At 35.2% G+C, this 60,948-nt stretch overlaps 2 protein-coding genes, 1 long non-coding RNA gene and 1 pseudogene across 3 annotated transcripts in view; 1 reads left to right on the forward strand and 3 right to left on the reverse strand.

The window, feature by feature from the left end:
• LOC120073795 (Homeodomain-like superfamily protein) overlaps positions 1 to 2,077 on the reverse strand; it is a 3,776-nt gene extending 1,699 nt beyond the window's left edge. Inside the window, exon 1 of the mRNA XM_039026640.2 lies at positions 9 to 2,077. Within this exon, the coding sequence (XP_038882568.1) occupies positions 9 to 944 (936 nt within the window). The 5' untranslated portion in view covers positions 945 to 2,077. The remainder of the gene's footprint in view (positions 1 to 8) is intronic.
• Positions 2,078 to 13,750: 11,673 nt separating this feature from the next.
• Positions 13,751 to 15,132, reverse strand: LOC120072822 (uncharacterized protein At5g65660-like). Its single transcript, XM_039025334.2, has 2 exons — positions 14,243 to 15,132; positions 13,751 to 14,153 (listed from the first exon to the last, which is right to left on the reverse strand). The coding sequence occupies exons 1-2, from the start codon at positions 14,471 to 14,473 to the stop codon at positions 13,986 to 13,988; spliced, it is 399 nt and encodes a 132-aa protein (XP_038881262.1). The 5' UTR covers positions 14,474 to 15,132; the 3' UTR covers positions 13,751 to 13,985.
• A 2,555-nt stretch (positions 15,133 to 17,687) lies between these two features.
• LOC150037258 (uncharacterized) lies at positions 17,688 to 22,060 on the forward strand. The gene is made up of 2 exons (XR_016528340.1): positions 17,688 to 21,452; positions 21,531 to 22,060. It is a non-coding gene; the product is annotated as an uncharacterized LOC150037258 (long non-coding RNA).
• Positions 22,061 to 29,641: 7,581 nt separating this feature from the next.
• On the reverse strand, positions 29,642 to 60,080 carry LOC150037259 (UDP-glycosyltransferase 91A1-like; annotated as a pseudogene).
• Between the last annotated feature and the right edge of the window lie 868 nt (positions 60,081 to 60,948).

The raw sequence follows: 60,948 nt of genomic DNA on the forward strand, positions 1-60,948 counted from the left end.
GGAAATACCAATTTGGAGACCTTCTTCCAAAATTGTGGAGTGGGCTTTGCAGCATAATAAGCTCTCTGCAATGCGACTTCCTGTTCCTTAGTCCACCCTTGTCTAATCCTAACCACGCCATCCTCTCGCTTTCTTTTCCTTCTAGCCACTGACTTCTTTTCCATTTCTCCATCAACTACACGTGTTCCCTCAGCTTTTGTTGCGATACCCTCATGATCATTAGAATTTCCCTTCCTCTTCTCCTCTTCTGCCACTTTTTCCCCATGGGAGTTCAAACTTGCATCAACATTCAGATCATGTAATGACTCAATTTTTCTACCCGGACCACTAGACTTGTCCCGTTTCCGGCTACTCTTCTCGATACCATCTTGCTGACCCGAAAAACTTTGGGACTTGCCGATATTTTGATTCCCCCCAACTCCATTACTGAATCTTGGAGATCTTCTCACCTTAGGGCTTGGATTTTTCAAATCACTAGATGGCACTCCGGAAGAAATTGAACTCTTTGAAACTACCTCAAGCGCATCGTCAATCTTCGGCGCATAGGATAACCTAGGAGATCGTCTTGGAACACGTTTTCCCTCAAACCCATTTTCAAATGTCGAAGACTTTTTCGACCCTGTATTCGAAACCTCGTTTTTACTCGAAACAACACCAGGTTTACTCGTTCTTTTCGGGGTATTTACAAGAATAGATTTAGGGGTTTTAAGAGAAACACTCTTAGAAGGTCCGAGAGAAGCGTGGGAGGAGTGTACCTGGCGAATTGGGGACTGAGCGCCGCGGAACGTCGGGGGTGTGGGAGATGAAATTTCATTCTTTTGCAGAAACCTCAGAGATCTTCGCGTGGTGGGAAAGTTCTGTTGTGGAGTAGAAATGAGAAATCTTGGCGATCTTCGAAGAGTTTTGATGTCGACGGAGCTGGCGGTGGAACTTGTGCTGGGCATTCTCACGAACACTGTGCAGACATTTTTGGTTTGAAAGTTGGGGAAAACCCGCTATCATAGGAAAAAATAAAAATAAAAATGATAAATGATAAATAAAAAGGCTAAAGGCTAAAGGCTGAAGGCCCAAGAGTGAGCTTCGGGCCTTGTTTATTAGGCCCAATACAATCGTTCATTTTGTTGGGCTCTATACAATGAGTTCAAGTGGACCAAGCCCAATTCATAATTAGCTCCTACGGATACTCTGACCTCTTGAAGGGACTGCAGCCACAGGCGGACTCCACGATAAAGTATAACTTCTAATCCTGAGAGTATCATAATTTCTTTATTAACATTAAACATTTATATTCATAAATATTAATGAATATCGTATTAATGATAATAGACCTCATACTATTTTTAAACCAATATTTGACGAGGTAAACAATAAAAGAAGGTTAGAAAATTTGTTAAACTTTCAAAATACTATAAGTTTATCCTGTAATGGACAATTAGATGTTATTTGTGACCAAACATAAACTTTTTAGTTCGTGATTATAGACTGATGATAAAGTCAATAGTGATACTAGTTTCATAGCTAGAGACCTACACAAATATAGTAAAGAATGTAAAAGACATATGTTACATGTGGTCATGGCTTAAAGGTCAAGCCAAATATACTCTCCTCTCAATCGATTTAAAATCAAAGTTTGACTGATCTAATTTTATCCAACTTAATTATATATCAAAAATTGTACGGGTGGACTAACTTAATTTTATCGACAAAATATTTAATTTGATAACATAAAAAATTGATTTATTCGCTCAAGTGAAAAGTGTGTTTGTATATGTACCAAATTGGGTTCAAGTACAAGAGATTAAATGGAAGAAAATATTTAAAGGATATATTTGAAATTCCATGCACCAAAGGGGGTCAAAAGTGGCATTTCGTGCCAAAAGAACACATTTTGTTCTCCTCTTTTTTTCTTTTTTCTTTTTTTTTTCCCTTTGGAATATATAAATATAATAAACTAAACTAACCAACTGCACTTTGATTTTGTCATTGCAGACAGCATCTGATATTACACAAAAAGAAAAGAAAAAGAAATTGCAGCATATAATAAACTAAAGGAATTAGATTCCTGCATAATCGCATCGATCCAATCCTAAGAACAATCCATTTTTATAATCGAGAGTAAAATTGTTTACTTTAAAAAAAAAACATTTTAATTTATAAAGAAAGAAAGAAAGAAAAAGAAAAAAAAAAAAAGTAGGTTATTTGAATAATAATTGTACCTAACTTTGTCACTAGGAGTTGCAATAGTAGAAGTGGTGATATTTGTACACAAGTGGTTGTTTGAATTTGGTGTGTTCTGTAGTATCCCACTCTTCCCTCCACGTCCCTTTCAATCTTCCCTGTTACCTAATTTCCCTATTTTCCACTCTCTTTCCCTTTCTTTTAATAATATTATCTCCATCTTTTTTTCCTTTTTTGTTTTTTTGATACAACTTAAGAGTGTTTAACTCATCAACATGAGTTGAGTTGGTATAATATATCAACTCATTGTTTGGTCTACCAATTTTAAGTATTGGTGGAGTTGAGTTGATATATTTTACCAACTCACTCCAACTCACCCTTCCTATATTTTTAATGAATCTATCCATCGGCCATTGTTACACTCTGAGAACTAACTCCAGGCTCTGACAACCACCTCTAATGACACATCCGACGACCAACTCTAGGCTTCGACAACCATCTCCGATGAAAATTCCGACGACGACATCCGAACTCCGACAACCACCTCCGATGACAGCTCCGACGACCAACTCCGAGCTTCGATAACCTTCATGTGACCAACTCGGACAACCACCTTCAGTAACCCAACTCCGACGACCACCTTCGTGCTACCAACTTCGATGACCAATTGGCTCCGACAACAAACTCCGATGACCAACTTCAACTATAAACTCCGATAAAAATCGCCTTTGATGATCACCTTTGAGCGAGCAACTCCGATCACTAACTCGGGGCTTTGACAACCACCTTCGACGACAAACTCTGACAACCAACTCTAATACCACCTTCATGCGACTCACTTCAGGCTCTGACAGTCACCTCTGACTATAATCTCCAGTGAAAATCATCTTTGATGATCAACTTTGACGACCACTTTCGTCCAACCAACTTCTGGATACAAAAACCACCTCCGATGACAAATTTCGACAACCAACTCCAATACATCTTCATGCAATCAATTTCATGCTTCAACAACCACCTCAGACTACAAACTCTAGCAAAAATCATCTTCAATAATCAACTTCAACAACCACTTTCGACTATTATAAGACTGATAACTGTTAAAGTATGTTGTAGAGTTGTTGATTATATAAAAAAATATTGTTTTGTCTACATTAAGTGCAGTATTTATACGTAAAAATTTGTAAAAAAAATATTTTTATTTAATTGAATTCACATACCAAATGAATGTTAAGAATATTTAGACAAAAGTATGTATGTAGTTGAAAAGTATGTAACATATAACAAAACAAATCATAAAATGAAAAAAAAAATAATCTTGGAACATTTTCCAGCGGAATTTAGTGAAAAATAGAGATTTTTTTATTTGATGATCTCCAAATTTAGAGAAAATGAAAGTGAAATTATTGAAAAATGTGGTGACATTTCATTGTTTGTTAGGATAATGGGGAGATTTAATTAAAAATTTCATGACATGATAAAAATATAGAGAATAATTGGAAGAAGATGTAAAAGAAAAAGATGATAATGAAATTCATGGAGAAAAATTAACTAGAATCAAAAGTTTTGATTTTGTTTTAATTTTTCATTTTATTTAAACATATTTATATAAGAAATGCAATGAGTTAATTGTTGTTCATTGCCCAAAAAAGAAAAAGAAAAAAAGAAAAAAAAATAAAAATTAAAAGAAAAAATTACAATCCATATTTTATTTAAACAAAGATCGATAGAATTATTGAATAAAAAAGTTTTAAAACAAAAATATTAATGAGATATTTTTAAATATAAAAAAATATTTAAAAATATTTAGCAAAAAGTTCTAAAAGTATTAATACTTTTAGAACTTTTTGTGTAAATATTTTTGAGATTTTTCTATTTATAAGAATTTTTCCACAGTAATCATAAAAGTATATTATTAAATAAAAAATATTTTAAAAAACTGCATTAGATATTCTGATATATGAACCATGTATCTCAAACACAGACATATGAACTCCACCATATATGAACTTCAGACATTTATCTCAACTTTACATCCCAAACAATTCCTTAAAGTTAAGTTGCCCCATCTGATATTGGTCGTTTTCCTATTTTATTTTATTTTTTAAAATGAAAATAATTGAAAGGACATTAATATTAATAATAACTTTAAACAAAATTTATAAAAATGAAAAATTAGTATATGATTTTTTAAGTGAAAGTAAAGGTTTGTTACGTGGGGTGGAGCTGGAGCGGCCGGCTTCAATAATTAAGTTATAAAAGTACTTGCACAATTTTTTTCTTTATTATTTTTCACGAATTTGAAATTCTCTCTATCTTTTATATATATATATATATGGTTTAATTAAGAGTATGAGAATTATTATTTAGACGAAGAACGGAGGAAGGAGAGAAACCAAACTAAGACGGGATAAGACTGCCTTCCTTGCCCCTATCCTGTTTTGCGTCTCCATCCCATTTGCCTTTTTTTTTTTTTTTTTTTTTTTTTATTGCTATGAATTTTTTTTATAAAAAAACAAATATTTATCAAGTGATTTAAATTTATTTATCAACTAAGTCAAACCAAACTTTAAACTAACAATTATCCTAAACTTTCATAAATGTATAAAAAAAATATAATAACATGTTTAATTTGATACGATTATGAAAGTTTAGAGTTTAAATTGATACACATATAACATTTTAAGATTTAAATTGATATAATTATTAATTTGAGATTTAAATTGATACAATTCTCAAAATCATGATTTAAATAGAAAAAAAAATAAAATGATTATGGTTTGAATATTTCATCCTAAGGTATATTATCAATATTATCTTATTTCTATTGGGAAGTTTAAGAAATTTCTAGGATTTTCTATGAACAATCTACCGTTTAAATCAAGAACAATTTAATATAAAATTTACTATATAATTAAAAGTTTTTTTTCCCAAACGAATTCATGTAATTTAATTGATTTTTTATTTTAGAAAAATAAACCAAACCCAATTCACCACCATGGTATTCCGACCTTCATGTTGCAAAGTTTAATGGAGATTTTGGAAGATCTTTATCTGTGTGCTGCCTTGTGAACACTCTTAGGTATAATGTATAATGTTTTGAAATTGTATTATATATTCATAATAGTCATATATAATATACATTACATTACTCCAAAAGTGTTTTGCGTCATTCAAGAATAGCTTAATAAATAAGCACATGTTAGAATCATTAAAGTTGTGATAATTTTGATCTCTCATCCTACCATTATTGAACATGGAGGATAATAATAAATAAATAAATATTTTAAAAAAAAGAAAAATGGATTTTATTCAGGCCTTCTCAACCAACATAAAATGAATTGATATACTTAATAATGTCATTTGGAATTTGAGTAACCCCCAGATAATGAAAAAGAGAAAAATGCCAAAACCAGGTTCCAGAAGTGGGTTCAAATTAAAACCACCCTAAAATTAAGCCCCCAATTTCTCAATTTGCTTTATCATCATTATTTTGACTTACTAAACGTTAAACAACCCAACAATCCAATAAACAAAAATACATAAATGCAACTATATCTATTCCACCAATTTTTTTACAAATGGTAAAAATGTCAAATTGTTTATAGAAATAGCCAAAAATATATATATATATATATCGATAGATATTGTTAAATTTTTATCAACTAGATTTTTATCATTGATAACCTTCTATCTGTTCGATCAAAGAAGATTAAATTTTATTATTTTTGTTATTTTTCTATTATAATTTGTCGGTAAATTTACGTTAAATTAATTTTTTTTTAAAAAAAAAGAAGAAGAAAAACATGCAGGTTACGTCGTGTCTCCACTCCAATGTGATGATAAGAGCACTGAAGAAAGAAAAAGAAGGAAAAAAGAAAAGGCAATGCATTGGGCACTACCAATTGTCCCACACCAACGAAGGCTCTAACCTCTTTTCATCCGTACGTTTGTAGCCCTTGTTTTTGGTTTGAATTGTGGGGGAAGAACTCCCTTTCCCTTTTCTGCAATATGCCCTACCTTGTTTTTGGATGATTTAGGTAAATGTTTGTTCCTTCTAACTATTTGGTGCATCTCGGTCTAAGTTGTACCCATTTTTATACGTTTTGTTATAATTTATCGTGAATAAATTTTTCTTACAACTAGAAGATAACAAACGATATTTTCTTTCTTCATCTTTCGAAATTAGGGATACCATCATCATCACTTAAGAACTAGGATTGAGATTTCATGACGATATACTAAACATTCTCTTAAGTTCCAGAAGATGAGTGAATCATCGAATCCCACTGATTCTCCAAATTGGAATGTGTCTAAATTCTAAAGTACTAAAAAGAAGTACTATTTTTTTTTTAACGTTATCATTTATATAAATATATATATTCACTTTAATAATGCATAGTTCCACTAATTATATTTTCGGAGTTTTTTTTTTTTTTTTTCTATGAACTTATATTCTTAAGTAATAATAATAATAATAAGAGACAAAGTCTTATGATGTAAGACCTTTGTTCTCTTGTGCAACTAAAACGTGGTTGGGAAGAGATTTTAGAAAGGGGAAAAATAAATAAAACAAAAGAGTAGACACATGATCACTATAAAAAACTTCAATAATATTTTATTAGGTAATATTTCTTTAGACCATATAAATTAACTATCAAATTTTGATGTCATTGTTCTTATTCATATTATCTGTTAAAAAATAATGAATAAGAATGTAATTCTCTAATTTGTATTTAGCCTCTGTGAGAATCTCTAATATATTTAATAGTCATTTTTATTTCACATGAATTTATTTCGTTAACCACTCAAACAAAAGTATAATTATATTAAGTCCATGAATAGTAATGTTGCCATAAGATAATATAGAATACTTAGGTGGTGGATTTTTTTTCGTCCTTCTAATTTTTTTAAAACTAGAGAAAATTTGAAGTTTTTTCATCTCAACATCAAAATCCTCACATAATAGAATAATTAAATAAATTTTAGAAAGAAGAGTCCTATGGATAATTTTGAAGAAGGAAAAAGGAAATAACACTAAGGTAAAATCAAGACCAAGATAGTCTAACTCTATGTAAACTCAAAACAAACAAGAGACGGTCTCTTGAAAGGCCTAAATATGGGCCCAAACAAACAAGTGGAGGAGGCAATTAAACCATTATTTAACCCAATTGCGTACCTCAGCCACGAGCTCTGAGGTGAGGTCGACTTATGACTCAAAGGATGAGACCATCCTATGCCTTCACAAGTTTAGCTTGATTACGTCTTTTTTGGTCCAATTTGAAAGGGGATTGAGGAAAACATAGATTAATCTCTTATAAATCCTATTAAATCATTCAAAAGCTTAAGATAATCAGTGAAAGTAAATTTAATATTATATCATTTAACACTTCATTCACTTGTGTGTTTGATATATGTAGAAGACCCAACAAGTAGAATTCAATGTTAATTGGAGAAGAAATAACATTATAAAAATTTGAATACGTGACCTTCTAGACTACTATTCTAATACTACATTAAATCATAGATTGATTAAAAAAAAAAAAAGAGAGAATTTAAATTAATAGATAAAAGATAAATATAATATCATGTAATATAACAAATTATATTTTTACACAAATTAAAGTTCATCTTATTCCTCGAAAAGTTTGTAAGGGATGGTTTAATCATGTGGTTCGTACGAGTTTGAAATAATGGTTTGATTGGGTGGTACATGCCCAATACGTACTTGGGAAAATGCTCTCAATCATGTGCTTGAAGAAAATGGCGGATTTAATATAATAATAATAATAATAATTTATTATTAAAAAAAAAAAGAAAAAGAAAAAGAAAGAGGCAGATTTCTTTTCCTAATTTCCACCTTTGATAAAATGGTCAATGGTTTCTGCTACATGGGGCTGGAAGATCAACCAAAGTGCTCGACAATGGAATCATCTCGTGATCAAAATTTATCATTAAATTAAATTATGACAAAAAGAAAATGTAAATTAAATTAAATTCTCTGTTTCAAGTCAAATTTACCAAACCATTTCATGAGGGGATTTGATTTGGACATTATTTCATCATCATCTTTATTTAGGGAGAGAATGAGAAGAAAAAAATATATTGAATCATCTTTGACATTTTAAGGAAAAAAAGCATGTTTTTTCTTTCTATAAATTCAGTCATGTCATGAAAAATACTCTTGTAAATAGTAAATGAGTGAACAATTTAAAACCAATTTTGAATTGTTGAGACTAAAATTTTATTTGGTATCTATTTTTATTTTTTTTTAAAATTAAGTTTATAAAACACTTTTTCCACCTCTAAATTTGTTGCTTTGTTATATACTCTCTGTTTATTTTAAAAAAACCAAATCAAGTTTTGAAAACTAAATAAGATAGTATAAACATGTTTTTTTTGTTTTTAAAATTTATATAGAAATCAAGTATTTTACTTGAGACAATGAAAACAGTTGAAAATGAACGAGTTTAATTTTGAAAACCAAAAAATAAGGCACTGTTTGGTAATAATTTTGTTTTTAGTTTTTGGTTTTTGAAAATTAAGCATACTTTCTTCTTATTTCTTACAATGATTTGTATATTTTCAAGTACAATTGTATTAAAAAAACAACAAGAAGTTTTTATGAGCTACATTTTTTAGTTTTCAAATTTTAGCTTGGTTTTAAGCTATTGGCAAAAGGTAGATAACTTATAAAAAAAATTTGGAGGTGGAAGTAGTGTTTATAAACTTAACTTTAAAAAACAAAAATAATAAAAGACCAAATATTTATCAAACGGGACCTAAATAGTTACCGAACAAGACATATGATTACTTTTGAAATCTCAGGCCAAATAGACAACAAACTCAAATTTCAAGACCAAAGTGTATTTTAACTAAGAAAAAGAGAGAATTTTTGAAACAATGATTTTCCAACGCCAAGCTCGCAAAAATAAACCGATCATACAATTCCAAAGTTTTGAAATTCATCAATATCATTAAAACTTCAAACAATCATACTCTTGTACCTTAAACACACCTCTTCAATTATGGAAACTTAAATTTAAACCCTCAATCAAAATGTCAAAATCTCAATATTACATAAATATCTACGAAAATATTGATGTGATGAATACTTCTAGAATAAAAAATAAAAAGGATAAAAAAAATAAAAGGATATTGAAATTATTAAATAAATATTTTACTAAGATACTTAATATTTATATTAAATTCATGTGAGTAGCATTTTTTTATGTTTCAATTTAATCTTATGATAATATTAAACTCATGAAACATGTGAAAATATCTATTTAAATATTTAAACATGTTGATGAAATTTTAATTAAAAAACGTAAACAAACCGAAAAAAAAAATCGGTGGAGAAGAGGTACAAAACAAAAATCGAAGGTACAAAACAAAAATCAAAGTACAAAGGTGGAGTGAAAAAGAAAGAAAAAAGTGAAGCATAGTGCAAGAAACAGGGGAATTTAAGTGATGATGAGCTGAATGGGAATGAAAAATTGAGTTGAAATAGAAGTGGGTCAGTGTTTGTCATCATTTTGCACTCTCTCTTCTTCTTTTTCTCATCTATAATCATAATCTCATCTCTTCATCTTTTCTTTTTAACTTAATCTACGACATTTAAAATATTCATGTTCATTCAAATATCCATATCCTAAATTTATGAAAATATCGATATTAATAAATTTATGAAAATGTAAAAATATCAACATATCAGTCGAAAATTAATGCCATAATTATATATACTTCAATTGTATTATTTTTTTAAATCGTTCATGATTGTTATCTATCCCTTCTTTACATTGAATGTAATTAATTTTACAACGTAGAAGTATATACATATATTAATAATTTTGTTTGCTCTTAATAATTATTAAATTTATGATTTCTTTCATGTCCACCATATATCTTTTATTTTAAAATTTTCAGACAAGATTGGGAGAGAGAAGTAGAAACTAAGCAATAATTAAGGTTAAGGATGATTAATTTCCAAAGGCCAATGATTTGAAGGAATAATGTAATACTTTTATATATATATATATATATAAAATAATAATATGTATATGGTATATTTGTCGAGATTTTGAATTTCATTTTAGTTGTTATACAACTCATTAACTCCATGCTTACACACTTGTAGTTAATTTACAATTTTCAATCAAATCATTATTCAAAAGATGTGGGTGAAATTACTAAAACCACCAACTTTCTTTCAATCGTTGAGCTTCCGATATTGCATCAAATTTAATTCATTCAAATTTTAAATTGAGCAGAGGTAAAATATAGAATTTGAATTCAAAAACTTGTTTATAAACCAAATGTTTTGTTTTTAAATCAATTAATTCCGGCCATGTTCTCTTTTCTGTTTTGGGGTTTTTTCAGGTTACTTGTACCTGAGGTCGAAGTATGCTAATATAATTGGTTGTAAACTTGTATCAGAATTATTAAGAATGATCTGTCCTCAAAGCTCCAGTGATTTTTCTTTTTTTTTTATATATATATAATAAATTTTAATATATGTTTTTTTGTTTTTAATGTATTTGTCAGCAATGTTTTATGGCTAAAATTATCGGGACAACGTGGACATATTGTATTGCTTTTCTTTTAGAAAAATTGATAATATTCTGAACTATATATAGTTTTCTGGGGACTAAAAGTAAACGAGATTCAAAAGTAAACATCTTTTAAAGATAATTTTAAATTTTATTCTAAAAGAAAAAAGATAATTTAAAAATTAAACCCTCCGTTTGGAACTGAAAAACAAAAGTTTAAGAAATTATTCTAAATTAGTGATTTGAAGATTCTAATTAGAAAAATAAGTAAGACTATTTACATAAAATAAGAAAATTAATTTTTTTTAATATAAAAACTGATAGAAGTCTTACTTATTGACAAAATAGGAAACTTAAATTCACTAATAGACATTTTTTTTAAAGATATTATAATTAAAGTATGGAGTGGGGGAATCGAATTTCAAACCTTGAGGTAGATAGTACGAACCCATGCTAGTTAAACTACCTTTTGTTGGCAAAATTGTGTAAATATAACTAATAGACGTTGATAGAAGTCTATTAGTGTCTATCAATGTTTTCTTTTGTTATTTCTATAAATAGCTTGACATATTTTCTATTTATGAAAATTTTTCTTCTAATGATGATTTTTTAATTGAAAGCTTAATATGACAAGATTAAATAAATAATTTATATCATAATCCTATAAAATCCAATCAAATCTAACCATTTTAATTTGGGAAAATGTTACCATATTTGAAAATATTTTATATTTCAAATTATTGTCTTTCTTATATATAATAAAGACGAATTTCATTTTAACTACGTTATAATTTGAAATTCTTCAAAGTCATTATGTCTATTTGAAAATTCATTATGATTTGATTCAAAATTATAATTAAAATTAATCAATTAAAATATTTAATGCATATCATATTAATTATAATTTAATATTTATTTTTTAAAAAACAATTAAGTACAATGTTGGTAATTTTAGATTCTATAGCATTTTACTGACATAACAAGTTATTTGATTCCCATACCATAATTTGTTATCAGACCTCTATAAAATCTTAAATCAAACCGTCTATATGAGAATATATTTTAATAAAAAATATATTGAATAAATAGCCAAAAAAAGTGAGAAAATATTATATATTAATAAATAATACTAAAAAAAGATTTTATAACTATGATATATTAATAATGAATGAAGTTATTTATAATAAATAATGAACTGATCATAAATTATTAATAAGTAATTAATTATGCTGTTAAAAAATGAATTTTTGTACGACCTTAATTAACTTAGGTTTAAATACTACTTTAGTCATTATAATAGTTTTGGTTCATTTTGATCTTTATACTTTCAAAATGTTCACTTTGATCCCTATATTTTAAAAATGTTCATTTTAGTCATTATACTTTTAAAGAGTTATTATTTGGTCTATTTATTTTCACTTTTAAATGACGAGAATGGTCATTTTTTTGAAAGTTCTAAGAACCAAAATGAACAAAAATTGAAACTATAAAGATAAAATGAACAAAAATTGAAAGTATAGGAACCAAAATGAACAATTTGAAAGTAGAGAGACCAAAATGAACAAAAACAAAAAATATAAAGACCAAAGTAGTATTTAGACCATTACGTTATTAAATGTATTTAAGATGTTGTTTCATTAAAATAAATAATTGTAGTCCTTTAATAAGTTTTGATTTATAAAAAAGAATTAAGTATATTTAATGAAATATTGAAGAGTTATTCTATTCAAAAAATTAAAAGAATTTATCTCGATAAATTAATATGAATTAGTTTTAATTAATTAACCATATTCGAAGTAAAAAAGTAAATGGGCGAGGAGAAAAGAGAAAATACACCCATTTGCAAAGAAATGAAATACCCTAAACCGTGGAAAAAGAGAGTGTCTGCTAAAAAAGTGAACAGTTTTAAAATTTGGGTGTTGAAAACGAGCAGTAGGTACGCGTCTTTTTTCCTCCAAAACTGGCTAGAAAAGAAAATAACGATGGTATTTTCCATAAATACGCTTTTACGTTTTCTGTAAGCAAGTTTTGAAAACTAAAAAAAATTAGTTTTCGAGAAGTTGGTTTTATTTTTTAGAATTTGTTTAAAGATTTAACTATTGTACTTTAATTGTAAGAAGTGAAGATGAAATAGACTTAACTTTAAAAAAACAAAACAAAAACCAAAGGGTTATCAAATAGGAATTTAGTTTTTTTTTTTTAAAAAAATTAAGTTTACTTTGTTTCAATTTTTTACCATGGTTTCGTATTTTATTAAGTAAAAAAGTGAAAAAGATGATTTTTTTCTAGATGAAATGAAAATTGGATTCATGTAACAAGAGAAAGGTTTCCCATTCATGAAAGATTTTAGCTTTCGTGCTTTGGTGCGTCTCCAAGATTCTCTTGATTTTGAATTGTTAGCCAAATTCCAAATTTCAAAAACAATTTTTTAAAAATGACTTCCTTTTTGTTTTTAGTTTTCGAAATTTGACTTAATTTTTGAAAATAGATAACAAATTACGTATTTAGAGGTGAATGAAGTATTTGTAGACTTAATCTTTAAAAATAAAAAATTAACTAAATGGTAACCATTCGAATTCGAATCCTAAACAGAAAGGACAAAATGTTCAAATCAACTACTTTTATTGATTTTTCTAGATAAAAATTGATTTTTCTAGATAAAACAAAACCTTATGTCTTATAACCATTTTTTAAAATCTAGTTTATTACTTTTTCTTAGTGTAGTTCAAGAGAAATGATTAGTTGTCCTGAATAAACCACCATACTCCCCTCCTCTTTATCACAAAAATTAAAAAAAAAATAAAAAGAAATCAAATTGTCACCTGAATTTGGGATACACAAAAGATGGTGCATATGAGCTGCTGCATCGAAGTTAATTTCCTGATGAAACTTCAATGAAGTAATAAATGGCATATTAATTACCAAATGTTTTCTAAACTGGGTTGGTTAGTACTCTGTTTCGAATTGATTTCACAATTCATTTCGTTAAACATTAAAAGATGATTAAAATGCTCAAAACGTTAATAAAAAATTAAATTGCTTCTAATTCATATTTATGCTCTGTTTTTCCGCCGTAAGTTTGTAACTGCCCAGAGGCAGAGACGAAACTTGGTGAGGAACGCTTTGTGAAATATACACAATGAAATTCGAAGCCCTTGAAATTCCCCTTCTCAAGGAAACATAACAGATGAAACTGAAAAGAATTCATTTGCTTCTACTATGTACACAGATCAATCAATGGTGAATCTGAATCTGCTAATAGAAAGGAACCGCAATCCTCAGCGGCTTCGGCGGCTTCTCCACTTTCACCTCAATCATCTCCGCCCGCGGCGGCTCCCTGGGGCACGGCATCGCAATAAACTTCGGAATAGAATCCCCAGGCATCAACACCGACAAGCTCTCTCTCTGATTCTTCTCCAAATCCTGATCCAGAAAAATCAATTAATCGTTTCAGGCTTTCAGAAATCAAAAGTAGAAAATAAAAGTAACCGATCAAGGATCGGTGAAATTACCTGGGAAGTAGGGTTAGATTTGGAGGGAGATGATCGGAGGTGAAGATCGTCATCATGTAGGGGTTGGGAAGCGGAACGGCGGAGGGATCTGAGTTTATCCCAGTGATAGCAGCAAGAGAAGATTCCGCTCAAGGTGAAGATAACGAGAAGGAGAAGAGCAGTGCCGAGGGGAAACCCTAAGGAGGGTCTGGATGCGTCGGCGTGAGGCGGGGAGAAATCGGGACTCTCCATGTGGAATCTGTCATGTGTTGGGAGAAAGAATTAAGGAATGGAAAGGTGAAAACGCCAATGGAAATGGGTATATCTAAATCAGGAAGGACAAGAAGAAAGGAATGAGAAAATGGGAGGAGCATTTGGGGAATATATAATGGAAAACAGAGGAAAGTGGAGGAAGGAAGAAGAAGAAGAAAAGTATCGTGTACAATGTAAAGGTACAGCTAAGTACGGAAAAAGCTATGGAGCCCACCTGCCTGTTGTGGTGCTACTCAATAGTCTGCATTCACTAAGAAAAAAGGTATGTGGGTTTGTTTTAACTTTCAATCTCTGTAGAAAATGCTTATATGATATGATTCGGTTCTTTGTTTATTTCTTTTTGGCGTTGTTGAGATTCAATCTAATAAAGTGTAGTTCATATTGAAATGAGGGTGGTGTGGTGGTCATATACCGTGTGGGATTAGGATTGTTAACAAAGTGGGGTGAGTGGCGTCCATTGGGCTTCACTCTTTTGTTGACTTTAGAAGAAAACCCAGATTGGGTTGTAGTTGTATTGTAGTGAAGTTAATAACAAAATTAACTGATTGGGAGTCTGCTAAATTCTGGCATATCTATTTAGGAAGTGTCGAGTTGTGGAGAAACGAGTATGAAGGATGAGATGGGGAAAGTGGGTGGAAGAAAGTGAAAGGCAAAGGGGGAAGATGAGGCCAGACAGTGGTACCCAGTTGGGAAATGGGCCAGAGCCAGGGCCACGGGGGAACAACGGATGCCAATCTGGGTTGGCTGGCTCCCAATAACTGACCCTTCACTGCCACCAACCCTCACCCACTCCCTTTCCCTTTCCATATACTCCTTTTTTTTCATTCCCATTCTACATTTTCCGCATACTACAACTGTAAATCCAACCACACTTCTCATACCAATATTTTCCATGGCAATTGTTGTGCTGGATCTCAGTTCGTACTCCTTGTGGGCCTTCTTTTGTGGATTTACTTGAATCTCAATGAAATTTTGAATTAAATTTGGATATATTCCAAATTTTATCTCCAAGTATTTAAAAAATGTAATATTCAAAGTTTCTAGAGTTGACCTCAAGTCCTCAAGTTAAAAAAATTTCAAAACTTGCAAAAATATGGATTGTGTGGGGGTTCTTAATTCCGGTACATGGCTGTGTCAGAAGTAACTTAGAGAGAATAAAAGAAGTTGTAGTTTGGAGTATGAAAGTTTGAAAAATGAGGTTGGGCGAGGCCCATATGGTGTGCCCTTGTCTATAGGACCACAAATACAATCTTTGATCTTCTTAGGGGCCACTACAAATATCTACACAAAATCTCTCGTTTCAACTATAACAAATCCAAGTCAGACTTCAATTTTAACATTTTTCTTTTCATCCTTTTCCAAGAAACAACCTGTCCAATCAATTCCTCGGCCGCCCCCATTCTTCGAATTTTCCTTCTCCAAATATTTATTTCATTTATTGAATACCATTTTTAATCATTTCGGTCTTTTCTCAAAAAAAAAAAAAAAAAAAATCGATCTTTTATTATATAAAATGGATCTTTTATTCTAATATGGTAGATTTAAAAGGTTATTAGAAAAATATGGTGGTTTTAAAACTAATTAGAGAAATATACTTGTTTTGTCTATTCGAGACTAGAAGTCGAGGTTGAGAATTCGACGAAGATGGATGTGAGGGTTGAGAACTCGATGAACTTAGTGAAAGAATTTGCATGGAGATTTGTCGAACGTCGATACATAAGTCGAAAGTTCAACCCTCGACAAGTAAGATATGTCGAATGTTGAACATTTGACCTACATAAGTCGAAAGTTCAACCGTCGACAAGCTTCATGTCCCGTCCCATCCTGCCAGCCTTCGTCTGCCGTTGCCGTTGCCATGCCTACTGCTGACCAAGAATCTAGACATCTTTAAACGCATGCCCTGCCTCCCCAACCACCAGCCTTTAATTTGTGGGTCGAGTGTATGTGTTTTTAAACACAAGGATTTTCAGTCATCCATCTCCTCCCATTTTTTTTCCATTTTCATATCTCTTCTTTTATTTCATTTGATACAAATTGTTCTCACACTTTTCCCTTGATCACAAACTATACTGGTTCGTTACTCTACTAAATTTTTATTTTTTAAGAATAATTATAAAATTTATTTTTTGTTATTATATATATTTTTTTTTATAGATTCTAATTTTTTTAATTTTTTGTAGTTGTTGCCAGATAACAAATAACAGGAAAAAAAGGTGAACGCTGTCACTTTAAAGGAAAAAAAAGAACTATCGTCGAATTTGTGAGTTGAACTTTAACTTTTATTTATTATTAGTTTTTTGTTTTTAATATTTGTTTATGCTAAATATATCATTTTTATTCCTTATATTGATGTCTATCATGATAATGTTATTTTTTAATATTATTTTTTTAATTGAAGATCAATAAGTAATTTTATTTATTTGCCTTTTTTTTAATGACATTCTATATTTTAGTATTGTTTCTTAGTTAACAAGTTTAGTATAGTTTAAAAAGTTTAGTTTATTGTTATGTTTAAAAAGTTAATATTTATAGTTTAATACAAAATTATTATGATAGTTAACAAGTTTAGTATAGTTAAAAAGTTTAGTTTATCCGTATGATATTTGATTTTTTTAGTATTAACTTTGATGTTTATAGTGTCTTAGTTTATTGTTATGTTTAAAAAGTTGATGTTTATAGTTTAATACAAAATTATTGTGATAGTTAACCATTTTAGTATAGTTTAAAAAGTTCAGTTTATTCTTATGATATTTGATTTCTTTAGTATTAACTTTGATATTTATAGTGTTAAAATGTTTAGTTTATTGTTATGTTTAAAAAGTTGATGTTTATAGTTTAATACAAAATTATTGTGATAGTTAAAAAGTTTAGTATGGTTTAAAAAGTTTAGTTTATTTTTATGATATTTGATTTCTTTAGTACTAACTTTGATGTTTATAGTGTTAAAATGTTTAGTTTATTATTATGTTTAAAAAGTTGATGTTTATAGTTTCAACGCTTTAATATTTTTAATTTAATATAAAATTATTGTGATTTTTTTAATATATTTCTTATGATATTTAATTTTTCTAGTATTAACTTTGAAAATATAGTTTAAAATAGTTTGAAAAAGTTTAATTTAATTTAATTTTTTATTTTGTATTAAATTTGAAAAAATAGTTTTAAAAAGTTTACTTCATTGTAATTTGAAAAGTTTAATTTGTTGTTATGTTTAAAAATATTTATAAAAAGTTTAATTTATTGTTATGTTTAAAAAGTTGATGTTCATAAAATTTAAAAAGTTTATGTTTATAAATTAAAAAGTTTAATATTTTTAGTTTAATACAAAATTATTGTGATTTTTTTAAAAAGTTTTAATATTTTTTAATATACTTCTTATAAAAAGTATAATACAAAAAGTTAATGTTTGTTTTTTTTTTTTTTTTAATTATTATTATTTAGAAAATGGCAGACAAATGCTTGGGATTTTTGTTGTTTACAAATGGTTATATGATTGATGGTATTGATGGAGTTGATTATGACCAACCACCAAGTGGGAGTTTTAGCATAAATTAGCATAAATGTGAAAAGTGGAATTGTATTTGAACAATTCATTGAAATGGTTGGGATGTCATTTAGTGTAGATATGGGAACAAATCTAGACATCCTAACCTAGAACCATCAGTATCAATAAGGTTTATGTCATTCCCTATTTTGAATGCACAAGCTATGAACTTGATGTTCTCAATTGTAGTGTCACTGCCGAATTTAGTGCATTTGTAGGTAAATGTAAATAGGATAGGGGTAGATATAAACTTGAATAATCATTTAGCCAAAATCCTGATCCAGAGTCAGTTGCATCGCCATGTGATAATGAAGATATGGCGGCTAACAACCTGTATAGAGACTTCAGAGTTGAAACAGATGATAAATTTAAAGAGTTGGATTTCGATGGTCGTGAACTTGAGATGCTTTCAGATACATTCAACGATTTGGATAGAAATGTATTGGCATTCGAGAATATGACCTAATTGTAGTCCTTGTGGACGTTGACAATACTCAATTATATAAAGGGATGATTTGTCAAGACAAGGAAATGCTACAACACGCGGTCAAATGTTTTGCAATAAAATGTCATGCACCATATGAGGTTATTGAATCAATACCGACGATTTGATAATTCAGTGTAAGAAGTGGGGGAAGGTTGCAAGTGGAGACTTAAAGAAAAAATTGCATGGCTTGTTCGAGATCACTAAGTACGATGTATGCTTTTATTCAGAACTAAGTCAAAGTCATCTGCAATTGGATTCATCAATGATTGCACTAGAGTTCTGTGATGCCGCATGAGAAAAATCATCTATGACACAACTGCAGTCCTACATCAAATCAAAGTTTGGATATCACGTTCTTACCATAGGGTATGGAAAGGCAAAAGAAAAGCGTTGGCTAAAGTGTTCGGTGATTGGGATGAGTCTTACAAATTGTTACCCAGGTGGTTGTATATGGTTAAGCAGACCAATCCCGGAACACGTGTAGAGTGGAGAGTGAAAGAAACGCTTACTGAATGTCATGTTATCCTAACTTCTGTATTTTAGGCATTTGGTCCTTGTATAGAAACTTTTAATAAATGTCGGCCGATAATTCAGATAGATGGTACACACTTGTACGAAAAATATAGAGGAAAATTGATGATTGTTACATTAGTTGACTCGAACGACCATTTTCTTCCACTTGCATTTGCCGTTGCTGATGAAGAGTGCGCAGACTCATGGGGATGATTCCTGAAACACCTGAGAGAAGTTGTAACACACGAAGAGGTGTATTTAATTTCAGATCAACATGCTGGTATAATCGCAACAGTGAACAATCCAGCAAATGGTTGGACGAGACCAAAATGTCACTATCGTTTCTGCTTACGACATATCGTCAGCAACTTTAATAAAAAATATAGATTTAATTCATTGGAAAATAATGTTTATCGTGTTGGGTGTCAGTTTCAAATTCGAAAGTTCAATAAAACAATTGAAGATATAAAAGGAATAAATCGGAGTTGTCTGAGTTTTTTTTTGACAACATTAGTTTAGAGCAATAGACTCAAGCACATGATGGAGGATTCAGATATGGGTGGATGATGAAAAATCTATCAGAGTGCATAAATGGAGTCCTCAAAGAAGTTCAAATGTTGTCATAAATGCTCTTGCTCAGATAACATTCTTCAAATGCGTGAATTATTTCAAGAAAAGAAGAGAAGAAATAAGGGATGCATTGGAGCGTCAAGATAAATACACCTGGTAATATTATTTTTTTTTATATATATGTTATTAAAAATTTATTTCAAACATATTTTATAATACTAAGTGGAGTAAAAATCCAGGTACGCACACGAGAAAATAAATAAATGGGATGCAAGATCTATTAAATATGAAGTACAATCATACGATCGGTATGAAGGCGTGTTTCATGTGAAAACCGGACGTCATAGTCTCAATGCCAAAGGAGGAAACGTTCAAATATTGAGGCTAAACAAGTCCGAGCAGTACTGTTCATGTAACAAGTGGCAAGCATTCGACATTCCATGCTCACATTTTATGATTGTTTGCTCACATTTTAACATGAACTAAGAAGACTTTATTGAGGACTACTATAAATTGTCAACGTATGTTGAATATTACTCTCCTCAATTTCAACCTGTACCGCATGAAGATTATTGGATCACGCACCTTAATATGCCCGTTTTACATCTTGATCTATTGTTGTCGAGAAAACCTGGCAGACTGAAAAGTTCACGTTATCACAACGAGATGGATTGGACAGAACTAGCCACTCGACAACGATTTGGATTCTGTAATCAGATAGGCCATAATCGAATGAAGTGTCATTCGTTGAAAAATAAATATCTTGCAGGTGTCGAGAGGCAGTTCTCCAGTGTACTATCTCGCTCCACCCTCGAATACTACTGATACTGTGCACATCTGGATTCTATGGGGTTGCTAGATTGAGATTTATTCAGTTGGACTGACATCTGATCATAGCCTTGGTTGAGAGATGGAGGCCCGAGACGCATACATTTCATATGTCTGTTGAAGAGTGCACTATCACTCTACAAGACATAGAAGTGTTGTTGGGGTTACCTGTTGACGGTGAGTTGGTCACTAGAGTGATATATGATGACTAGTCACATGTTTATCAACTGTACCTCGGTGCGACCCCACCTGCCGACAAGATTAAAAGATCGAGATTAAGTTTGATACGGTTAGGAACACAATTCCGTGAGCTCACTGATGATGCAAACGAGGAAACCGTCATAAGATATGCGTTATATTACAAATGATGGGTGAAAGTCTATTTTCCGATAAAATCAAGTCATTTTGTTCACTTGATGTTTCTGCTACTATTAGCTAACCTCTATGATACGGGGCGGTATTCATGGGGTGGAGCATGTTTGGCTTGGTTGTATAGACAACTATGCAAAGCAACCAGACCTGAGGTTCGAGATATAGCTGGGCCTCTCATACTTTTGTAACTATGGGCTTGGGAGCGATTTCCAACAATGACTCAACAGCTACAACATGTTAATGACGCTCAGTTAGCTGGACGAGCCTATGGTTCTCAGTATGTTATTTTAATTCAATTTAATTTTTATATCACTGATTTAGTTAATTTGGATTCTAAATTATCAACTTAAAAATTTAGATGGAGAGACAAATTTTGTGTGACTAAGACAGCCACACATGTAGTCAGCCAGTATAGATACATGTTTGATCTGCTTCAACTACTGCATGATATTGACTTAAGGACTGGAGATTGGTTCGAAAAAGTTGCATATTTGGTAGTGTGATAGCACTATCGTGCAAGGTTTATTGCAGTGGGGGTTTCTATTGAACAGTTTGACAGGGATGTCACTCAAGAATATATTAATTGGTATAATAATATCACAAGGCGCTACGTCACTTTTCCGGGAGTAGCTATGGGTCATCCGGTAAATGAATGAATATTATTTAATTATTTTTAAATTAAATTTATTTACAATATTATCTAATTGTTTTATAATTCACAGAGATCAAACAATAGTAGACTTCGTGAGGCTGGGAATGATCCGAACTAGGTTCTTGCTATATGTAGTGACAACCAAAGCTAAATGGAGGAGATACATTATATGTACGATATACCTATTGTTCTTCCACCAGCTCCTAAACGTAGAGGATTTGTTTGGGAAGAGGATGAGTTTGATGAGGTTGTCCATAATGTGGAAGAGTTTGCCCCTATGATGCAGACGCAGAGTCAAACTGATTATGTTAGTCTGATGATGATGATGCCAACATTTGGTTCAGGACATTATGACTCAGAGGCTGGTTCTTCGTCAACATACGTGCATGGACATGGTTGGGGTCGTGGAGAGCATAATAAATATTTATATAATGAAGCGTCTGGAAAGGTACAGAACAACATCAAGAAGAACTCGAGCAAAAACCTCAAGTTCAAAGTCGACGACGACAAGCTTGAAATCGACGACGTCCACCTTGTGGGACACATTGATTTTTGTAATTATTTTTATATAAATGAGATATTTTAATTTACACTTTTTTATTTTTATGATATATTATTTTTTAAATTTATTCTTTTTAGAGTTTAAATAAAATAATAAAATATTTTTAGAAATTGTTTTATAAAATGAAAAATTAAAAAAAAAGAAGGTCGAATGTCTAAATAATTAAAAAGAAAAAAATTAATCTAAAGGTCGAGGGTTTAGGTCGAATTTTGAACCCTCGACCTATTAAAAAAAAACAACAATAATATTTTTCTAAATAGTTTAAAAAGTACAATATTTTTCTAAATAATTTTTAAAACTACAATATATTTTTAATTTTTCCATATAAAGTTCTATATTCCATCATATTTAATCACATGTTTTAAGGAAAATAGACCGAGTTTCAAACTCAAGACTTGAAAGTGCCTACCTCATAAGTGATTTAACACCAACAAGCTAATCATCAAGTTTGATTATTATAACGAAGCAAATGAAAACGGATTTGAAAGAAATTAGATTTTAGTCCTCAAGTGTGCACCATTTTTAGAAACATTTATTAAAAGTTCAAAATAAGAAACGATAATAATTATTAAACAAGTTTATTTATTAAAAAATTGAGAAATGAAAACGTTATCAAATAGGCTAATAGTTTTTTTTTTTTTCTTTTTATATGATTTTAAGAATATGAAGTCTATCAGTAGTATCATTGATAACATGTAGCAACTGATAACTCATTTCTTAAATTGAAAGTTATTGCAGCTATCAATGATAACAACTAATAACATACTTCTTAAATTGAAGGTTATCACTGATAGCACACTTCTCAAATTGAAAAGCTATCTATGATAACTACTAATAGCAGCTATTAGTGGTAGTCACTGATAGTACACTTCTCAAATTGAAAGTTATCACTGATAGCAAAATCGGGAAGCAGCGTTCAAAATGGTGACTAGGTGTGCATTTTTTGGACTTTCATAATTTTTGGTTATATATTACTTTATCCTTATATTATATATTTTATTATTTTGGACTTCAATTCCAATTACGCAACTAACCCATATTTCTACATTCACTATATGTTACTTTTACCCTTTTTGTTATTTGTTAATATAACAAATTATGTGACATTTTAAAATATCCTTAAGTACATTTCATTTTGACTAACACAATTGATTTATAAAAAAAAAGCTATTCACAAAATGGAAGCATAAACCAGAATAGCATTTTTTTTTTTGTTTTTTTTCTTACAATACATGAATGAGAGAATCGAACTTACATAGAAATCGATAATACAAATTTCAGGTCAATTGAGTTATATCCGCGTTGGCAAGTAGCTAGCAATTTATTTGATTATTTTGTATGTATGTATGTACACACACTACAAAATTGTTATAGCGCAAAAATAAATGGACAATATAGGCTTTAAAGAACATTTGAGATAAAAAGTAAAGTCGTTTAGGACCTATTTGGTAAAGAATCTAAAAATACAAATTTGAAAACAAGAGATTAAATGAAAACAGTTGTATTTCATATTTTGATATATGTGTTTGGTAAGAGATTCAAAACAAAATTCTAATTTAAATAATTTTTTGAAATGTAATTGACACTATATTTATAAATAATAAAACTTGTTGAAGTTACATACTAAATATTAGATTAACAATAAACTATTATTAATTTATTTATGAACATGTTTTATATTAAATTTTTTATATAATTATTATTTTATCATATGTTATAATTTATAATACATTACATAATACATTACATAATACATATTTTACTTAAAAAAATGAATTGAGTTTATAATATTACATATTGTAGTTCTAAGTAATTTTATCTTTATTTAACATAATTTCGCATTTTAAAATTCAAAATTCAAAATTCAAAATCTAGATTCGATGAAAACATAAAAATATTGGATTTGGATTCTTTACCAAATAGGCCCTTAGTAGTGAATCTGAAAATATAAAACAGAATTTGGATTCTTTACCAAATAGGTCCTTAATAATTAAACTGATATTAATGAGTCGTTGAATTGATATTAATAAGTCTTGGAGTACACATTGGATTTAAGAACTCCTTGCGACAAGCAAGAAATTGAGTGTCACTCTAGCCCACCTTAACTCCTCTCAAGACATCCTATTAATGTCAAGAAAAATATTTAAGTGTCTTCAGCTATATCATCCTTGTATATCTCATCAAATTGTCCAATCATATAATTTGTCATGTGACCAAATTTTCTTATTTGTGTGTGTTTGTGATACATAAAATGAGTGCATTCTTATTGCTCTAATGTTGATTATAATATGTATCAAACATAATGAGTTAGATGATGATGATGCAGTCAAACAATGACTCAACTTCTGCTAATTGTGACGTGGTATCCAATGTGGACAGAAGGCCTGGAATTATTCATTCTCTACATTCCGTTAGTTGCTTCTTATTCCTATTCGTACACGTGTATGATTAGTTACAATTTATATTCTTCTCCTGGTGTATATATATGTAATTGTATTGAGCATTCTTTTGTATTAAAGAAGATAAAAATACAAAATCCATATAGAGGAATTCCTCAATCTGCTTTCGTCTCTTCTATGCTCATTTTTTGTTTTCTGATTTGGTATCAGACCAACAAAGGGATGGCTAACGTAAATCAACAGTCACTTATCTTCTCGAACTCCAACAGTGGAAATCTGATCAGACTACCTTTGAATCAACTCCTCAATCAGGTAACCTCCATTAAAATGAACAGAACAAATTTTCTACTATGGCAAAATCTTGCTTGACCCATTCTCAGGGGCTATCAACTAGAAGGGCACCTCATTGGAGAAAAAAATCTACTCTACAAAATTTATCACCAATCAACAATGCGTTGACGCTTCACAAATTGCTCCTAAGTACAGTTGGGCTAAAATTACCCTTTTGTCTTGTAGTTACATCTAACTTCTTAAGTATCATCGATCCCTTTTAATAAATAATAAGTTATAATCCAACTATAACTAAACCCCTCTCGGGCCAAGAAAGGGTGTGATGCCACATTGTTCAAGCCTTGGAATCTTAAGGAGCAATTTCTCTACTTACCCTAACAATAGGGAATGAGTGAATTTCTTCTTATGAAGCCGCATTCTCTACTTCTTAATCAGACAAGTCCCCAAAATGGTAGGTATATTGAGTCAACGAATCTGGTCATTCTCACCCATGCAGATCAAAGGACCGCCTTCATAGGTAAGAGTTTACAACTTACTAAGGATTTAGGTCAAGACATTTATTGTCATCCTAATGAAATGTAAGTCTCTTCTAGCAACGATGTTATACAAAGAGACTATTCATTTCGTGGTCTGGTCTTATACAAACTCTTTGTATAGAATACACCGCTCACATGTCTCCACATGAATTATTAGGATTAGATCATTTACTCAGATACCTTCCTTACCTTCAATATTCGGCTCACTTAAGCTATCGAGTTCTCAAAGAGCATTAATAAAAATAGTTTTCAAATATAGCATAGGAATCTCTTTAGGATACCTTTTCTACCTTTAGTATCATTTTTCATTGTGTTTAGAAATACCAATACATATACTTCGACAACCTTAGGTATTTAAAACATAGTACATCAAGCTTCATTAAACCTTAGCTTTAACCCTAACACATGCTTCATACTTTGTAAAACAAGTTAACTTAAATCATTCTGAACTAGCTTGTAAAAACATTAGCATGCGTTAGACATGGAAAACATACTTGGAAAACTCATACATTAGTAAACATCATGTGTTGGTCATGCTTTCAATCATAGAATTAAGTTGCTTGAAATCACATAAAGCTTAACATGAGAATAACGTTGCAAAACATAAACTTTATTATTTAGAAACATTAATCACTCACACTTGTCCAAGCCCTTAATGGTTTATAGGCTTATTCTAGCTTTTCTCTGCCTCAAATTTTTAGCTCCAAACCCAATCTCTATAGCTTGTTATCTTTCGAACATCATACCCTGTCCAGATTACTCGAATTCCAGACCAATCGCTTCTTCCTACAATTTCACCTGTTTTCCTTCACATTTAACTAAGACATCCTTCACAAAAGTTGTTAAGAAATGAGTTAAATTACTAACTTCAAATTTTCAACTCAAAATTTCTCGTGGTTTAGTCAGAAGCTTGTGATCTTTGAGCTGCTTGCTTATCCTTCCCAAGCAGCTGTCTGTTTGTTCAACAATTTCCAGATTTAATTTCTAGAGAAAATAACTTGAATTCTAGACTTCATCTTAAGAAATTTCCTTCTACAAAGTTGTTTGAAATTGAGTTAATAATCTTACCTTAAATTTTCAGCTCAAAATTTCTTGTGGTTTGGTCAGGAGCTTCTAATCTTTGAGCTGCTTGCTTATCCTTCCCAAACAGCTGCCTACTTGTTCAACAATTTCCAAATTCAATTTCCAGAGAAAATAACTAGAATTTCAGACTTTATCTTAAGAAATTTCCTTCTACAAAGTTGTTTAGAACTGAGTAACAATCTTACCTTAAAATTCCAGCTTGAAATGCTTCGTTGTTTGGTCTGGAGCTTCAGATCTTCATTGCTGTTCCTGATGCACCCGAGACTAGACCTTTCGGCAGATTCTTCACTCTCTAGCCTTCTTCCTTCCAGATCTCTCTCCGGCTGCCGATCCTTTGAAACTAGACTTCCTCAGCTTTCCAATGACACCTAAATTTCTCAGATAGCACGAGGGAAGTGTCCAAAACCAACCTTAGAATTTCCCCTTCCTTTTATACCACCGACTGCCCTTACTGCATAAAATCTTAAGTTCCCACTTCACCCACTAATGGGTTTTAAGGCACAAGATTAAGCTAGCTGTTAGGTTAAATGGTGCTTAAGGCACCAATCCAACCTTAACTCCCTCATTAACGCTTTACGTCAGCTTGTCACGCCCTAGCCACACTATCACCATTGCTAACACCCAACTCATCACTTAAAGCTTCTCACACGGCCAACACTTTAGACAATTTTGGCCCGTTTAAATTTTCTAAAGCGAAACTCATCACCTAAGCCTTCTTTCACGCCAAGGCTTCCTTCAAGCTTCCATACTCAGCCAAAATTTCAACTCCTCTAACCACACACACTTCACCCGAGGCCTAACATAACTCAAGTTTCCTTCTTCACATTCTTCCTTCCTTGTTTTCCTACATTATGCCATTATTTCACCTATCACTTACTTAGTATTGTAATCACATGACTATCATACTTAGGTAGGGAAAATAGAGTTAGGGGTTTACAATTTACCTCCCCTACAAGAAATTTTGTTCTCAAAATTTACCTGAGACTAGTTGAATAGCTGAGGATATTTCTTCCTCATTTGCTCCTCGGTTTCCCAGGTGGCTTCTTCAATGCCATGGTTCCTCCATAGTATCTTTACCAAAGGTATGATCTTGTTCCTGAGTACCTGTTCTTCCCTATCTAGGATTTCCATTGGTTTCTTTTCATAACACAAATTTTCCTTGAGCTGTATCGGCTGCTCTGTTAGTACATGTGTGGAATCAGGCACATACTTCCTCAACATCGATACATGGAACACATCATGAATACAAGCTAATTCTAGAGGTAACTTCAACTTATAAATCGCTGGGCCAACTCGTTTTATAATCCATAGGGCCCAATGTATTGTGGACTCAATTCTCTTTTCCTTCCAAACCTGAGTATTCCTTTTCACGGAGATAAACGAAGGAATACCTGATCACCAACTCTAAACTCTAACTTTCTCCTCCGCTTATCAACATAACTTTTCTGTCTATCTCGAGTTGCTTTAAGATTATCTCTAATAAGCTTACACTATCTGATGTCTGCTGAACTAGCTTTGAACCCAATAATTTCCATTCTCCTACCTCGTTCTAGCACACTGGGGTCCTGCATGGTCTTCCATACAATGCTTCATATGGTTCCATACCAATATTCGAATGGTAGTTGTTGTTATATGCAAACTTGATCAACGACAGTTGTGTATCCCAACTACCCTCGAACTGCAATACACATGCCCTCAGCATCTCTTCTAGAGTCTGTATCGACCGTTCTGACTAGTCATTCGTCTGTAGATGAAAAGTAATATTAAAATGTAACTTAGTGCCCACAACCTTTTACAAACTAGGCCAAAACTTTGATGTAAACCTCGGATCACAATTTTACACTATTGACACTGGAGCTCTAAATTGGCTTACTATCTTATCTACATACATCTTTGCCAATCGGTCCAGAGTGTGAGTGACTTTCACCGGTGGGAACTTAGCTGTCTTTGTCAACCTGTCCATAATCACCCAGATTTCGTCATACCCTGAGGGCGTCCTAGGCAAACCAAACAAGAAGTCCATCGTCATATATTCCTATTTCCATTCAGGTACTAGAAGTAGGTTCGACAATCCTGCTGGCCTCTGCCGCTCAGGTTTTACCTGTGGACATATCAAACATCGATCCACATACTCCGCTATCTCTTTCTTCATACCAGGCCACCAATATGATTTCCTCAATGTCCTATACATCTTTATATTGCCGGGATGCATAGCATATGCTGAACTGTGTGCTTTCTCTAAAATAGCTTGCTTAAGATGTAAAATATCAGGCACATACATTCTATCTTCCTTAAACAATGCCTCATCTGTCCTTAACTGCAAATCAATTCTCAATCGTCTACCTACCTCCCTTGCTATCTTCTGGAGATTGGGATCTCGTAACTGTTCACGTACAATATCATTTACTAAGGTAGGTCGTACCTGGAAAGATGGCAATAGTCCACCTGTCTAACTAACTGCTATGGCAGCCCCAAATTTCCTGAATTCCTGAAGCAACAATCCTCCCATCGAGCCAGTGATAGCTCTAAATACCATCAACTTCCTGCTTAGAGCATCAGCTACCACATTCGTCTTACTTGGATGATATTCAATTGAGCAGCCATAATCTTTGATCAACTTAATCCATCCCCTCTGCCATAAGTTTAGCTCCTTCCGATCAAAGATATACTTTAAACTCTTATGATCCGTAAATATACGACAACGCTCTCCAAACAGATAATGCCTTTAAAGTTTTAGAGCTAGGACAACTGTTGCTAATTCCAAATCATGGGTAAGATAGTTGCACTCATGCTTCTTTAACTGTCGAGAAGCATAGGCTACCATTTTCCCATCCTGCATCAACTCATAACCTAGTCCTTGTTGGGACGCATCACAATAAATCTCAAACTCTTTACCTGGAGTAGGTAAGGTAAGCACTGGTGCTGATACTAATCTCTATTTCAGTTCTTGGAAACTATGCTCACATTTTGGCGACCATTCGAACTTCACATCTTTTCTGGTCAGGTTCGTCAACGGAAGAGCTATCTTAGAAAAGCCCTCCACAAATCTCCTGTAATAACCTGCTAAACCCAGAAAACTACGTACCTTGGATACAGTCGTGGGTTGTTCCTAATTAACTATCGCTTATGTCTTCTGGGGATTTACACTGACTCCTACTACTGAACTACATGCCCCAGAAATACAACTTGATTTAACCAGAAATCACACTTATTGAGAATCAATGAAACCATCTACTTGGACAATAGACTAGGTAAAGCAAAAGGTTGATATCAAGATTAGTTACACATCAAAATTTAGTGCATCCTCACCTCAAAGTTTTTCATCCCCATTTTTATACGCATTCAAATAGCCCAATAACGAATCAATTAACTTATCATCTTTTTCTTTATTTACAAACAAATCCCCCACCTCTCTTATTATCTCTATATAAATCTTACCTTCTTCCTCCACTACTACCGGCTTCGATGATTCCGCCACGGAATCCCTTATAAACGAACCATCTATTTCATTCCTCGAAATTGAGTAACCCATCTTTTTCTCTTCCAATACCCCCGCATTGATTCCTTGATCTACAAGAAATGTTAATGAAACTAAAGCTCTTCCACTCTAAATCGCTTCCACAATAGAGCTCAAACCTGAATGTGTCAAAAACCTACCCACCAAGTCATGCCCCAATATTTTCAATTGTGGCTCCTGAATGGTCCACCAACATCCTGCCCTTTGGTTCGTTCTTCAAATCCCTCAGGTAATTCAATCAGGTTTGGGTCGATTCATCCTCGTCGTGTCCTAAACACCTAAAAGAAACGCAACTCTTATTTTTCCAAACCTAAAGCAATCTCAGTCAGTTCTTGCTGACTTAGCTTGACCTTGCTCCTGAATGCCACGTAGATCACCGAAGCTTTGGGTTATTTGTCAATCCACTCTTTAATTGACTGCTACGTCTGATTTTCGTAACCAGAATTGTACTCTGATGTCGGAAGTTGACGATAGGAAAAATGATTTTACCGTATACATCACCAAGCAATTGAATCCACTCCGGTCTAAATTCAGGCTCTATAAATAAATCACTATAGTGGGCACTCATTTTAAAGCAATCTAAATAAAAAACCCCACTGACGTTAGGGGATGCACTGTCGGAGATCCTTACGATTTCAAAGTGACGAAACACAACGATTGTTGGGAAGGGAACCCCATTGGGAGAAACAGTGAAATTCTTTACTTTAACCCGACCACCTCCAAAGATGGTTGCAAGAAACACAAGCCATTGAGGAACGTAAATACTGATGAAATCAGTTTCCATCCCATGGGTGGGTCCGATCTCTTGACCCAACCAATAAGGAGCGAAGTCATATAAGATCCAATCCGCATATGAAGTTTGAAGAAAGTCAAAGAGGGGTTGTTTGAGGTCGTCAACGGCCTTTTTGAGAAGCTGAACTTTGTCGTAAGGGAGATCGGATGTGACCTCTACATCTTGGGGAAAGTTATCAACTTGAGCGATAGGAATTTTGACGAAGCTGAGAAATGGAGATAAATAGGGAGGAAGTTTAGTGGGAAGACGGTCGATGTTTTTGGGAGTAGATACTCTTGGAATACCTTGAATTTGTTATAGAGAATGATGTAGGGTACCTTATTGATATTGAAAATGGCCGACAGTCCATTCTAAATGAAAGATTTGGGAGAGGTGCAGTATGTACTTGGGGTCCAAATTATTAGGGATCGCAACAGATTGTGGGTTTTGTCTCAAGCAACTTATATCGACAAAATGTTGACTTGATATTTGATGATGGACAAAAATGCACGTCATCTTAGGTCTTTTATTTAGAATTATGAGGATTGTTAAGTGCAATATGCGGTGAATATGTTAGGAATTCATGAGAAAATGAGTTTGCATCGTTCAGCATTAAGAATCTCGGCTAACCCACTATTATGCGTTCAATTGTCTATCTTTATAGCTAACGCAGGAAGCGGACGCATATGCGGAAGCCAGGCTATTGCAAAGACGACCATATGCGGAGAATTTCTTAAATCGTGTTGAACTAGCTTGTAAAAACCATTAGCATGCGATAGACATGGAAAACATACTTGGAAAACTCATACATTAGTAACATTATGCGTTGATCATGCTTCTAATCATAGAAATAAGTTGCTTGGAATCACATAAAATTTAGCATGAGAATAACCTTGCTCAATCCCTCGACGTCGTATTACTTATGTGCAAGTGCTTATAACGGAGTACCGTCATACCTTAGGTACTTAACTAGGATACTTTCTCATTGTCCTTAAGTATCCTTAGGATACCTTCTCATTGTACTTTAGTATCCATCGTATAACTAGTTATAAGCATTTAGCTGAAAGCTAAGGCTTAGTGCTTAAATCATTATACTAGTTCATCCATAAAAATGGAGTTACTAAAACATGCTGAAAGTATTTGGAAAAGATAACATATTTAAATCATGTCAATTTCCATGGAAAACATGCTTTACTTAGCATGAGAAATAGCTTCAAACATACGTTGCTTGGTGTCACGGTCATGCTTGTCCAGGGCCTGTTGCCCATGGCCGCATGCCCGATCCGACCCCCTTCTAGCATACTTTCATATCTTGTATTGTATTAGCTTAGTTAGCTTGTTTTCTTTACATTTTCATTGTAAGTGACCACTCGCCCTTTTGCATATGCAAGGGCGCCAGTTGGCTTTTTGTTCAGAATGCACTATATGGGGATAAGACTAACCATCACTTCCTCATACCCGGAGTAGTACTCTATAAAGCTGTTGTTGTTGCTTATTGCTTTCTAGTCTACTACAATCTTTCTTTCTTTATTCACACTCACAAAAACTTCTTACGAAAACCTTTTCTCTAAACCCGTTTTCTAAAACCGTTTTCCCTAAAACGGGGGTGGAGGTTGCGAGAGGCACTCGGTGTGCCATCGGCAGTCCGTATTCGAGTTGGCTGACTTGTTTGTGAGCGGGAACAAGTGCCGCACAATCGCTAAGAGAAGCTTCCGAAAGAGCGATTGTGACAGTTGGTATCAGAGCCAGGTTGGCTTATAGAGGGAAGATCAGTGATCATGTCGGCGACGAAGAACCTGAACAAGTCCCATGTGGACAGATTGGTAGAGATGGAAGAACAAATGCTCTACCTGAGAGAGGTCCCAGATAATGTCCGTTTCCTTGAGACTCGGCTACAAGAAGTTGCCGAGAAAGCCGATGGAATTGATGCGGTGGTAGGCCGCCTAGACGGATTACCCGTCAGAGAATTGATGATGAGGGTAGAGACCCTCGAGACCAAAACAGTACGGTCCGGCAGCTTTGAACGAGGCGATAGCTCCTCGGGCTCTGTTGCCCACATAGAGGAGCGTGTCGAAGAGCTGGACAGCTCCCAAAAAGCAATACTTCAGATGGTAACCGATTTGTCTGAAGACTTTCGGTCGGCCCTTGATGTCGTCAGAGCCGAGATAGCGGATGTGAGTGCTAGGGTGAATCTCACCATCCGAGCGGTAGGGAACCAAGCCCCACTGGGGGAGCAATGGCAGTGAGCAGAATAAAAATCCCAGAACCGAAACCCTTCTGTGGGGTGCGAGAAGCGAAAGCCCTGGAAAATTTTATCTTCGACCTTGAGCAATACTTCAAGGCGACGAACACAGTGACTGAAGAGTCGAAAGTCACACTAGCAACGATGCATCTAGCTGAAGATGCGAAACTGTGGTGGAGATCACGATTTACAGACATACAGGAAGGACGTGCACTATTGATACTTGGGATAGATTGAAACAAGAACTCCGTTCGCAGTTCTTCCCTGAAAATGTCGAGATCTTGGCTCGACGAAAACTCCGAGAGCTAAAGCAAACAGGTAACATCAGGGACTACGTACAACAGTTTGCAGGACTCATGTTGGACATACGAGATATGTCTGAAAAAGACAAGGTCTTTTGCTTTGTAGAAGGGCTGAAACCGTGGGCGAAATCAAAACTATATGAACAGAAAGTACATGATTTCCCCTCTGCCTATGCGGCAGCTGAACGACTATACGACCTTAGCACTGACTCACAGGATGTGAGGAAGCAATCAACTTCCTCAAATGAGGGTAACAAAAACAGCTGTTCCAGTCCTCCCAGACCTGGGGGAGGAGATAAGAACACAGGGGGGGACCGTAAATTATCCCAACCGAGATCAGGAAACAACTGGCAGGGGCCGCCGCAACAGCATAACAATTACAATCGCCCCCTGTCTTGTTTCATATGTAGAGGGCCACACAGGGCGGGCGAATGTCCAAATCGAACCGCGTTCAATGCTTTTCAAGCCACGTTAGCCTCTACCTCCGAAGACAAGGCTGAACTGGAGGAGACGGTAACCGAGCCAGCTGCAAAAATTGAGAATCCCAGAATGGGGGCATTGAAATTCTTATCTGCACTCCAGAAGAATATGGGAAAGGCGACGGAGCCACTATAGAAAGGTCTCATGTATGTGGACGCTTGGGTCAACCAAAGATCGGCCAAAACCACTATGGTTGACTCTGGGGCTACCCATAACTTCATGGCTGAAACGAAAGCTCGCCGCCTGAACTTGATTTGGGAAAGAGATGCAAGGAAGATGAAAACTGTGAATTTCGCAGCCCTACCGATTACGGGGATAGCGAAGAGAACTCCGGTGAAGTTAAGAGACTGGAAGGGCTTCGTTGACTTCGTGATTGTCAAGATGGATGATTTCGACGTGGTACTGGGGATGGAATTCCTACTTGAACATAAAGTCATACCAATACCCCTCGCCAAATGCTTAGTCATTACTGGATCTACACCCACCGTAGTCCAAGCCAGTATCAAGCAGCCAAATGGGGTGAGAATGATCTCAGCCCTTCAATTGAAGAGAGGCCTGGCCCACGACGAACCCACGTTCATGGCCATCCCGATAGAATCAGTTGAGTCCGCTGAAGAGGAGATCCCCCAAGACATTCTATTTGTCTTGGAAGAGTATCGGGATGTCATGCCGAAAAGCTTGCCCAAGTCCTTACCCCTACGAAGGGGGATTGACCATGAGATTGAGTTGTTACCAGGGGCAAAGCCGCCTGCCAAGAATGCACATCGTATGGCCCCGCCAGAATTGGCTGAGCTCCGAAAATAGTTAGACGAGTTGTTAGATGCAGGATTTATCAGACCGGCGAAGGCCCCTTACGGAGCCCCAGTACTGTTCCAGAAGAAGAAGGATGGGAGCCTCCAGTTTTGCATCGACTATCGGGCCTTGAATAAGCTCACAGTCCGCAACAAATATCCCCTTCCTATCATTACTGACTTATTTGATCAGCTTCATGGTGCTAAGTATTTCTCGAAGCTGGACCTACGGTCTGGATATTATTAGGTTCGAATTGCTGAAGGAGACAAACCTAAGACGACCTGTGTCACGAGATATGGAGCCTTCGAATTCCTCGTGTTGCCCTTTGGCCTCACCAATGCTCCAGCAACGTTCTGTACCTTAATGAACCAAGTGTTTCACGAATACCTCGACAAATTCGTCGTAGTGTATCTTGATGACATTGTGGTCTATAGTGCCTCGCTGGAGGACCATCGACATCACCTCCAACTAGTCTTTGAAAAGCTGAGGAGAAATCAGTTGTATGTAAAGAGAGAGAAGTGCTCCTTTGCCCAAGAGTGCATAAATTTCCTCGGCCACGTGATTGAGTGTGGTCGGATTGGTATGGAAGAGGGCAAGGTAGCCGCGATTAGAGACTGGAGGGTACCATCATCCGTGACCGAACTACGATCCTTCCTCGGACGAGCCAACTACTATAGGCGGTTCGTAAAAGGATTCTCGAGAAGAACAGGGCCATTAACCGAACTTTTGAAGAAGGATAACCAATGGTGCTGGACTCCTGAATGTCAAGCCGCCTTTGAGGGCTTGAAGAAAGTGATGATTGAGGGGCCGGTCCTCAGAATTGCCGACGTGACCAAGCCATTTGAAGTAGAGACTGATGCTTCTGACTTCGCGTTGGGCGGTGTCCTCCTCCAAGACGAACACCCCATCGCGTATGAGAGTAGGAAACTAAATGATGCCGAACGGAGGTATGCCGCCTCCGAGAAAGAGATGTTAGCAGTAGTTCACTGCTTGAGAGCCTGGAGACAGTATCTCTTGGGGGCCAAGTTCGTGGTCAAGACCGACAACAACTCCATTTGTCACTTCTTCAACCAACCGAAGTTGTCGTCGAAACAGGCATGGTGGCAGGAGTGTCTAGCGGAGTTCGACTTCCAATTTGAACATAGACCAGGGAAAAGTAACCAAGCGGCCGATGCTCTTAGCCGAAAGAGCGAACATGCGGCCCTGTGCATGTTCGCCCGCCTACAAACAAGTACGTTGAGTGCAACAGTACGAGAAACTGTCAAAACTCACTTGACAAACGACACAGCGGCACAGGCCATCCTACAGTTGGCCAGAGAGGGGAAGACACGCCAGTTCTGGGTGGAAGATGACCTACTATACACCAAGGGCAATCGCCTCTACATCCCCAGATCCAGGGAGTTACGAAGGTCACTAATGAAGGAGTGCCACGACACACCGTGGGCAGGACATAATGGTTGGCAGAGGACTTATGCCCTTCTGAAACAAGGCTACTATTGGCCAAGCCTTCGGGACGATGTCATGCAATTTACCAAGACTTGCCTTGTCTGCCAACAAGATAAGGTCGAAAGGGCGAAATTAGCGGGTTTACTGGAACCCCTACCTGTGCCCTCTAGACCATGGGAGAGCGTGTCTCTCGACTTCATCACCTATTTGCCTAAGGTAGGAGAGTTCGAATCGATCCTTGTTGTCATCGATCAGTTCTCAAAATATGCCACTTTCGTCCCAACGCCGAAAATGTGCACAGCCGTGATGACTGCCCAACTGCTCTTCAAACACATCGTGAAATTATGGGGTGTCCCCGCGAGCATTGTTAGCGATCGGGACGGAAGATTCACTGGGACATTCTGGACCGAATTGTTCAAAATATTGGGGTCAACACTGAATATCTCCTCTAGCTATCATCCCCAAACTGATGGCCAGACGAAACGCTTCAATAGTATGCTCGAGGAATATCTGCGTCACTTTATCGACGCTAGGCAGAAGAACTGGGTCCAGTTGTTAGATGTGGCTCAGTTCAACTTCAATAGCCAACAGAGTTCCGCGACCGGAAAAACGCCCTTCGAAGTGGTATGCGGTAGACAGCCACTCATGCCACACTTGGTGGACCACCCTTATGCAGGGAAAAGTCCTCAGGCACATAACTTCACTAAAAAGTGGAGCAAAACCTCTGAGATAGCTCGCGCCTACCTAGAAAGAGCATCGAGAAGGATGAAAAAGTGGGCTGATAAGAAGCGGAGGGCCCTCGAGTTTCAAGCCGGGGACAAGGTCCTGATCAAGCTACAACCGGAACAGTTTCGTTTCCGAGGCCAGAGAGATCAACGGCTAGTAAGGAAATATGAAGGTCCAGTGGAGATAATTGAGAAGGTCGGGAGAACCTCATATAAGGTTCAGTTACCCTCATGGATGAAGATTCATCCTGTCATCCATGTGAGTATCTTGAAGCCCTATCACCCCGATCTCGAGGATGAACAAAGAAACATGCTAAGGCGCCCACCAGTCACGATGAAGAGTTATGCTGAGAAAGAAGTTGCATAAATCCTGGATAAACGTACGCGCCGTATTGGAGGACCCAGACGAGAACTGACAGAGTTCTTAGTGAAATGGAAGGATCTCCCAGACGAAGAGATCAGTTGGGAGCGGGTCGAAGATTTGAAGAATGCAGCTCCAACCATCGCAGATTTTGAACAAGGTCAGTGGACGGGGACGTCAACCAATTAAGTGGGGGAGAATGTCACGGTCATGCTTGTCCAGGGCCTGTTGCCCATGGCCGCATGCCCGATCCGACCCCCTTCTAGCATACTTTCATATCTTGTATTGTCTTAGCTTAGTTAGCTTGCTTTCTTTACATTTTCATTGTAAGTGACCACTCGCCCTTTTGCATATGCAAGGGCGCCAGTTGGCTTTTTGTTCAGAATGCACTATATGGGGATAAAACTAACCATCACTTCCTCATACCCGGAGTAGTACTCTATAAAGCTGTTGATGTTGCTTATTGCTTTCTAGTCTACTACAATCTTTCTTTCTTTATTCACACTCATAAAACTTCTTACGAAAACCTTTTCTCTAAACCCGTTTTCTAAAACCGTTTTCCCTAAAACGGGGGTGGAGGTTGCGAGAGGCACTCGGTGTGCCATCGGCAGTCCGTATTTGAGTTGGCTGACTTGTTTGTGAGCGGGAACAAATGCCGCACAATCGCTAAGAGAACCTTCCGAAAGAGCGATTGTGACACTTGGCACTTCATTTAAACACTTAGCATGAGAAATAACTTCAAATAAATCATAGTTTCTAAATCACTAAAACATTAAATCATCACATAATCACTCACAGCTCGTTGGGGTTCTTAATGAGTTATACGCCTCTCTTAGCTCTTCTTGGCCTGAAAGGACATAATTCCCGGTTAAATTCCTTAGAATTCTTAGTAAAATACCTCAAATAGTTCATTTACTAATAGAACTTTCATCAACAAAGACAACATTACTAGCGAGATGATCAACATGAGTGAATTCATCCTCAAGAGCGAGATCCTCATCATGAGCGAAATCAAGCTTTTCTGAGCAACATTTTCATCCTAGCGATACTCACCTCTTCTAACAAACTTGGCTTCCTCACCAGCGAGATTCAGCTCTCATCTCTAGCGAGATTTCCTACTTGAGGGAAATCCTCATCACAAAATCAGCAAGATTATCTTCCTGAGCGAGATCCTCATCCTTCTTATCTCGCTCTTCACGGTGAGTTGTTTGTTTGTTCTTCTCAAGCAACTGTCTGCTTTTGCACAGACTCTCTGTTTCAAATTAAAAAATTCAAAACTCAAAATCCTAAACTATTTTCAAGAAACTTCCTTCTACAAATTTGTTTAAAATTGAGTTAACTTTCTTTTCTCAAAATTTTAGCTGAAAATTCTTTATAGTTTGGCCTGGAGCTTCCAATCTCCACCTCAGGCCCTAATTAATTCGAGATTCTGCATCTTCTGCAAATTCCTCACTTTTTATTCTTCTTCTCATGCAATCTTTCTCCAGCAAGACAATCTCAAAAACTAGATTCTCCCAGCTTTCAAATGGCACAAATTTCACTAAATTTGCTCATGTAGATTGCCGAAACCAAGCTTTCGAATTTTCTCTTTCTTTTAATCTTTCTACCGCCTCTCGAGTTCAAGGATTAACCGCCACGTCACCCCATATTTAGTGCCTCCATTCCAACCGATAAGTGAGCTTCCTTATTTAATATGTTTTTCTTTTCCTTTCTCCACAACTCTTATAAATAACATGGATTTTCACTTATTAGATATTTAATATATCATTCCTTTGGCTAAACATACTTGTCTAGGAAATTTAGAATTCGGGGTTTACAAGTTTATTTTTATTTTTATTGTTATTTTGGATATGCGGCTGCTTCCTTGGTTGTGGTGCGTTTGATCCTTGTAGGTGCGACAATAATTCTCCTCAGTGCTGATGCGTTATTTTATGATGTGAAATTATGGAGGAAATGCGGTGATGGAGTTGCGTTGAGCAATCAATTTTTCTCAGTGGAATCCAAATGTAAACCCCACTGAGTTTCCTGGTAAGTCCAGGGTCGAACTCAGGGACTTGGGAAAATAGGTTGCGGTAATTTTTAGAAAAACCTTGCGATAATCGGTAGCTTAAATAGTTGTTTGGTTTTTTTGATTGCGGTAATGAAATAAATAAATGCGATAGATTTGAGAAGAGATTGATTGTGTGATAGATGCACTGAGTAAGCGGATGAACGGGTTGAGAAGGTCTTTAGCTAGCGTTACTTGGGAATGTATCAGACGATGCGATCATGCTATACCCATGCACAAAAAGTCATTTTCCAATCCAAATGCAGTGCTCCTAAGTCTAGGACGCATGTGTTGAATGCAAAAGTGTCCATAGAGCTTATCCCTAAGTCTATACTTGTGAAACCCGGATTTTCATTTTCTTTACTTAAGCAGGTGTTAAAAGAAATTAACTAAGTGAAAGTTAAATCCTATGTTGAAGAGAAGGAAATTTCTAAGTGTTGAATAGATTTTCTTTGAGTAGTTTTGAGTTAAGCATTAATTGATGAAATATTGGCTAAGTGTAAGGTCAAAAAAGGACCCATGCGTGAAGGGTTAGGAGACATTAACGCATAAGTTGAGAAGGCAACCATGCGTTTGTAAGGTTAGACGCATGATTGGCCAAAATATTGGTAAGAGGCATTGCCAAGAGTTATCATGCATTGGAAGCCAAGGAGAAAAATGACTAAGTGTTGGATTATGCGTTGGCCATAAAGTTTTGAGAGGTTACTTGGGCATGGAGAGAGTTTGAAGTAGGGCTAAGAATAACGCATGCGGCAGCCACTGCTTTTAGAGGTTAGATCAACGCATGGGTTGCGACGGCTGCGATGGATGCATTGGACACGATGGTATGTGTCTATACAGTTGAAGGAATGCGGCTGAAGGAGATGCGTTGGTAGGTTGTGGTGGTGCGAGGGCATGCGGTGATGCGAGGGCATGCGATGATGGGGTGCGAGGCATGCGTCGATGGATGGCATGCGGCGATGGAGGTGGATGCGATGGATGTGTTGGAGGTGAGAGTATGTGGCCGATGGGTTGCGGCCGAAGGGATGCGTTGATGACATGCACGCGGTGCTATGCGTTGATGTCATGTGATAGAGCGAGGCGCTGATGACATGTGCACGGTGCTATGCGTTGATGTCATGCAACCATGCTATGCGTTGACAACATGTGCGCGGTTCTATGCATTGATGGTCTGCGGCGGCTTTGCTACGCGAGAGTGTGCGACCGAGGGCGTGCAATGGAGCGGCCTTTGGTATGCGACCGAGGGAATGCATTGGTAGTATGAGATGGCATGAACGATGGATACGGTGGATGCAGTGGCCTTGATAAGGTATAAGCTATACGATGTAACGAGCTAAGGTGGACGCATAGTGATTTTGCCCTTGCGTTGTTAAGGCTTGCAATAACAAGGTAAATGAGGTGGGTTGCGTTGGTTATAAGAGATGCGATGGCTTTGAGTTGAGAACCAAGTTAGCCCAAGGGTTGCTATGCGTTGGATATCTGAGGCTAGTACTATGCGTTGAAAGGGGTGTTGGTCATCATCCTAGTTGAACGCATATTGAGTTGGATGGATGCATATGAAGGATGAACGCATATTGAGTTGGATGGATGCATATGAAGGATGAACGCATAGGAAGGATGAACGCATATGAAGGATGAATGCATATGAAGGACGTCATTCGGACATATGGCTTGTTGGGAAGAAATCTTAAGCTTTAAGCAAATGAGGTGGATGCATAAAAAGACATGCATAGTTGAGGGCTATGCGTTTGTAAAAGGGGAGCAAGACACCTTGGGTTGCGCTAATGCAAGATTGCATTGATAGTGTAAGGAAGAGACACTTGGACATGCAGCCAAGTAAGAGGTGTCGGCCTTAGAACTCTTTTGGACGCCTATAAATAGGGCCAAAGACTTCAGATGAAACTTAAATTCTATTTAAAGGACATAAATAAGAGTGTATTGGGAGGAGACTATGCGTTGGTAGCAAGACCATGCGTTGGTCAAGAGGTTCCAAAAGGGGAGATGCTGTTGGAAAGAAAGGACAGGAAGTAGCATCAACTTGGGACGAGAAGTTCTCCCAGAATACTCGTGCATTTGAAGTGATTCCAAATCCATCTGAAATCTACATGAGTCTAGTTTTCAGGGTAGGGCTGCCGAAGAAGAATGTGCAAGGAATCAGGCTGGAAAGAGAGGACAAGATAGAGGGTTCGAGCTGTCGGGTAAGCTGGGCCAGTCTTGATGTTTTGTAGATTCCGGCCAAACCACAAGAATTTATGAGCTAAGATTTTGAGGTAAGCTTCCTGAGACATTTTAGAGCATATTTGTAGAAGTAAGTATCTCAAGATAAAGCCTAGAACTATGAATAGCCTGAGCTTTAAATTGAATCTGAAATTTAGGGATCAAAAGAGGAGCCCGGGAAGATCAAGGAACTTCTAAAGAGAAAGGTTCCTAAACGACCAAGGTGAGTGGTACTTTTCTTTAAGTCGTAAAGCATATATTTTAGAGTAAATTGTATATGCTTAGGTTATGAATGAGTATCTAGCATGAGAATGAAATTATGGGATTGGGATGGTCAGGGGGTTAATAAACCTAGTTCCTTAGCCCGTAAGCAAAACCTTATGGGATGGTCAGGGGACCGAGAGGTTTAGTTCTTGAGCCTGTGGGAGGATCCTTGTATGGGATATTCAGAGGACCGACGAGCCTAGCTTCTGAGCCCATGAGCGTGGAGCGATGTGCACATAGGAGACAAAGGAAACGTAAAGAGTAAACGTTGTATTTAGTAACAGTTATCTATCTAACATGTGTGTAGATAGACAACATACTCATTCTAAGTAGTTATTAGTTTAGCTATCTACCGTGCGCGTAAATAGAGTTGAGACAAGACTCATTCAAGGCTGAGATTTAAATGTAACCTCGTATCTATGATATGCTTGTTTTTATGAGTTGAAACAGACTCTAGAAGTTACTTACCACTCACCGAGCTTTGTGAAGCTCATTCTGTTATTTCATGTTTTTCTTCCCAGGTAGCGGAAGGTGAGGAGTTCCAGGGTGCTGCTAAGGTCAAGGTCTGCCACATGCAGATACACTTCCGGAGGATTTTACAGTTGTTGTAAACTTTGTAGCTAAGTCTTGGAGTTGTATAAATGTTGCATTGTTGTAATAAAAAGGGCCTACTTAATCTGTTGTTATTTGCCTTCTTGACTTAATCAGTTGGTTGTTGAATTTGTTCATTGGTATCAGAGTTATTTCCGCAAGAGTTATTAAGTAGTAAGTGTCAACAAAAAGGTTGATAACTGCTGCAGTCTCGTCCTTTCCTAGGCTCAGAGGGTAGTCTGGGGCAGGGTGTGACACTATTCTTTTCCATGCAATGATGCAAGATGCACGAAGGAAAGGTGACCATACACAATCATATCCTATCTCTAGGATGCATGCGATGTGTTAATAGCAAACAATGCTTATTCCTAAGCTCCTATCTCTTGATTATGCGGTCTAATCCGACTCTTCCGAGCCTAGATTCTAACCTGACTTTTCCAGGCTTAGATCCTGTCCTTAGACTACCCTCCCGAGTATCTCTAATGGACGAATGAAGCATACTTAATACAAGATGATCGCATAGAATAAATATCCCTAGTTAAGCTAGCTAAGTGCTTCTCAACCCATTCAACAAATTTAGCTACTCATGCGTAAATAGCAGAGAGTGAACAGATATAGAGAAGTAAATTCCATTTTTATAAATGAGTTTGAATACAAAATAGCAATGGAAGATAAAGGTAGAGAGTCTGGTAGCAATTCCTTTCTGACCGAGGCTTTTACACTGCCAATCTCTATTCGATTAAAAAGATATTCATGCTTCCGCAGGAGCTGGCCCTGTCTCTGATCTTGAAGCTTCCGACGCTCTCCCAAGCTCACCGGAACGATCTATCGAGACAACCTCCTTCTCTCGCTTCCGCCTTAAGGTAAAATAAAATATAAGAACAGGGTTAAACTATGTAGGAAAAATTCTCTAAATCTCTGAACTCCTTTTCTGAAGGTTGCCTTCGGTATTTATAGAGCTTCTAGGGTGAAAGGTGGCTTCTCTCTTTTGATTGCACAGATGGAATGGCTTTAATTCTCTGGCTGATGCCCTGAATATTTGTCATAAAAAAAGCTGAGTGTACTTGTTATCGTTAGCGGCTGTCAACTTAATTCGAATTCGACCGTTATCAGCTTTTTGCCCCATTATGATTAATTATGCCTTTCACCAGATGCGTCCACCAAGTTGCGCTCTATGCGGCAATCCTTCTTGAGCAGATGTTGGCGAACACAAATCACCGCAAACCCTTGCGGTAATGCTATGCTCGTCCATTGATTTCTTGTGATCGCTCTTTCCACCTTGCATCAACGCATGTTTTGAACAAAAATACAAAAATTAACTGTTTCTATGCGATGAACGCATACGACTGCAATGTTATAAACTTAATGCTTTTTGGATGCAATCTAACATATTTCATCAACGCAAACCCTCATTGTTTAATAACTTATCAATGTAATAACGTGCATTTCTGCCCGTTATCAGGTGCGCGGTTACAACGGAACCTCCATCCTTCAACGCATGGCTTCGATCGTATGAACTCCAATGCATGGTGGCATGCGTTATTCTATTTGAGTTTCTTTTCTTGTTATCTTTTATGCATTATCCTTTTGAAATTCTCCTTGTTTAATTGCGTTCCTTTATGATGCATCTATGATAGTACGTATAATTCACCGCATCTGCTAAATAAGCATCGCAAGGCTTTCCTTACTTTTAATAGGTTCTTCAAATTTTGAAAGTTTAAGTTTTATTGCGTGCAAACCTTTGCTCAAACATTTATTACCGTATTCTTGTTGATTTTATTTTTAGCTTTGCGGTGAGAGCGCTGCCAACCTCTAAGTTTAGAGGTGGCAACGATCCCGGAGAATTGCGTTCATTACATTGCGATCATTTTCCAAAAAAAAATAAAAATTGCGGGAATTTTGAGAATAACAACTCCACTGTCAATGTAATGGGAAAACTTTTGTTGATAAGAGTTAAGTTGTGAAAGACACTTATCCGTAATTGGATATCCGCATGACACACGTGGGGGCAAGCCAAACCGAAGGTAAGTCACCAGGATCAATGCATAAGCGCAACTCCTCTGTCGGGTGCAAGCCAAATCAAGCAAGACAAGAGTTGAGTTGAATATGGAATGCAACCATAGTTGGATGCCCGCATGACACACGTGTAGCATCTTTGGTCATTTCTTGCAATATTAGTTTCTTGCGAGATAGAAGATTTTTTATATGATCTTTTTTCAAGTATGTGGTGTTTGTCGATACAAATACTTTCTCTTCTTGGGGGATCATAGAACAATCTTCCTTTTATTTCTTTGGGGTATCCTATAAAAAGGCATAATTTCGAACGTGTTTCCAATTTCTTAGGATTTCGTACCAAGACATGTGCTAGACAACCCCAGATACGGAAATGACGTAAACTAGTTTTGCGTCCTTTCCATAATTCATACAGTGTTTCTGAAACACTTTTGATGGAATAACGTTTAGAATAAATACTGTAATTTGTATTGCATGCCCCCAAAAGGATTGAGGTAACTGAGCATAACTCATCATTGATCAGACCATGTTTAACAAGGTTCGATTTCTCCTTTCTGCAACATCGTTTTATTGTGGTGTTCCAGGTGCTGTAAGTTGTGATTGCATTCCATGATCTACTAGATAGTTCTTGAATTGTAAATATATATACTCACCACCGCGATCAGATCAAAGTGTTTTAATTCTTTTACTTAACAAATTTTCTATCTCGGTCTTAAATTCTTTGAACTTTTCAAGAGTTTCCGACTTATGATTGATTAAGTAAATATAGTCATATCTCGAGTAATCATCAATAAAACTGACGAAATACTGATAGCCACCTCGTACTTTTACACTCATTGAACCACATAGGTCTGAATGTATAAGTTTGAGAGGCTTTTTGGCATGAAGATGTTTGTCAGAAAAACATCTTTTTGTTATTTTTCCCTCAAGACATGATTCACATGGAGGTAAAGAACCATCTTCTAACTGATTTAGAAGATCGTTTTTTACTAATCTCTTAATCCTGTTGAGATTAATGTGACCAAGTCTGAGGTGCCAAAGATAGGCATTAGGAGAAATTTTTTGTTTCTTATTTTGAGTCTCAACAATTTTAAACATCTCTATATTTAGAATGACTTTTGCTTAAGTTGGTTTTAATATGTATAAGTTATTTTCGAGCGTTGTAGAACAAATATGAACACCTCTTGAAAAAACAAACACTTCATTAGATTCAAAAGATATTTTGTACATATTTTCTAGCAGACAGGAAATGAATATTAAGTTTCTTTTCATCTTAGGTACATAATACACATACCTAAGTAAGATAAAAGACTCTCCAAAAAATAGCTTGTCATCTCCCACTACATGAGCTGAAATGACTCCACCCATTCCCATCTTGAAAGTCATTTCTTTTTCAGAAAGTTCTCTCCAAGAACTAGTTTCCTATAGAAAAGTACAAACATGATTAACGACGCCTGAATCTAATATCCAGGTTAGGTGAGTATTCTCCATTAGACATGTTACAACTACTATTAAATCTTATTTACCTTGTTTCGCCTTTTCTGCTTTCTTTTCAGCTAAATACTTTGGGCAGTTACGCTTCCAGTGACTATCCTCTCCACAATGGAAACATTTTCCTTTAGGAGTTTTGTTTTTGTTTTCTTAGCAGTGGTTTTCTTACTCCCTTTACCCTTTTTCTTAATTTGTACGGATTTGTCTTTCGAAGAAGAAGGAACATACTTTTTGTTATCAGTGGGTCTTGTTCCAGACGTTGACCCCTTAAAAAACTTCTTAGACCTAGAAATAACATTTACTTCTTTCTCCTTAAGTTTCATCATAGACTGATATGTCTGTAATTCGGTCAAATTATAAGTAATATTGTTCATAACAACATTGGTTCTAAATGGTAGATAACTCTCCAGGAGGGATTCTAATATCATACTTATTTAACTTGTCTCATCTATCATCGCCCTATGAGCCTCAGTAACATTAAAATGGACCATCATATCGAGAACATGTTCTCTAATGTTGGTTTCATCTTTCCTGCGAGTAATGTAGATATACTTAATGGCTTCATGTCGAACAGAGGATGACGGTTGCCCGAACATCTCCTGAAGCGACGCCATTATCTCACGGGTGGTGGGCACTAACTCATGTTTCTTATTAAGTACATCATATATGCTTGCTAAGATGTAGGCTCGAGCTTTCTCATTAGCCCTTACCCACTGATCATAAATGTCCCGAACATTTCGGTTTGCTGTACTATTGGGAACCGGAGGACATTCCTCCGTCAATACATACCTTAAATCATCCATAACTAATATTGTATTAATGTTGGATTTCCAGTTTGAATATTCTTCATCGTTAAATTTATAGGAAGCTAGCAGTTGTATGATTGAATTCAACATTGCTGAAATAATTTAAACAAATTCTATTAAACATTTATGCATGTAAATCCAATTTTAGCAAAATAAGAAAGTACCCAATAAATCCTTATTTATTTGCAACGATAATTTAGTGATCTAGAATAGTTGTTACCAAGGGGCAGTCAACAATTCCTTCACTGAAGGAAGACAAATTCTTGACCAAATACTATACAGAATAACTCTTTACTCTTATAGTTCTTTTGGTTATCGTTTTCGGTCAAGATCTTTACTAACAATTAGTAATTTTTGTAAGTGTGACCCGCCATTTTCATATCTTATCGAATGATATGAATATGCCCCTGGAATAGAAGACAATACCCAAGACGGAATTATAAGACCTTATTCATTTACTGAAGTTTGGGTTGTTCCGAATCCTATGTTACAACCCTCCGAGGGGATCGTTGTGGTTAACGACTAGCTTGTGCCACCTAAAAACGACAACAGACGCAATGTAGGAATCTCACAGTTCAAACTAATGGAAGAGACTGTAGGACAATGTTGACACATTTCCTTCACCCACTTACTATGAACTACTTCCCTCATTCACTTTGTTATTGACCCATGCAAACACTTTCCGAATGGAGTAGTCGTGGTAAAAGCGACACAAAGCCGAGCATAGATCTTACGGTGTGAACTCTTGAGGACGTGAGAGCTAATAACTATATATTAAATATATTGTTAATCTCCCACTGAAGTGTTCTATATGTTTAGGTATCTATTTACTTAGGTTAAAAAATGGCTAACTTTTAAACAACCCAAGTCTATATCATTTTTATCCAAGTATAACTTTTATATTTGGATATAACCATACGATGTCTAAGTGTTTAAACCAGTTTTAAACCTCACACCGCTCATGCAAGCTCATAAAATCAATTAACAAAGCTCAATCTTTCGGTCATAATCACCAGGTAGTAGGTGTTACGTAAACCATTAACTTAAGTACCCCTAGCCTTAGACAGGTTTATGAACCTATTTGAGTTTGTAACCAAATTTATAAGGTAACAATATATTTTAATGGTTAAAACTAGTTGTTAACCTAATTGAGCATGTTGTGTCTCTTTGTTATGGATTTTAAAGTCTAATACAATTTTATAACATCTTACAAAAATTAGACATGCTAAACATCCATAACATTCATCAAAGGTATTTTGATACAACATTTATATTAAAAGAAAACCCTATTCATGCATACTATATATTATAACAATTTATAATATACTTTCACTGCATGTAACATGCTTCTTACGGTGGGATTTTAAATCTATATGGCATACTATATGCATATATAAGATTTATTGAATTATTACATACATCGCATGCATAAACAATTAAACACATACTGATACGGTTTTTGGTTTTGGCATTTTTAAGTAAACAAAATCCTAAATATTACAAAAACAGCTTCAAAACCGTTTCTTGACCGCTCAAACAATTCCAAACTGAACCCAAACAACTTGAACTGGACCAGAAAAGTTTGATCCAGACCAACCAAAACCATTTGAGGCCGAACTGGACAAGATCTCAAGAGGAAAAAATCGGTCGAATCGGCCGTTCTCGCTAGTTCTAGTTAGTTCTTGTGTCGCTCGACTCAGGTCTCGCCCAAACTCGATCTCCCGCTCCATTCTCGAAATCTCATTTGAAATTGATTCAAAATCTCACCCAATTCGATCTCTCGCTCAAAATTCCAATAAAATCTCGCTCGAACTAGAAATCTCGCTCAAATTTGATTCAAAATCTTGTTTGAACTTGAAATCTCACTCTAAAATTTTATTCAGAATCTCGTTTGAAACAAAATCTTGCTTGAACTTACATCAACATCACTAGAAATGGAATTCTCGCCCGAATTTCAACAACAAGATTTGATCAGATGCTGAAAGACTGGAATTTGCAGCTCGACCTTCTTCATTTCTTTCTTCAATTACATCTTAATTTTAACTTCTAATGACTTCATATGAATTATAGACTCTAAAACACATATTAAGACCCATCAAACAAGATCCAATTACAAGAGAAACAACATAATTGAAAGGATTAAAATGCCCAAAACACTGAAAAACCATATCAGCATACTATTTCATGTAGTTCATGGAGAAACACCCACCAAACTCAAATTAACAATAGTTAAGTGCTTAAATCATACTCTGATACCAATTATAGGAATGATATATCACACAACGGAAGACTATAGAATCAATAAGCAATTAAACTACATTTAATTTGAGTTTTAAGCATGCTGTACATATGATATTCAAAAGATGGTTTGAAACACATATTGCCTTTGAAGATTTCTTCATAAAATCAGCTGGAAAAACACCAAGATCTTGCTTGAATCAGCAAGAGGACTACGACCGAGATCTTCTCTATTATTCTCAAGCTAGAATGTGTGGTGGAAACACTTATATCAAAACTGAGTTGATGAAGAACGAGAGCAGGGTTAACAATGTAGAACTTTTTCTATTTCATTCAATCTCTTGCTGTTCTTCATGCATGGAGCTTCTATATATTGGTAAAAACCATGCAAATGTATCAGGTTGCATGTTGGGCAGCTACAACTTGAAGATTAGCAATGGAATTTGGTGATTCTCCAATATAGTTAGTGGATTTTTCCTAAAATATGGAAAAAACCACCAACTAAAAACGTTTCAAAAAAAATTATTTTTTAAATTGGTTTTATAAAATTGATTCAAAATAATTAATTAGATAAAACTAATTTTTAATTTAATATTAATTTAATATCTAAATATTAAATTAATACAATATCACCAAATAATCAATTTTATATTTAAATCATAATTTAAATATTAATTGATTTTTTAATTTCTTATAATTTCAATTAAATTAAACGTCTATAATTGTATTATATACAATCAATTGAAAACCCTAAAATTCATACATCAATACTCAATTTGTTATTCTAATTTAATGAGCTAATAGAGGAACCTAATGGACCTACAGATCATGAGCTCCAACGATCTGTCATTAATTCGTTAAAACTCTTTAATCGAATTCATTTCTATTCGTTAACTATCAAGACATACCGTTATAGCTTGATAGTTGCACTCTTCTTACTGTAGATATATTTCTGTCCATATAAACCATAATCAGTAAGTTGATCATTCACAGGTTGTTCGTAATCACAGTTGGGTCAAGATTACCGTTTTACCCTTGTAAATACATCTCGTTCCTTAAGTTCCTACCGACCCTCTAATGAAAAATTTAATTCATAATACTTATGAATCAAGTCCTTTCTCTATCATGAGAAGGCGGGGCCCTGATTGTTCAAGACCTGGAATCAGTACTTAAGAGAACAACCTATCTGCTAATCCTAAAAGGGGTAGGAGTGAATTCCATCTTGCAGAGCTATGTACCCAGCTAATTCATCAGTCTTATCCACAAAATGGAAGGCTTATTAAGCAGTGTTGTTGGACTACTCTCACCCAGCAGATCAAATGATAATCTCGAATAAACAGGAGTTCATAGCTGGCTCAGGATTAAGATCAAGTTATCCTAGGTTACTTTAAAAATGAAATAGTTAGTTTTAATAGTAAACGGTCATTATAAAGAAAAGTGACTATTTCGTTGTCCACTTTATACTCAAACTCATTGCATAGGATGCTCTCACTCACATGTCTCTACATGAATGATCTGTGGATCACATCATTTGTATTACCTATATAAAATGGGTCACATCCAATAGTGTTACCAAGACGAGATACCCAATTTCATCCATATACTTATTAAACCATTTAGGCTATATACTATTAACTTGATCCTGTTTGTGTCACCACATAAAGTTAAAGTATTCATACTATAGCCATAGATATGTTTATTGGATTTTCATAATAGACTGCAAAATCAACAACTTTATTGAATAAAATATTCAATAATATTTTATTTAAAAAAAATAGAATGTTTAATACGAACTGTGAGTTCTAGGACATTCCCAACAGTAGTATGACATAGAATCAAGTAATGATGCATTATTGACTCCACTATGAAGGCTGAATATGTAGCTGCTTGTTAAGCAGCAAAGGAAGTTGTTTGGCTTAGGAAGTTTCTAAGTGACCTAGAAGTGGTTCCAAACATGGAATTGCCTATCACCTTATATTGAGACAACAATGGGGCTATAGCAGACTCTAAAAAACCTCACAACCATAAACGAGGAAAACATATTGAAAGGAAGTATCATCTGATACGGGAGATTGTGCAATGAAGAGATGTGATCGTCACAAAGATCGTTTCGGAGCACAAAATTGTAGATTCATTTACGAAGGCACTCTCGACTAAAGTGTTTGAGAGTTATCTAGAGAATTTAGGTTTGCAAGCATGTACATTGTATAATCTAGGGCAAGTGGGAGATGCATAATGGGTATATGGATTTCCTAGTTTATTGTATTTATTTACCATTCCCATTGCTTTGGATAGTGATATTATGTTCATCTCATTGACTAGAGTTTTAGTTCAAGTGGGAGTTTGTTGGATTTTATGCACTAAAACTCATAGATAGTAAATGTAATTAATTTACCGTCATCAATAAAGAGCTATCGATGTTATTTCAAAAAATGTTATTGATTGTGTTATATTCTATTTTGTTTTAATAACCCTAAATCTAATAAAATACCATTCAAGACTTTCTTATGAGTCATGAACAATATGTGGAGACATATATGGATAATTGTTCAAGATACAGCCTAAAGGGTCTATAGTATAGAGATAAGGTTTGGTACCTTATCCCGATGACACCATAGATACAACCCACTTTGTATTTGATACAAACATAATGATATAATGTGTTTGTGTATGTAGCATGCTAGTAGGGTTATCATATGCAATGAGTTTGCATAAGACCAGATTGCAAAATAGTAACCACTAGGTTTAACACTATTGACTAGTTAGGTTTCTATTTCAATAGGATTACCTAGGCAACTTAGTCTTAATCCTAAGTGTATGATGAACTTCTGTTCATGAGGGATTGTCCTTTGATTTGTATGGGTGAGAGTGGCCAGTTTGTTGACTTAATAAGCCTACCATTTTGGGGACAAGACTGAATGGGGAGCTGGAAACATAATAATACAAGATAGAGTTCACTCCTTCTCGACTTTAGGGTAAGTAGATGAGTGTTCATTTAAGTGGTATCTTCGAAACTTGAATAAAGGACCCTACCCTCTCACTGGCTCGAGAGGGATTTCTGTTTAATGGTTGGACCATAAACAGGTTTTTCATTAGAAGAGCACTAGTACTTAAGGATACAGAGGTAACCCAAGAGTAAAATGGTTATTTGACCCAGTTGGTGTTACGAACACTCATGAATAACTAACTTGATGTTATTGGTCTATATCCGTGGATACAGAAATATATATGTAGTGAAAAGAGTGCAGCTATGGGTCTTTAGTAAAATGTACCCACAGTTAACAAATATTGATTAATTTAGTTAATAAGTTTATCCAATTAATCGCACATCGCTGAAGCTTCTGATCTGTAGGTCTACCAGGTCCCCTTGTTAGCTCACTAAAGGATTATAATGAGGAATGATTTGAATTGTTCAAATAAATCGAGGAAATTGTATATTAATGCGATTAATATATAATTAATTATAGATGCGATCTATAATTCAAATTATATTAGAGGAAAATATTTGAATGAGATTCAAATATTTAATTCATGTGAATTAGATTCATGAAGTTTTAATTAATTATAATGTTAAAGAGGTGGAAGCATATAAACATGTGATGTTTATATTTTAATTAATTAATTATATACTAAATTAGATTTAATATATGGTTATTTAATTAATGTGGCAATTAATAAAAGAATGGGTTATTTAATTAATTAGCAACAAGGATGAAAAGGAAAATACTTGGAGAAGGGGAACAATTTATCATAGTTTAACTATGACCAAACCTTTCTCGGGCCAGGAGAGGGTGTGGTGCCATGTTGTTCAAGCCTTGGAATCAACTCTTAAGGGAGCAGTTTATCTATCTAACTATAGAGAAGGAGTAGTTCCGTCTTATGTAGCTGTGTTCCCAACTCCCTAATCAGACGAATCCTCAAAATGGTAGACATATTGAGTCATTGAAGCTGGTCACTCTCACCCTCATAAATCAAAGGTCTACCTTCATAGGCAGTAGTTCATAGCTCACTAAGGATTAAGGTCAAGTCACCTATGGTCATCCTAATGAAATGCAAGTCTCATATATTAAGGGTGTTATATAGAGAGACTATACATTTTGTGGTCTGGTCTTATACAAACTCTTTACATAGAGCACCCTACTCACATGTCTACATATAAATGATTAGGATCAGATCGTTTGAAGCATTTTACAACAATTGTAATAACTACAAAGCAAGTCGTATTCATAGTGTCATAAGGATAAGATACTCAACCTTATCCATCTATTACAGATCGTTTAGGTTATCACTTAAACAAGAACCGCTTATATGTCTCTACATACATGCTTAAGTTTCAGAAAATAACCTTGGATCTTAGTTTATTGGTTTTTGTGGATAAATGCAACTAAATGATAAATAAAATACCGCTTTATTTTATTAGATAAATAAATTATTTGTATAATACAATTATAACTACAAGACTCGTGAGATTTAAGGCATCAACCCTAACAATCTCTCACTTGTTCTAAAGCTAATGGGGCGTACAAAAGAAAAAATAAATAAGTATAAAGTATAATGTGCACAAAACAAGAAACTAGGGTATACAATACGCACCTAGTAATATCTCCTACTTGCCTTAGGTAAAATGAGGCATGTGTCGTAAACCTAATCTCCAGGTGACCCTTAAACACATTAATCATAAGGGTCTTTGTAAACAGATCAACAACGTTATGCGTTAAAGTTATCTGCGTGCCGATCACGTCTCCTCGATGCACAATATCTCGAATCATGTGATACTCACGCTCGATATATTTCCCACGTATGTGACTCCTTGGCTTTTTGGAATTAGCCACAACACCACTATTATCATAGTAAACGGTTACAGGTCTTCACATGTATGGAACTACTTCTAGTTGAGTCAAGAAATTCCTGAGCCAAACAACTTCACTGTAGAAAATAAGGGAATTTCACTATAGAAAGAAGGAGAGTAAAGAGAAGAGAGGTGGAAGATTTTAGGTCAAAAGTTGTGGAAGCATTAGTCTTGCAAAGAAAACACATGTAAAACTATTTTGCATGTCTTCCACCTCAAACTTCATTAGCATGTAATCTCTAGGTGTCAAGCTTGGGAAATGCCACTTGAAAGTCCACTTAGTTCATGGAAAAATCCAACAATTGGATTTTTCCACTAACTAATTTTTTAATAAAAATAATTTTCAAAATTTGGAAATTATTTAAATAAAAAATTTTCAATTAAATAAAAATAAATAAATTTAATATCACATATTAAATTTTTTAAGACACCTAACTTTGATTAATCACATTAATCAAGTTTTAAAAAAAAAACTTTCATGCTAATGATCAAGTATACTCTAAAAAATAATTAATTAATAAATTAATTATTTAATTGTAAATTATATCTCATATAAAATACAATATTCCCTAAAACCTGAAATTGAACATTTCAAATTCTTACTTCATCTAGTTCTTCAATTTTGTCTATATTGAGCTAGCAAGAGACTCGATGGACCTACAAATCATAGACTCCAACGATCCGAGATTAACCGGTCAAATTCTTTAACCTAGTTAATCAACATTCATTAACTAACAGGACTGTCTACTATAGTCTGTAGTTAGACTTCTCTCACTGTAGATATATTATGTGTCCATTTGATATAACCGTCGTCAATAAGTTGATCCTTCATAGGTTGTTCATAATTTTAGCTAGGTCAAATACCGAAATACCCCTGAGTTACAGCTTTTCACCTTAAGTACTACTGTCCCTCTAACGAACAATTGATTTAGGATCATAATTACTAAATCATTCCCTCTCAGGCCAACGAGAGGATGGGGCCCCTTGTTCAAGACCCGAGATCAACCCTTAAGAAAACAACCTTTCTACTATCCCTAAAATGGGTAGGAGTGAATTTCATCTTGCAAATTCTATGTCCCCAGTCATCTACTCGGTCTTATCCCTGAAATGGGAGGCATATTGAGCAACGACGTTGAGCTTACCCTCACCTATGCAGATCAAGAGAAAATACCGAATAAAACGGAGTTCATAGACAGCTCAAGATTTAGAACAAGTTATCTAGGTCATCAAGAAGTGAAATTAATCAGTGTTAACAGTATACGACGTTAATACGTAATAGTGATTATTACGTGGCCTGTCTTACACAATCTCATCGTGTAGAACACCCCCGCTCACATGTCTCTACATGAACGAACCGATCATAAAGTGGGCCGTATTCAATAGTATCTCCAGAAATAAGTACCCAACCTAGTCTAAGTACTATAGACGGTTTAGGCTATTTTACTCGAACTTGATCAAGTTTATGTCTCCACATAAAGTCCAAGTATTAATGACAATAGCCAAAGGTTTGTAGTTTATTAGATTTAGAGTTATTAAACAATCAACAACACTTCTCTGAATAAACTTCCTAAGTTTATATGTTTACTATTTACAAAACTATGAGTTTTAGGTCATACAACCCAACAAACTCCCACTTGGACTAAAACTCCTAGTGGGTTACAACAAAGTTGAGTGCTGTGAGAGAAAACTAAATACAATAAAGTAGGGCATTTCATACCCACATTTTCTCCTACTTGCCCTATTTATTTTACCCGCAGTCCTAAACTCTTTAGGTGACCCTCGAAAAACTTAGCCGAGAGAGCCTTTATAAACGGATCAACAATATTGTCCTCATTCTTAACAGCAGTCCAATGTTCATAACCAGGATTGGACTGATACCTACTGACAATCCCTACTGCAAAGCATATGTCTAGACTGTTGGGGATGATGCCTTAAACTCTCATTTCCTGTAGTTTGTAAACACAGTTTTGAACAAACGCTTGTGATGTATAATATATGATATTTTCTTCACTTTTGTCTATGAACATTGGATGTTTTATTTGCTTTACCACAAACCAATAAACTAAGATTCCTAGTTGTCATTTGTAACTTAAGCATGTATGTGGAGACATACAAGTGGATCATGTCATAAGTGATAACCAAAATGATCTGTAGGATATGGATATAAGAGGGAAACCTTATCCTGGTAACGCTACGGATGCGGCCCGCTTTATAGAATAGTTATAAGTGTTTTGACTTGCTACAGATGGTCTAATCCTGATCATTTATGTGGAGACATGCGAGCGGGGGAGTCCTATACAAAGGAGTTTGTATAATACTAGACCACAAAATTTAATAGTCTCGTTATATAATGTCGTTCATGACAGAGACTTCGCTTCACTAGGATGACCATAGGTAACATGACCTTAATCCTGAGTGAGTTGGGAACTCTGCCTTTGAGGGTGGTCCTTTGATTCGCATGGATGCGAGTGGCTAGATCGCTGACTCAAACCTACCACTTTGAGGATTCGTCTAGTTTGGGAGCTGGGAACTCAACTACACAAGATGAAATTCATTTCTTCCCTGAAGTAAGAGTAAGTAGATAGATTGCTCCCTTAAGGGTTGATTCCGGGGTTTGAACGATGTGGCGCCACACACTTTCTCATGGCCTGAGAGGTGTCCATACGTAGTAGGACTATGTTGTATTGTTCATTAGAGGGATTAGTGGTACTTAAGGAGTTAGATGTAACTACAGGGGCAAAACAGTAAATTGGCCCAACTGTAGTTATGAGCATTTGTGAAGGGTTATCGTACTGTTGATTGGTTATATCCGATGGACATAGAAATATATATGTGGTAAGAAGAGTGTAGCTGTTGATCTTTAGTGGAAGCCTGGTAGTTAACGGATGGTGGATCTCGTGGCTAAAGAGTTTAGTCAGCTATTCATGTACCGTTGGAGTTTCGAGCCATAGGTTTATAAGTCCTCTTGGTAGCTCAATGGATTCAAGTTGAGAATCAGGTTTTGGGTCAGTTTGAAGTGTTCAAATTGACAAGAAGGAGTTCGATTATATATGATATGATTGAACTGGTTAATTCTATATGATATGATTGACATTATGTATGAGATACATTATTTGGAGGAAAATGATATAAATATGATTTATATCTAATGGAGGAGAAAAGATTATGGTTAATGTATTGCATATGATGTGATATTAAACCATAGGTAAATGAATATAATATGATTATATTTATTATTTATTTTTGGACAATTATAGGATAATTGTGCCCACATTTTCTCCGTAACCGTGTGATATTGGGAGATTGCTTTTAGTTTTCATAACTGAAGAATAAAATGAAAATCGTTTTCATTATGCAAAAGCGATCAGTCATTTGCTCAAGTATAGTGTATATTGCCCATCATATAGCAAACCGAGAGCCTACACGATAGCTCAACATTTCTAAACGATCGTACACACGCGCGCAGCTTACTAAACGATCACGCGCTTGAGTGTTTACTAAACAATGTCTATACGATCGCGGCCTATGTACTAAACGATCGTGTACCTCTTCCTAAACGATAAAGCATCGTCTATACGATAGACATCAACCTTCTCCCACTTTCTTGGTCGTGGTATACAATATTCTCCTCCTCTTTCCCTCTGCTAACAAAGCCTATACCTCTTGGATTTTCACACCGAGAATACCGAGGGTTCTAAGTGGTGGTGTCCTTCCCGTTGCTGTGTTCGTGTGGAGACCGTTCGCGGGTAAACGACCATGTTTTGGTGTACGAGAATGAGGTCTTTGGTGAAGAAGAGTCTTCAACTGGTATGTATTCATTCTCTTATTGTGTATTTGTTAAAAGCATGCTTGTAATTAGTTTTAACATGCATATCTATTATGTTTGATTGTGAATGCGTTAATTTTATCACAATGAGTTTTGAACGATATCGCTTCCACTCAGAGGTAGTCTTGTATAAGAGTTCCTTCATGGACGAGTAAATAACATTGCATACATCAGACTTTCGACTACTAATGCATAGGGAACCCATCTCATATTCTCAACTTCTTGAGGTTCTTAGGACATTGTTCCTTTAAAAATGTATTCCATTCCTAAAAGGTAAAAGACCTCTTATGGAATCCTGCATCTTAAACCTAGACAACACATTGTCTATATAAGATTTTTGAGACATGGTTGGCGTTCTGTTCTTTCAGTTTCGAACTATTTGAATGCCAAGAACATAATGCACCTAGCCCAGATCTTTCATCTGAAATTGGGTTGCTAGCCAATTTTTAGTGTCAGTTAGGTATCCTATATTATTCCCAATAAGTAGTATATTATCTATATACAAAAATAGAAATGCTATAGTGGAGTTGATGATCTTTTTGTATACACACGGCTCATCAACGTTCTGTTCAAAGCCATAAGATTTGACCACAGTATCAAATCTTATATTCTAGGATCCTGATGCCTATTTCAATCCATAAATAGATCTCTTTAGTTTGCAAACCTTTTGCTCCTGACCCTGTTCAATGAACCCTTCTGGTTGGACCATATAAATACTCTCTGCAAGATCTCCATTTAGAAAGGCAGTCTTGACATTCATTTGCCAAATTTCATAATTATAAAAAGTGGCAATGGACAAGAGTATCCAAATTGATTTGATCATAGCAATAGGTGAGAAGGTTTCTTCATAGTCCACCCCCTCAACCTGGGTATAACCCTTTTCTACTAACTGGGCTTTATAGGTCTGTACCTTCCCCATATGGTCTCTTTTACACTTGTAGATCTACTTACAACTGATAGGTATTAGCTCATTAGATTTATCTACAAGTTCCTATATTGAATTAAAGCATATAAACTCTATTTCAAGGTCTATGGCTTTGATCCACTGATCTCGATCAACATCATCCATTGCTTGATTATATGTTAATGGATCCTCTAAGCCATCATTAGGTATGTTAACTTCGGTTTCAGTTAAACCCATAAAACGGCCAGGTTGTCTCATAACCCTCCCACTATGTTAAGGCTCTTTTAACTCTTGAATAGGATGTGATGGACCAGATGTCTTTGATCTATTTACAACTCTTGTTGATGAGCAAGGCTGATGAACAACTTTTGTTGATTCGTCTGTAGCATTATTTGAAATATCTTCCAATACTAGTTTACTGCGAAATTTATGATCTCGAATGTGGTTTTCCTTTAGAAATGTGTCATTTGTTGATACAATTACCTAATCATCCTGAGGATCATAAAACTGGCCACCCCTTATTTCTTTAGGGTAACCTACAAATAGGCATAATTTTGAACGATATTCCAATTTCTTAGGATTTTGTACCAACATGTGTGTTGGGCAACCCCAAATCCAAAAATGATGTAAAATAGCTTTACGTCATGTCCATAACTCATAAGGTGTTTCTGAAACACTCTTAGAGGGAACGTTATTCAAAATGTAAGCTGCAGTCTCTACTGCATACCTCTATAACGAGTTAAGCAACCGAGCATAACTCATCATGGACCGAACCATGTCCAACAAGGTTCTGTTTCTCCATTCAGATACACTATTCTGCTGAGGCGTTCTCGGTGTAGAGAGATGTAACTGAATCCCATGCTCTAAGGTTTCTTTGGCTCGAAGACCTTTTCCAGAAAAATATCTTTTTGTCATTTTCCCTTCGAGACATGACTCACATGGCGGTAAAGAGACATCTTCTAACTTGTTTAGAAGTCCACTTTTAGTCAGTCTTTCAATCCCATTGAGATTAATGTAGCTAAGTCTCAAGTGCCAAAGATAGGTACTCTAAGAAATGTGTTGCCTTTTTTCTTTGAGTTTCAACTGTTTTAAACATTTCTGTGTTATATACAACTTCAACTTTAGATGGTTTTAACTTATATAAGTTACTTTCTAAGTTTGCAGAACGGATTTGTATGCCTCTTTTTGTAATGAATGCTTCATTAAGACAAAAATTTACTTTGTACAAATCTTCCAACAAACAACAAATAGATATCAAATTTCTTTTACAAGAAAGTATATAAAGAATTTTTTCTAAATGCAGATATCTATTTCTAAGAGTTAACTTAACAGCTCCCACTGCTTTTGCTGAGATATGCTCCCCTGATCCAATCCGAAGAGGAATCTCATCTTCTTCAAGTTGTCTCCAGGAACTAGTTTCCTGAGAAGAAAGATAAACATGACTAGTGGCCCCTGAATCCAATATACAGGTAGAATCTTCATTCTCCACTATACATGTTTCAATAACCAATAAATTTAATTTACCTTGTCTTTCTTTTTCAGCTTTCTTTTCGGCAAGATATCTAGGGCAATTTCTTTTCTAATGCCCATTTTCGTTGCAATGGAATTTCCTTTGGCAACATCCTTTTTGCCTTTTTGTGCAGCTAGAGCCTTCCTTTTCCCAGTTTCCTTCTTTTTCTTTTGAATACCTCTATTCTTGGAGAAAGAAGAGCCATATTTACTCCCAGAAGACAAATTTTTTTGGGTTTTCTTCTTTGAAGTGGAAGCAAGATTTTCTTTTGCCTCTAAATCTTTATTTTTTAATAAAGATTCGTAAATCTGGAGTTCGTTGAGAAGAGTCGTCAAGTTATACTCAATCTTATTCATCATTGCATTCGTTTTGAATATAAAAAGCTATTCAGAAGAGACTGCATGATGAATCCAACTTGACACTTCTCATTCATGACGGCTCCGTTTACTTCTACAATATTGAAATGAACCATCATGTTCAAAAAATGTAAACGAATTTAATTGCATCATGCATGACATATGTGAACGGTTGTCCAAACAGGCCCTGCAAAGAGTCCACTATCTCTCTTGCAGTAGCTAACCTCTCGTGTTTCTTAGACAGTACATCAGAAATATTCGCTAAAATATAAACCCGAGCCTTCTCATTAGCTTTGGCCCATCTATCATATGCATCATGAACTGTTCAGTTTGCGTTGGGACCAAGGGATGGAGGACACTCCTCCATTAAAACGAATCAAAGATCATCTATTACTAGTATCGTGTTAATATTCGATTACCAAGTTTCGCAATTATCGTAGTTTCTTAGAAGCTAGCAGTTGTATAATTGATGTTGACATTGCTAAAAAAGTAAACAAACTATTAGAGAATTGATTTTAACTCTTTTTAATCCAATTTATTTAGCAAAAATAATGTACCCATGCTCATTATTATTTTGTTACGATACTTCAGTGAGTCAGAATAGCCCCCACCGAAGGGCAGTTGACTACTCTTTCACTGAATAAAGACATTCTTGACTAAATACTAATATTAGAATAACTCTTATTCTTATAGTACTTAGTTACCATTTATTTGATCAAGAACTTTACTAACATTTAGTAAGTTTTGTAAGTGTCTACCCTCTAGTTTCGAATTACAGAGATTGGAATCAAACAAGCCCTCGAAGGAGAAATAATTGTTTAAAAACGAACCTAAGTAACCTTATCCATTTATGGAGTTCACGGTGTTC

The sequence above is a fragment of the Benincasa hispida genome, chromosome 3 (assembly GCF_027475165.1).
Source record: "Benincasa hispida cultivar pf3 chromosome 3, pf3_genome.v1.1, whole genome shotgun sequence".
NCBI classification, from domain to species: domain Eukaryota; kingdom Viridiplantae; phylum Streptophyta; class Magnoliopsida; order Cucurbitales; family Cucurbitaceae; genus Benincasa; species Benincasa hispida.

Bases quoted from the DNA above. Each gene is read 5' to 3' on its own strand.
- LOC120072822 (XM_039025334.2), bottom strand. From the start codon at position 14,473: ATGGAGAGTCCCGATTTCTCCCCGCCTCACGCCGACGCATCCAGACCC. The intron at 14,154-14,242 runs GTAATTTCACCG...TTTCTGGATCAG, and splicing joins AATCTAACCCTACTTCCCAG to GATTTGGAGAAGAATCAGAG.